Source organism: Hemiscyllium ocellatum, chromosome 23, assembly GCF_020745735.1.
Source record: "Hemiscyllium ocellatum isolate sHemOce1 chromosome 23, sHemOce1.pat.X.cur, whole genome shotgun sequence".
Classification (NCBI taxonomy): domain Eukaryota; kingdom Metazoa; phylum Chordata; class Chondrichthyes; order Orectolobiformes; family Hemiscylliidae; genus Hemiscyllium; species Hemiscyllium ocellatum.
In genome coordinates, this window is record NC_083423.1 from 29,159,017 (window position 1) to 29,231,105 (window position 72,089).

Here is a 72,089-nt window from a genome sequence, read left to right on the forward strand (position 1 = left end):
CAGTGATACAGTTCCAAAGTCAAGATTATGAGTGGCTTGGAGAGGAACTTGCAGATGGTGGTGTTTCCATGTATCTGCTTGTATTGTACATTTAAATGGTAAATGTTGAGAATTTGGAAGGTACTATCTAAGGAGCCTTGGTGATGACCTCTGAGAGACAGGACACACCACCACGACTGAACAACACTTTCAGAAGAAGTGAATGTTTGTGGATGTGGTGCAAATCAAGTGGGTTGCTTTGGCCCGGCTGGTATCAAGTTTCTTGAATGTTTTTGGAGCAGCACCCATTCAGGCAAGTGAGGAGTATTTCATTACACTCCTGACTTGTGCCTTGTCGATGGTGAACAGGCTTTGGGGAGTCAGAAGGTGAGTTACCCATTGGAAGAATCCTAACCTCTGACTTGCTCCTGCAGCCACAGTATTTGCATGGCTAGTGCAGTTCAGTCTATGATCAGTGATAACCCCATGATATTGAAATTGGGGAATTCAGCAATGGTAATGCCATTGAACGTCAAGGACAAATGGTGAGATTCTGTCTTGTTAGACATAGTCATTATCTGACCCTTGTTTGGTGCGAATGTTACTTGTCACTTTCCAGATCTTGACACACTTGGACATGGCCCTCCTCAGTATCTGAGGAGTTGGCACAATTTGAACTTTGTGAAATCATCAGCAAACATCAGGGAAGGTTACTAATGAGACAGGTAAAGATCACTGGGTCCAGGACACTACCCTGAGGAACTCCTGCACAGATGGCTGAAGCTGATATGACTGTCCGCCAACAACTACAACTATACTCCACACCCTCTCACCCAATATCATATTGCCTGTGAATTTACCACAATTCTTTGATACCACACTCAGTTCAACACTACCTTGAAATCAATGACAGTAACTCTCACCTCATCTCTGGAGGTTAGCCTTTTGGACCATGGTTGAATGAAGGCTGTAATGAGGTCAGGAACTAAGTGGCCTTTCTGAAGCCCAAATCAATGAGCATCAATGTGTCAGATATTGCTAAGCAACTGATGCTTGATAGCGCTATAGATGACTCCTGTCTTTATAGATGATTGAGAATAGACTGATGGGCCAGTAATTTGATTTGCTGGGTTGGATTTATCCTGCTTTTCCTCTACAGGACATTCCTGGGCAATATTCCATGTTGTTAAGCTGATGTCAGTACCATACCCCATTGGGAGAGCATGACTGGGGTACAGCAAATTTAGGAGTACCAGCCTTTAGTACCCTTTGTCGAAAGAGTCAGTGCTCAGAGCCTTTGCAGTATCCTATGCCTTCAGCCATTTCTTGATATTATGTGGAATGAACCAAACTGGGTGATGACTGATGTCTGAGATGATGAGGGCCTCAGGATGGGACCCACATGGATCATCCACTTGGCATTTCTTTTCACTGCAAATGCTTCAACCTTATCTTGTGCACTATATGCTTTGTTCCCCATTATCAAGGATGAGGATATTTGTGCACTTTCTCATCCAGTGATTTGATGAACTATTTAACCATTAACAGGATATGGCAGGGCTGTAGAGCTTAGATATGAACTGTTGGTTCTGGAATCACTTAGCTCTCTCTGACACAGTTTACTTAAGATGTTCAACACACAATTAGTCCTGTGTTGTAGTTTTACAAAATTGACACCTCATTTATAGATGTGCCTGGTGCTGTTCTTGTTATATCCTCCTTTCCCTCTCCATTGAACTAGGATTGTCTCTTGGTCCCTATTGTACGGCATGGTGGTATAGCGCTAGAGACCTGGATTCAATTCCACCTCAGACAACTGTCTGTGTGGAGTTTGCACATTCTCCAATTGTCTGCGTGGGTTTCTTCCGGGTGCTCCGGTTTCTTCCCACAGTCCAAAAATGTGCAGGTTAGGTGAATTGACCATGCTAAATTGCCTGCAGTGTTAGGTGCAGGGGTAAATGTTGGGGAGTGAGTCTGGATGTGTTGCTCTTTGGAGGGTCGGTGTGGACTTGTTGGGCCGAAGTGCCTGTTTCCACACTGTGAGTAATTTAATCTCATCTAATGGAAATGCAGGGAATATGCTGGGCCATGAGATTGCAGATTGTGTTTGAGGACAATTCTGCCAGACCACAGCACCTCAATGATTTCCAGTCTTGAAGTGGTGCATGTACTGAATGAGTTGCCAGAGGAAAGGGTAGAGGCAGATACAATCGCAATGTTTAAAAGACATTTGAATAGGACCATGAATAGGGCCTCTTTATTGGGATATAGACCAAATGCAGAGAAATGGAACGAGTTAAGATTGGAATACCTGGTCAGCATGGACGAGTTAGACTGAAGGTCAGCTTCCATGCTGTACAACCCTCTGACACTATGACGAGTGCGGATTAAAAGACAAAGGTTCTAGAAAGACTTTGCAACTGGAATTCTGTAAATTAATTGTGTGCTATGTCCTGCTGTTTTTCTTCACCACTGATTTTTTCCTCAGCTTCATTCAGAGTCATTGCAGCCTTAAAAATAGCATTTCAGTTTCAATGAGACTGAAGTGATAACAAACCTGAAGGGTCACTGCACCCCAAACACTAACTTGATTTTTTTTCTCTGTCCTGTTGCCGGACCTGTTGAGTTTTTCCAGACTTACTGTTTCTATATTATGGCGATCCATTTTCTTAGTGTGTGCTAAACTTCAACAATTTCATAATTGATTTTATTTGAGAATTATTTGAGTATTAAACCTGCGTCCTTTCCCACAGGAAGTGCAGCTCTTCCAGAATGAAGCAGTGTTGGCACACTAGATATGGTCACAGCAGGACGTATTAACATCCCCAACATTCTAACCAAATGCAATGTGAAAATGCAAGAAACTAATTTCACAAAGTAGTTAGAGCTACTGGATCAAGATAACTTTAATACATAGTTAATGTCAAAATATAATCCCTATTTTACTCAAATCATAAATATCATAAAGATATTTTGTGATGATCAATATGATCCAATCTATTCTTCACTTTCAGGTCGAGATCATGCATGGATTGTTACCAACACCTCGCTGGATTATGAGACAGTTAGTTCCACGGACTATCAACTAAATATTGTTGTCACTGACATGGCGTCTCATACCACTACCTGTAGCCTGACTGTGTCTTTAAATCCTGTAAATGAAGTTCCTGTTTGTGATCCTCTGCTTGTAGCAGGTGAGTGTCATTCAATTGTGACAAGTGAAGTACAAATCAGTACACTGACCATCAATCTGGTATGTATGAGAGTAAATCTGTCTCTTTTGGACATTTTTGGCTCAAATCTGTGGTGTCTGTGTTATGCAGTAGAAGGACAAGTCTCAATTACTTTGAAATGCTGTTGGATAAAGAGGTCACTCCTAACACAAATACATGCTTTTTTATATTCTTTTATGAGACATAGGCGTTACCAGCTGGGCCAGCCTTTTGAGAGGGTGGTGATGAGCTGCTTTCTTGAACCGCTGCAGTATTTTTGATGTAGTTAAAGCTGTCATAGAAGGGGGATTTCAAGGATTTTGATTCAGTGACGTTGAAGGAACAGTGATATGTTTCCACGTCAGGATGGTAAGTGGCTTGCATGGAGGTGTTCCCATATATTTGCTGGAAGTGGCCATGGATTTGGAAGGCACTGTCTCAGGCGCCTTGGGGAAATTCTACATTGCGTTTTATGGATGGTACACATTGCTGCTGCTGAGCATTGATGGGGGAGGATGTGAATGTTTGTGGATGTGGTGCCAATCAAGCAGGTGGCTTTGTCCTGGATTGTATCAAGCTTTTTGAGTGTTGATGAAGCTGGACCCATCCAGGCAGCTGGGGAATATTCCATTAAACTCCTGATTTATGCCTTGTAGATGATGGACAGGCTTTGGGAAGTCAGGAGGGCGGGGGGTGGGGGGTGGGGGGTTACACACTGTAGGATTCCTAGCATCATATCTACTGTTGTAGCCACTGTATTTACAATGATAGTCCAGTCCAGCTTGCTCTGCACATCATGCATATAAAACCAGGTGATGCTGGTGGTTTTGTTCATTCTGAGACAAATATTTGACAAATACATATTGCAGCTTCATCTTTGGTCAAAGTGATTGGATCTTTATAAAAGCACAATTATCTCATTGGACTTCGCCAGGTATTGGAGTTAAATTTGCAATATTTTAATTTGCTTTTAAATATTTGAGGTGGCCACATCTACGATTATATCAAGATATTTTTGGGAATCCTATCGTCATGTGGCAGAATTTTACCCTATTATTTGCGATAAAAATATGAAACCCAGCAGCCCCCCATGTACTTGTGGCTCTATTTAGTTCATGATGCTTAATTCAGCGGTATTTAAGTAAAATGTTTTTGAGAGGTGTGCCAGTGATTATAATACTTGAATGAATCTGCAGATTCTGGAACCATTTCAGTGTAAAGGTTGTGGGGCTAATTTCAGATGCTTTGGGAAACCTGGAAATGAAAGGGAAGTAGGATTGAACAGATTCAGCAGGAAATATGCATGTGTACACGAGTCCTTCTCCCAAGAATTCTCAGAAATGTTTTGCCAATCTCTTGTGCCCTGAATACCTTTGAGCATCCATATTAAATCTCCCAGCTTTGATCTTTCCTGTCTTCTCTTACTTCCAACATTCAAACCCCCACTTCCGACCAAACTTGAACTTGTCCAGTTTCCAGTGACTGTTCCTGGCCATCCATGGTTACAGCCTGCTGCCCACTTTAGCAACCAGCTGTTGACCAGCATTTGGAAATAAACACAGCTTCACTGCCTCAAAACTAAAATTAGCTTCCCAAACCAATTCTTACTGAAGTCATGACCTTTTGATCTTGATTGATAATGTCTTGTTTGGTGCTCAGTTATTAAAGCAAGTATCACATATTGACTTATTATATAATGATTTTGTAAAATTTTCCATGGGATGTGAGTTTTACTGACAAGTGCTTTGTTGTGCAAATATAGTTCACAGCAAGTTTTGAAAAGATTTGTAGCTCAGGTTGAGATTCTGGATGGATGTTTGCTCGCTGAGCTGGAAGGATTGTTTTCAGACATTTTGTCACCATACTAGGTAACATCATCAGTGAGCCTCCAGTGAAGTACTGGTGATATGGCCTGTATTTTATTTCTATGTTTACAGTTTCTTGGGTCAGTTACATCATTTCCTGTGGTGATGTCATCTCCTGTGATGTCATTTCCTGTTATTTTTCTCAGGGGGTGGGAAATGGGATCCAAGTCAATGTGTTTGTTGATAGAGTTCTGGTTGGAATTCCATGCTTCTAGGAATTCTCGTGGGTGTATCTGTTTGGCTTGTCCTAGGATGGATGTGTTCTCCCAGTCAAAGTGGTGTCCATCCTCATTAGTATGTCAAGATACTGATGAGAGTTGGTCATTTATTTTGCGGCTAGTTGATGTTCATGTATCCTGCTGGCTAGTTTTCTGCCTGTTTGTCCGGTGTAGTGTTTATGACAGTTCCTGCAAGGTATTTTGTAAATGATATTCATTTTGCTTGTTGTCTGTATAGGGTCTTTAAAGTTGATTTGCTGCTGTTTTAGTGTGTTGGTGGGTTTGTGGGCTATTATGATGCCAAGAGGTCTGAACAGTCTGGCAGTCATTTCCAAGATGTCTTTGATATATGGGAGAGTGCTTAGGATTTCTGGATGTGTTTTGTCTGCTTATTTGGGTTTGTTGCTGAGAAATCTGCTTTCTTTGTTGATTGGGTACCCATTCTATTTAAGTACAGAACGGGTACCCAATGAACACAGTCTGCAGATTTCTCAGCAACAAGCCCAAACAAGCAGACAAAAAGCATCCAGAAACCCTAGCCACCCTTGTCTACATCAAAGACATCTCAGAAATGACTGCCAAACTACTCAGGCTGATGAAGGGCTTTTGCCAAAACGTCAATTTTCCTGCTCCTCGGATGCTGCCTGATCTGCTGTGCATTTCCAGTACCACTCTGATCTAAAAACTGCCAGACTACCCAGATACATCGGTATCATGGTAGCCCACAAACCCACCAACACACTAAAACAGCAGCGAATAATCTTGAAAGACACTGCCCAGACAACAAGCAAAACTAATATCATTAACAAAACACCTTGCAGGAACTGTCATAAACACTTCACTGGACAAACAGGCAGAAAACTATCCAGCAGGATACATGAACATCAACTAGCCACAAAATGATATGACCCACTTTCATGAATATCGTGACATACAGATGAGGACTGGGACAACACATCCATCCTAGGACAAGCCAAACAGAGACATGTACAAGAATTCCTAGAAGCATGGAATTCCAACTGGAACTTGATCAACAAACACATTGACTTGGATCCCATTTACCACATTCTGAGAAAAATAACAGGAAATGACATCATCACAGGAAAGGACATCATCACAGAGATGACATCACCAACCCAAGGAAACCTAAACACATAAATAAAAAGCGGGCCATAGCACCAGTGCTTCACCGGAGGCTCACTGATGAAGTTACCTAGTACAGTGACGAAACATCTGAAAACAAACCTTTCAGCTCAGTGAGCAAACCTGTATCCGAGCATAGTTCATCTCAATGTCAATGGTAACGTGGTAAATTCCACACATTACTGACATACTTCATCACTAGTCCACCTTAAACATGAACTAATTTATGCATTTGTACATTAACACAGTATAATGATCATGTTTCCTTTGGTACAGGACCATCTGTCACTGTTCTAGAGACTGTTACGAGTGGTACCTTTGTCTATAAATTAACTTCAACGGATCCTGATGGAGATACTTTACAAGTAAGTCTTTACTAATGAATCAGCACTTTTGTACTTGGGTAAGCTTAAGGCATGCGATCAAAGATTTCACCTTCACTGTAAACACTTCAGTCCTTGTGGAAATTGTATGTAAGTGTAGGGAATTGCAGGAAAGTGAGAGATGTTCCAATAATTACATGGTATCCAGTCTCTGAGCTGCTTGTCACCATGGTGATAAATGATTGATCCAAATTACAGCCTGACTATGGAGATCCTCAGAAAGTTGAGGACACAGTAATTAGGATAGCTGATTGTTCCTCCTCTTTTTGGAGATATCTATTACCTGCATCCGTATCCCTCTCATTCCTTTCCCCTCATTTCTGCTTCTCTTCCTATCTCCATCCAAATATCTCTAATCCTCTGGCTCCATGTCTTCATTATGCTCTCTGCCTGTCCTCCTCCCTGTTTATTATCCTAATCTTCTCCCTCTTTATCCTTCTCCCATTCCCATTTGTTAGGTTCTGAAATCTAATTTCATTTGAATCATAGACTCAGGATTTGACTAAGTACCTGACCACTGCAGGTAAAAAAGTGTCAAAATAATGTTCACCAATGTATTAAGTTATCAACACTAGGACAACAGAAGTTACATTTAGACTGGAATAATGATCTTCAGTTTTGCTGGAGTACTTCATAATTTTTTTTCTTTCTGCATGCATAAATGGATGAGTGATGCATGCAAAGTGAATGAACAGTTCATGGTCAGCCTTGGATTGGCTGGGGCATGAATGCCCATTTTTGGTTTGGTTTCTTTAAAAGTAAAGCAAGCCATTAAACATAACCTTCTATTACCTACTGCCTGATCCTTTAAGGTATCATTCCCTAGCAGTGCCGTACCAGTTCATTCAATTTCATAAAATGTTAAAGCTTACCACTGGGATATGCAAACAGTTTATGATACCGTCTTTGTCCATTTGTACAGGAAATAGGATGTATATCACCTTGTCTTTGTGAATGATACTCTGACCACAATGTTTTAGTTTGGAATTAACATTTTGTCAAATGTGAAATCTTCTTTTCTAAATTACTAGAAATTAAAACAAAGCTAACGTACAGCACAATTCTTATAATTTCTTTTCTCCTCCCTTCCCACTGTAACACTCTCCTGATCTTCCTTTATTGATGATACCAGAGAATTCTGACAAGGAATCAATGAGCCACAACAATGTGAGCTTAGTCAGCCTTGAAAGTTGAAAGTAATAGAAATGTATCTCTGTGAAATCCCATGGTGCAATGCTTTGTCAAATGAGACTAAGTAGAGTCACATGATATTAAAGTAGTAAAGACTACAAAGGCTACAGTTAGGCAGAATAATGTCAGGTTAATCAGTGAATATATTTTAATTGTGTGATTATATGTAAACTAATCTTGAAGCACCAATCTCCAACTAAACCTAAACCATCACCAATTCTACTTCTCCATGTTTCCCTACCCTCCATACTATTTTCACCTCATCTGCTTCTTTCTTTCTCTTCTCTCCCCTTTCACCTCAAATTTATCTTTATCCTTCAGTTTTTCCTCCCTAATGTCCCCTTTTCTCTGATCTCCTCTTACTCTCTCACATCCCATCCCCTTTAAGTTAATCCTGAATTTGTTCTGCTATTCTAATGTTGTCCCTGTCTAATTACTTCCTGTCCACTGCACAAGGCTATGCTTTCTCCATAGAACAGTTGCTACAATGGATTATCACTTCTGAGCTTCTTTGATAAGAAGTAGGCAAGTCACAGATAAATAGGCCCAAGTCTAAATCTGGAATGAACTTGAATTCCTGTTCCTTGTGTTTGACTGCAACAAGTCAATCTGTAACTGATAAGTTTACCTCACCAAAAAAATTGAATATTAGCTGACAGAAATATAACTTTCTCTTTTTCTTTCAAGTATTCTTTACTGCCAAGCTCCTCCACCAACACCACTGCACGATTTAACGTGGACAACTTGGGTCAAATTACCACAGCAGCAGCTTTGGATTTTGAAAATGGTGACATGGTATGAAATACATTTTTATTACAGAATAATGAGAAAAACTTCAGCACAGATACCTTATTCCAATCAATTTACAGACCTGTGACAGAGATCCCATTAATTGATGTAATCCTGAGTTTTGTTCTTTGCCTTCAGCTTTTCTATGCTGTGGTATCTATTAGTGACACGGGGTCTCCAAACCTCACTTGCACAGGCACAGTAACGATCACAATTACTGATGTAAATGATGAAGTTCCCATCATCAGGTACGTTAAACATTAAATCAGTTCTTGATTGCTCTGATGGTTCTTTGATTCACTAAACAGGAATCTCTCTCGTTATTTCAGTCCCTGTCCATCAAGTACCTTAACCCTTTATGAGGAAGTGGCTGCTGGGACAACACTGATCACTTTATCTGCCTCAGATGGTGATAGCAATGACAACCTGACTTTCAGCTTTGTAGTCAATGAGCCTGCCTTTCAAATGACCCAAGGTAGGTGATACAATCGTTATACTGAGTACAAAGAGTGATAATCCAATTAGCCAGAATTTAATTGCACGTACAAGTGTTCCACTGTGGAATATTCATGGTTGCACTGGAGAGTCATCAATTGTATATTCACACAGCAGCCCAGAAAGACTTCCACCAAACAACGTAATGAACTAGAATGAAAGAAAACTTTAATTAAGGTGTTACAGGCTTAAAATGAATATGCTTTCAGGCTGCATCAAATATTTTTCAAATATCTGGGAAGCAAAAGACAAGCTGAAAACAAAATGAGGTGGTAGCTGTGAGTAAACTTAAAACATTTGAAATTAATTTAACATTGTTTTGCAAAATCAACCTTTATTAGTGGCAGGAGAAAAATTGAATCAATAATGAAAAAATGAAAAACAAAATGTCAACTGATGCAGCCTGAAAGCATATTCCATAACTAATGACACATTGGAATGTGGATGATATGAAGGAGGGATTTGAGAAGATTGAAGCAAATTACAGCCTGGCAATTAGTAGTTTTGTTATGGGCTCTGACAATGAAGAGTGGACTATTTAAATCATTCTGAAAGTTGGAGATGAAGATTTAAATGTATTTAATATGAGGGAATTTTCATCTTCAGATGTTTTGTCACCATAATAGGTAACATCTTCAGTGAGCCTCTGAATGAAGCATTGGTAGTGTAGCCTGCTTTCTATTTATATGTTTGAGTTTCCTTTGTTTGGTGATGTCATACAGTCATAGAGTCATAGAGATGTATAGCATGGAAACGGACCCTTCGGTCTAACCTGTCCATGCCAACCAGATATCCCAACCCAATCTAATCCCACCTGCCAGCACCCGGCCCATATCCCTCCAAAGCCTTCCTATTCATTTACCCATCCAAATGCCTTTTAAATGTTGCAATTATTAGCTCCACCACTTCCTCTGACAGCTCATTCCATATATGTACCACTCTCTGTGTGAGAAACCCTTTGGATACTCATTAATTCTTTTTGCAAAGCTATTTCATGCCCCCTTTCTGCCCTCCTATTTCCCTCTTAAGTATACTCCTACTGCCTTTATACTCTTCTAAGGATTCACTCAATCTATCCTGTCTATACCTTGCATATGCTTCCTTTTTTTTCTTAACCAAACTCTCAATTTCTTTAGTCATCCAGCATTCCCTACACCTACCAGCCTTTCCTTTCACCCTAACAGGAAAATACTTTCTCTGGATTCTCGTTACCTCATTTCTGACGGCTTCCCATTTTCCAGCCGTCTCTTTACCTGTGAACATCTGCCCCCATTCAGCTTTTGAAAGCTCTTGCCTAATACCATCAAAATTGGCCTTTCTCCAATTTGGAACTTTAACTTTTAGATCTTGTCTATCCTGTCATTTCCTGTGGCGACATCATTTCCTGTAGTGATGTCATTTCTTGTTCTTTTTCTCAGGGGGTGGTAAATGAGATCCAAGTCAATGTATTTGTTGATAGAGTTCCAGTTGGATCTTAACCTGGGCTACAAATCTTCTCAAAACTCGACAAGTGAATTTACTGAAGAAAATAGCCAAATGTTTTCTATGACTCAGTTCTCATTTCTAGCTAAAATAGAATCTTTAGATTCAGGAACTGGGCAAGCCTACTGGTAATTTCATATCCCACCTGAAAACTACATGCAGAAAATGTAAGTTGAAGGACACAGGTAAAAGGCTAAGTATCCCATGTTAGGTGGTCTGTATGAGGTACTGACAGTGAAAATCCAAAGGGACAAATTAATGGTTTCACAAGCTATATACAAGATCAGAAGACATGATACCACAGCAGCCAGAGACAAATGTTGATGACCCAATGGTTGGCATTTAGTGAAGCCAAGAGAAAGATGAAGGGATTGGTGCAGTGAAACAGCATCAATAGAATATATACCATACAGAGAGATAGACAAGAGAGTGTGAAGACTGCAGATGCTGGAGATCAGAGTCACAAAGTGTGGTGCTGGAAAAGCACAGCCAGTCAGGCAGCATCCGAGGAGCAGGAGAATCAACATTTTGAGTGCTAGTTCATCATCAGGAATATCGGGGATCATTCAGTCATGGTGAGAGACAATCCAAATAGACAGCCAAGAATCTGCCTGAATCATAAAGATCTTAACCAAGTCAAAAAGCAGGATCATTTCACTACTCCCAACACTGAAAGAGATTTCACCAGTACGAGCATAGAGCAAGGTTTTCAGGAAGCCTGTTACTTGGAATGGCTTGTGGAAAGTAACATGAGATGACAAATTTTCACTGATGATATTTGTGTTCTGGAGCAGCTGGTCAAACTAAGTTTTACACAAAGCGGAATTTATTGACAAGGTTACCAAATGAAACACAAACTAAAGAGAACAGAAAAAGAAAGACTTAACCTATCTGAAAACCCAACAGATTATACCCACTTAATGACAATGTTCCAAATACTTGCAATAGTCCCCATAAAACCATTTGGGACAAAAGGTGAAATCAAACCCAGGGTCTTACAGAAGGAATGTCAGTGAGAGAGGAGGATCAGCCTGGACCTGTTTCTCTGGGTCCAGCAGCTTCACCACTGACTGACTGCCTTCAGTGAATAGGCAGACGGATCCAGAGTAAAGCTGAGCTGGGAGAACTGGCCACTCCCCTTTCATTGTACAAGCTTTTCTTAAAAAAACAATTGAAAAACTTTTGCCTGAGGCAGTATCTGTTAGCTATAACCAAATTGACCCTAAAGCCCATCCAAGCCCAGAATCTGTGTCTTAATGACCTCCCAAAAAGAAACCAAGGACAACATACCTTTGTTAAAAGAGCAGTGGAATCGTGCTTTTAATGGATCAACTTCCTTTATCTACCTTTGGGCCTTAAAGTGATCCAGGATGAAGTGCAGCAGAAAAAGGACACTTCATGAAGAGGGTGTAAAGCAGCAGTCTGCACAGCAGGCAAGTTACAGGTGTAAGGTATAGATGGAAGAGATTATGAAAACCAATTACGTCAAATCTTGGAGAAAACATCTACAGTGGGAATCTGAGATCAAGTCAAACAGAGACAAATTCATTATGATAGTGACAAAATGCAAGTTGCTCAGAATAGTATTTACACTTGACAGAGTCAAGCTGAGTCCTGAAAGAATCAGGCTATTTCGAGGGTGGAAACTTGAAAAAAATGCAAAAAACAGAGACATTTCCTTGACTTCCTATACAAGATGTATCAGAGGCCAAACTGAACATGCAGGAGCTTTGAGGAAAGATGTACAGCACCAGTCTTCACAGTCATATGACAGGAATTTCAACAAACTCAAAATGGCAATCGACAATGGGACTGATCTGTCACACTACTGTTATGACAGCGACCTAAATAGTGATTTTTATGACTTACGTTTGAAGGATTGTGGAGATATATGGGTTTTTTTTAAAAAGGTCAATTAAAGGTCAGTGGAACTTTGTTCTTAAACACGTAATTTCTTCAACAATCATACGGTTTCAGATAATTGCTCATTTTAATCATTTGACCTTACTTCAGGAAGAACACCTGACTTAGTAATGACTGGATTTTGTGGCTGTTCTGTTTGAATAGTGTTTTGTAGTGCAGAGATTGTTTTCGACTTCAGTTAGGGAAACTTGTTGAAACAAAGAAAAGAGCTGATTTGTTTACATTTCCTGTTTCAGAATCACCTTGGTGGTGAAAGCAGCCCAAAACCTAATTTTCCTCTTAAAGACTTCTTGATATCTTTCATGAGCAAACTGCATCTACCAAGATTCCAGCATCAAATGATTTTGTTGGTAAGGTCCATCTACAAGAGACAGGATGCCAGGACTCCAGATGCATTTAGCATTGGAGTGCAAAAACATCCTGTAAGTGGATTGGAGAAGTGCCAGGAGGGTCCATCTAGGCTTGAACATGTCAGATACCAATGTCCTTCAACATGGGGTATGTGCAGTTAATGTCCATGGTGTGTGCCCTGAGATATCGGTGCCTGCTGTCCAACATGGAGGCCTTTCAGAGCAGTGAGCTAAATTTGTTGGGTTCCTATTCTGATTTCCATGTCGAGTTTTCACAACATCAAACGTGTTTAGTGAGTTTGGTGAGATAGAAAGCTGAATATTAATGAGGTAATTTTGGGCATCAAAAAGGTATTTATCAAGTAATGATCGCTTTTAATTGGCAAGTCATGGCTGCCTAGCAAGAACCTTGCCATGCCATTTTGTAAATAAAGATAGAGATGTTTCCAATGTTGATACACACATTGTCAGACTACTTGTCCAATTCTGCCACAAATCCCTCCATAGAATGTTATTCAGATGCTTATAAGATCCTGCTATGGTGTCCATAACTAATATATGCCAGAAACACAGGGTAGAAAGAGGATATAACAGCTACTAAACTAGATCATGGAATATTGTGGGTGTTGCGTTTTTTACTTAATTAATAATGCTGTCTCATAATCACAAACTACTATTCAAAATACACTCTTACCCAGAAGACGAAAGACTTGTGAGCAACAACGATCATCTCAACTGTATGAATCCTTTTGCCAAGCAAACGTTTCCTGGAAGATTAAAAAATAACAATGGAACCCAGTTTACATTCAGCAAATTTAAGGAATTCACTAACAAAAGGGTTCAACTTCATCATCTCATCATCACATCACCCTTGGAGACAAGGGTTTGTAGAATGACACATCCAGATTGCCAAAGGGGCCCTTGTGAAATGCTGAGGCCAAGGAAGACCCAATCCTTGTCTGACTGTCACTCCAATTCATACCTCTCAAGGCTGACATGAAAACCCCTTCAGAGCTGTTGAATGAAAAACAAAGTCAAACTAACAGGCCAATCAAAATGCATCTTCCAAGTGACTAGGAGAAACTGAGGCAGAAATTCGCTGAAAAAGGGATGAAGAAGTTAGCACTTCATACTTGCTAAATCACTACTTGAGCTGCTATAACAGCAATGTACACAGTTACAGATTTCAATCATGAATATATGGAGTTCAGCAAATTTTGTTGCTGAAGCTAAGGACCCAAGGTCAGACATTATTGAGACCAAAACTAAGAAGGAATTGAGAAGAAACAATAGAATTCACATTTGACCCACACATGAGCTGCAAAACAAGGAAGACGATCAACAAAGCAGAGAAAACATTACTGTCCAAGGTAATAACATTAACAACAGAAAGCATGTCTCCTACAGCACTACGTGCAAAACACACACATCACCTGCACAGCACCAATTCCTCACTGAGAACAATTAATACAAAATCTCCAAGATGGAAGGCAATAAAAATTCCATGCAGAGGAGAATATGTGCTAAAAAAACACTCTCATAAGGTTCTACTTATTTTAAAACGTAAGCTAATTGTTAATCTTCTTTGTTTTAGAAAAATTAATGACTGGAACAGTCATAGTGAGAGGAAGTATTATGTTTTAAAGAAAGAGGGATATTATACTTTGCTAAACAGTCATTTAAGAGTGAGGAGTTAGTCAGGAATCAATTGTCTGTGTATTTGTTTCCAATGGGCAACACTCATGGCTGCACTGGAGAGTCAGATTGTGTCACCCAGTACCAAACGTTGTCATCTTCTGCTAAGCAGAATGGAAATTTACAATTTAACAAAGTGATCTAAGCTTTCCAATTCAACCTAGGATGTGATTAATTTAAGCACCTGAAATACAACATAACAGTAGGAATACAATATTCTAGTCTGCATTCTAATGTTTACTTCAATAATTGAATCTGTGTTTCTAATGTTTTCTTACACTAATTTTTGGTATTTGTTTGTGGACTATTTATCTTTCTATCTATTAAGATGTCGTTCCTGTAATTCTAACTCATTATGTGCCCTGGTTTAATTCCTGTGTTTTCATATGTTAATTCAATGCTGTATACCAATGGATGTGTGCTATACCGCACTAAGCTTTTCTTAGATTTTATTTTTTCAGTTTTTCTGCTTTGTTTCACTTTCTGGTACTTTTCTGCATTGCAATGTATGTTATTAATGTCTTGTGATTATTTGTTTGCCTCTACTTTTCCATTTGATATGTTGGTTTCTGTTCATTTTTCATTACTTTGTGATGGAGTGTAATCAATATGTTACATGCTGCCCAACACCGACATTAATGGAGACTGCATAGAAAAAACCATATCTAGGCAATAGTGATGTAAAATGTGAAAGCTCAAGCTACAGAGCTCTGATGTGTTTGTCTTCATGAGAGAGTTTAATATATCCTAATAACAGAGAAATGCATTTCACTTTCATGTTTGAGATGTAAATAGTAAATGGTTAAATGGTTAATTGCGAAGTGTTGGTCGTGCTGATAATATATTACAGTTAATGTTTAAAACAGATGAGAAAACATTGTTGGATAATATTGACTTTACTAATGTCACTCCAAAAATAATGTTTGAGGGTATTATGTAAGACATTACTTGAGCTGTTTCTATAGATTTATCCATTGCTCTTTTTCAACTTGGGTCAGTATATGCAGAACTGAAAGAAATTTATTGATATTTTATTTTAATTAAACTCATCTGTTCATATGGAAAGAATTAAGCAATATAACTTTAATAGTTAAAATGGGTACTTTTTTTGAATGATATTTACATTCGAATTTCATGGCAGACTTTATTCCTTCCACACTATCTGTCTATTGCTCTTTACTGCTCATTGATTAGACCTATTAGCTGTTTCAAGCTATTAAATGATAATGTCCAGTGTGAAAATATTATTTGCCTCAGCCACATTTCATTTAAATCGATGACTCTTTTGTCTTTCAGCTGAAAACACTGCAATAATCAGCAATTCGTTCACACTGGACTATGACAATGGGTCTGCTGCTACATTCTATACATTATATGTGGTAGTCACAGACCTGGGAGGTAACCAAGCAATATGCAACCTGAATGTTTCACTGATTCCGGTCGACGAAAGTCCGATATGTGATGCTGTATTTACAGCAGGCACAGGTGAAATATTTCAATTATTAGCCTTGTCCTAAATTGGATAGCGATTGCAAAGAAATAGCTTTTTCTCTCATAGCAAATTTTTTTCATTTAATGTACTCCTCATTCACCAATTATCAAACTAGAGTGCAGGTAGATCTTTCCATTGGTGGTGTGCTAACGTCAAAAATTACACTTCTGGTGTAATTTATTTGATGCAAATTGTTGAAATATTCTTTTAATGTTATTATTGACACTTCAACTAAAATAGCAGTACACCCGGGTACGATAGCTGTACACAGTGTCAGGTAATCAGAAATCAAACATTGAGTGACTGCAATGAGAACATGGTGCCGATTTCTCAGTCCCTCCTACTGAATTAAGACAAGAGAGAAATGAATAAAATGCAATCAGTTATAAAATTGATATAATTAGTACTGACCAATGCTTTCTACTGTTTTATACAGGACCTAGCGTGACTATCTCCGAGACCATTAAATCTGGAGATTTTGTTTATACATTCTCTGCTTCAGACCCTGAAAGTGCTGTGTTAAATGTGAGTTTTCTTTTTGAACATACAAAGAAGGACTAACCCCCTTAGTTCCTCGAGCCTGCTCCATTATTTAATATGTTGATAGCTATTTGGATTGAAACTTGAAATCTGTATCACACCAACCCTGATACATTGTCACCCCTTGTTTAACAAGGGGCAATCCATCACTGCTTTAAACAGCTCTGCTTCTTTCATCTTTTCGGAAAGAGAGTTTTGTTCTTTATGATAGAACAAAGAAAATTTACAGCCCGGAACAGGCCCTTCGGCCCTCCAAGCCTGAGCCGATCCAAATGTACTGGTTAAACCTGTCGGTCAATTCCTAAGCATCTGTATCCCTCTGCCCCCCACCTACTCATGCATTTATCCAGATGAATCTTAAATGAATCTACCATGCTTGCCTTTACCACCTCTGCTGGAAAAGTGTTCCAGCCGCCCACCACCCTCTGTGTGAAGTACTTGCTGTGTGTATCCCCCTTAAACTTTCCACCTCTCACCTTGAAAGCGTGACCTCTTGTTATTGAATCCTTCACCCTGGGAAAAAGCTTGTCTCTATCCACCCTGTCTATACCCTTCATGATTTTGTAAACCTCAATCAGGTACCCCCTCAATCTCCTCTTTTCTAATGAAAATAAACCTAACCTACTCAACCTTTCTTCATATCTAGCACCCTCTATACGAGGCAATATTCTCGTAAACTTTCTCTGCACTCTCTCCAAAACGTCCACATCCTTTTCGTAATCTGGCGACCAGAACTGTACACAGTATTCTAAATGCGGCCAAACCAATGTCTTGTACAATGTTAACATGACTTGCCAGCTCTTATACTCAATACCCCTTCCAATGAAGGCAAGCATACTATATGCCGTCTTGACCACTCTATCCACCTGTGCAGCAACCTTCAGGGTACAATCGACCTGCACTCCCAGATCTCTCTGCCCATCAACCTTTTCCAAGGCTCTTCCATTCATTGTGTAATTTGCTCTAGAATTAGTCCTGTCTACATGCATCACCTCACATTTGTCTGGATTGAAAACCATCTGCCACTTTTCCGCCCAACTCTCCAGTCTATCTATATCCTCCTGTATTCTCTGACAGTCCCCAATGCTTTCTGCTACTCCACCAATCTTCGTGTCATCTGCAAACTTGCTGATCATACCAACAGTGCCTTCTTTCAGATCATTTATGTATATTACAAACAACAGTGGCATCAGCACTGACTCCTGTGGAACACCTTTCTCCATTTTGAGAAACTCCCTTCAACTACGACTCTCTGTCTCCTGTTGCTCAACCAGTTCTTTATCTACCTAGCTAGAACACTCTGTACACCATGTGATTTCACTTTCTCCATTAGTCTACAATGGGGAACCTTGTCAAAAGACTTACTAAAGTCAATGTATATGACATCAACTGCCCTTCCTTCATCTATCAACTTGGTCACTTCCTCGAAGAACTTTATTAAGTTGGTAAGATACGATCTCCCCCACACAAAACAATGTTGTCTATCACTGATAAGCCCATTCTTCTCTAAATATAAATAGATCTGATCCCTCAGTACCTTCTCCAGCAACTTTCCCACCACTGACATTAGGCTCACTGGTCTGTAGTTACCCGGAATGTGCCTACTTCCCTTCTTGTACAGGGGGACAATATGAGCAACCCTCCAGTCATCTGGCACCTCACCTGTATTTAAGGATGCCACAAAGATATCTGTCAGGGCCCCAGCTATTTCCTCTCTTACCTCCCTCAGCAACCTAGGATAGATCCTATCCAGTCCTGGGGTTTTGTCCACCTTAATAGCCTCTGGCCTACCCAACAGGTCTTCCCTACTTATGTCAACGTGATCCAGACTAATCAAACTTCTATCTCTAATCTCAACATTCATCATGTTCCTCTCCTCAGTGGACACTGATGCAAAGTAATTATTCAGAATCTCACCTATTCGCTCAGGTTCAATGCACAGCCTGCCTTCATTATCCTTTAGTGGACCAATCCTTTCGCTAGTTACCCGCTTGTTTCTTATATAAGAATAAAATGCTTTGGGATTCTCCTTAATTCTGCTTGCTAAAGCTATTTCATGATCCCTTTTAGCCCTCTTGATTCCTCATTTAAGACTTGTCCTACTCTTCAGATATTCTTCCAGGGTCCGTTCTGTTCTTAGCTGCCTAGACCTTATGTATGCTTCCCTTTTCCTCTTGGCTAGTTGTACAATTTCTCCTGTCATCCTCAGTTCATGAATCTATATCCTGCGCTACAGTTAACCTTTCTTTGAAAGCCTCCCACATCTCAAATGCGGACTTCCCTTCAAATAGCCTTGTCCAATCCACATTTCCGAGCTCCTGCCTAATTGTGATATAATTGGCCTTGGCCCAGTTTAGTACTCTTTCCTTAGGACCACTCTCTTCTTTATCCACAAGTATTCTAAAACTTACAGAATTGTGGTCACAACTTCTATCACCTGTCCTGCTCATTCCCCAGTACCAAGTCCAATATGGCCCCTTCCCCTATTGGACTATTGACATACTGCTCTAGAAAACTCTCCTGGACGCTTCTTACAAATTCTACCCCATTCAGACCTCTGACGTTAAGTGTATCCCTGAGTAAAAAATGAGGTCTGCAGATGCTGGAGATCACAGCTGAAAATGTGTTGCTGGTTAAAGCACAGCAGGTTAGGCAGCATCTCAGGAATAGGGAATTCGACGTTTCGAGCATAGGCCCTTCATCAGGAATTCCTGATGAAGGGCTTATGCTCGAAACGTCGAATTCCCTATTCCTGAGATGCTGCCTAACCTGCTGTGCTTTAACCAGCAACACATTTTCAGCCGTTAAGTGTATCCCTGTCAATGTTGGGAAAATTAAAATCACCCATCACCACTACCCTATTGCCTCTACATCTTTCCATAATCTGTTTACCTATTTATTCTTCTCCCTCACGCTCACTGTTGGGAGGTCTGTAATACAGCCCCAACAGTGTGACTACCCCCTTCTTATTTCTCAGCTCCACCCATAATGCCTCACTAGCCAAGACCTCCATATTCTGCTCCTTTAGCACAGCCGTGATATCATTCTTGACCTGCAATGCAACTCCACTCTCCTCCCCCCCCCCACCCCCTTTTACTTTCCTACCTGTCCTGTCTGAACCGTTTATATTCTGGAACATTTAATTGCCAATCATCATGCCCTTCCTTCAACCAAGTCTCTGTGATTACAATAACATCAAACTCCCAGGCACCAATTCAAGCCCTAAGTTCATCTGCCTTACACACTATACTCCTTACATTAAAGTAGATGCATTTCAGGCCACCAGACTTTTTTGCGCTCATCTGCTCTCCGCGTACTCTTTCCTTTATTAATGTTATCTTCATAATTCTTACAGTGTCCAGTCTCCACCTCACTGCTTACTTGTTTTCTCTTCTGGTTCCCAGTCCCCTGCCACATTAGTTTAAAACCTCCCCTACAGCAGTAGCAAAAACTCCCCCAAGGTCATTGATTCCAGTCTGGTTCAGATGTAGACCATTTTATAATAGTCCCACCTTCCCCAGAACCAGTCCCAATGTTCAACAAATCTGAACCACTCCCTCCTACACCATCTCTCAAACCAATGTGTTCATCCTGCCTATTTTTTCATTTCTTCGCTGGCTAGCATGTGGCACTGGCAGTAATCCCGAGATCACTGCCTTTGAGGTCCTCCTCTTTAACTTCTCTCCTAGCTCCCTGAATTCTTCTTTCAGGACCTGATCTCGTTTTCTACTTATTTTGTTGGCGCCTATATGCACCAAGATAACTGGCTGTTTATCCTCCCCTTTTAGAATGCTGTGCAGCCGATCAGTGACATCCCTGACCCAAGCACCTGGGAGGCAACACACCATCCGGGAGTCCCGTTTTTGGCCACAGAACTGCCTATCTACCCCCCTCACAATCGAATCCCCTATGACTATGGCCCTACAAGTCTTTTTCCCACCCTTCTGAACAGCAGTGCCCGCCACAGTGCCATGATCCTGGCAACTGCAGCTCTCCCCAACAGTATCCAAAACGGTATATCTGCTTTGGAGGGAGATGACCGCAGGAGACAGCTGAACGGCCTTCCTACTCTTTTTCTATCTTTTGGTCACCCATTCACTGTCTCCCTCAGCAATTCTAACCTGATTTTGGAATATGGAAAAAAAAACAAAGAATGAAAACCCGTTATAAATATTAGAACACAGGCTTTGCTTGCATCAAGTATTCCGCTGTGAAAGAAAAGTTTCATGAATATGTTCTACTTTCACATTGCTTGGAGATGGTGGGAGCTCCCCCACCCACAGGGACTTTCCACCATTGCTCTCAGTGCTGTGCGTTTGCTTCCACTAGGGTAATTTTCCTGATGTGGAATGGTTGTGCAATCTCCTATAATGAAGAAACTAGGCACACATATTGTGGTGTTGAAGAATCTGACAGATATTTATTACATCAAACTACTGTTTACATATAAACATTACATTCTGCTGGTATATATGTATCTGAGCTAATATTAAACTCTTAGGTTATAATCGAGAAGCATGCTTCCAGTAAGGTGTCATGCTTCAAGTGGTGTTAGGTAAGATGGAATATGAGCCGTTTATGCCTTCAGGCACATGCAGTGGTGATGTTATCCGCATGTCTCTTACTGACCATGGGCTATAACATAACAGAGATCATCTAGCCTATATTGCCCTCTTTACCCCAGGATTACCTATCAACATCAATTCTCCCTAACCCTGCTGAGAGTGTGGACCACCTTCAAAATTCTCTCCTGAACTGTCCGTTGCTTCTAGCATGACCTGTTGAGACACCTCATCATCTGGTGAAACTGCGAAGGCAGTCTGCGCAGGGGTACACAGTCTGTGTGGAAGGTCCTGAAGTCACACTGCCCAACAGCTGGTACAATTTAATTTGATATATTGAGGTAAATCATTTAATCAACCATCCACAAACAACAAGCTTTAAGCTGTAAGTTGTCCTTCAACCCAAATCTTTAAAAGGCCAGGCACGCAAGTGGAAGGGTAGATTAGTTTTAGGAGCTTTTACATTATAAACCATCTGCTAATATTCTGACATGCCTTTGAAGGCATGTGGTAATAAGTTAGTATAGCTGAAGCCTGCTAAGGAGAGCAGATGCTTTGGCGACCTGTGTACACGCTGATTACAATGGACCTGGGGACCGAAAGGCAGTTCCCTGCTGCCTACAACACATCAGGGAGATGGAGCAGAAGTGGTGATTCGGGCAAATGCTGGATTATTCCTTCTGTAAGTTGGAACCAGACTCCTCCAAGCTCCTTGGCAATGACAGGGGGCGTTCTGCCAGGTCAGTCAATGCACCCAGGATCTTATTGTACATGCTTTACCAGTGCTGTCTGGTATCCTGTCCCTGGTATCAAGAACTCCTGAACAACTTCATCCTCCTGTGAGCTGGCAACTGAATCCATCTTTACCTGTCGCCTGGCTGCAGTTCACCAGTTTGACTCGACACGCATTGATCTCAACTCCAGAATGTTGTCTAAGGGAGAAACACAGACTCAGTCTCTGAGCTTGTGACAGAGAATATCAGATCATGTGATGGGGTTGACTCACAGATGCTGAATCTTCTCCTTTGGGCTTTCTGCACTGAACTTGGGTCGTTCTTGGCGAACTGAAAGCAGAAACGCAGAAGTGGGAGGCTGGTGTGAGGGGAGAAGAGTGTGGCAAAAAGCAAGGATCCCATTATTAGACCAGTTGAACTTTACTCATCATGCCATTTATCAAGATGAGAGCATTTTGGGAGTTGTGAAGGGGCATATGACTGGAGCATGTTACCATCTCCAATGTCCTCAGCAATGTCAGACATCAGGCTCTGTTCCTGATGGTCCCATGCTACTGTCAACTAAATCCTGTAGTCGACTGAGGAGACACAGGGCTCTTACTCTCCTCATCCCATACATTTCCCTCAGCACTGGATTTGATCTGGTCTTTTTCATTGTTTGCCAGAGTACCATGAAAGAGAAGGCAGGGTGTCAGTAACTGTTCAATGCTATGTTTGAGTGACGTGCTGCCAGATGGAGGCTGTGAGAGGTTGGTATAAAGCTGACAGCATTGCTAAATGCTTAAAGTGAGGTGAAATGTCTGGTTGCTTGTCACTAAGTCCTAAATGCATGTCAGTGGTTGAGATGTAGAGTAAAGAGCAGTAAGAGATGTTGTGGTACAGTCAAGAGGATGCAGCATAAGAAGGCATACTCACTGAGCTTGACCAGGTCTTTGGGCTTGTTATGCTGCTGCTATCCCCTTGGGTCAAGCTTCCTGGATTTGTCACCCTGCCCACCAGCTTCTGCACATCTGAAAGTGGTCTTTCAGAGCTTTGTTAGGAATTGTTACAGCTTGTGTCTTGTTCATCACATTAGTAATGGCTCCAGTGCTGTATGTGACCTTGGAACCCTGTCCCTGTACTGGTGTTCCATTTATTATGGATTAATTCCAGCAGCAAAATTAAGAAAGGAAAACAGGATGCATTGCTCATTGGTAGCACAAAGCGTTTGATCCACTGCTGTACACAGAAGCAACCAGCAGTGTGAAGGGGCAGGTGGCAGTGTGTAGGGGCAGGTGGCAGTGTGTAGGGGCAGGTGGCAGTGTGAAGTGGGCAGGTAGCAGTGTGAAGTGGGCAGGTGGCAGTGTGTAGGGGCAGGTGGCAGTGTGAAGTGGGCAGGTGGCAGTGTGAAGGGGCAGGTTGCAGTGTGAAGGGGCAGGTTGCAGTGTGTAGGGGCAGGTGGCAGTGTGAAGTGGGCAGGTGGCAGTGTGTAGGGGCAGGTGGCAGTGTGAAGTGGGCAGGTAGCAGTGTGAGGGGGCAGGTGGCAGTGTGAAGGGGCAGGTGGCAGTGTGAAGGGGCAGACGGCAGTGTGAAGGGGGCAGACAGCAGTGTGAAGGGGCAGGTGGCAGTGTGAAGGGGGCAGGTGGCAGAGTGTTGGGGCAGGTGACAGTGTGAGGGGCAGGTGGCTGTTTGAAGGGGCAGTCGGCAGTGTGTAGGGGCAGACGACAGTGTGTAGCGGCAGGTGGCAATGTGAAGGGACAGCGGCAGTGTGAGGGGGCAGGTGGTAGTTTGAAGGGGGCAGGTGGCAGTTTGAAGGGGGCAGGTAGCAGTGCGAAGGGGCAGGCGGCAGTGTGAAGGGGCAGGTGGCCGTTTGATGGGCAGGTGACAGTGTGAAGGGGAAAGGTGGCAGTGTGTAGAGGCAGGTGGCAGTGTGAGGGGCAGACGGCAATGTGAAGGGGCCAGGTGGCAGGGTGAAAGGGCAGGCGGCAGTGTGAAGGGGGCAGGCGACAATGTGAAGGGGCAGGTGGCAGAATGAAGGGCAGGTAGCAGTGTGAAGGGGGCAGGTAGCAGTGTGGAGAGGAGCTGTGACTGGGCATTTAAACAATGAGCAAGCAGCCCAGCTTGAGAGTGCTACTGTTTCCTAGTGCACACCTCCAACAGAACTGATGTGGGCAGATACTGAATTGTGACCTCACCCTGCAAAAACAGCATTAATTTACAACCCACCTTTTCAAACTTCATTAACATTTGTTCGGAAATCAGTCCAACCTAACTAATGTATACAACATGTGCATTTTAATATTTGTTAATGCAAAAGTGCAAGCCATTATATCTTTTGCATCGACTGTATGACTATCTATTTATTCAAAATAATCCTGCTTGCATCTTTCACAGCAGCTTATGTGTTCTTTTTAAATTTATTTTTACAGTATACAATTCTACCAATATCCACGTCTGGTACACTTGCACTTTTTGATATTAATGCAATCGGTGATATTTCTACAATAAGTTCATTGGATTATGAAGCTGTTGATCAGGTATGACTAATGATAACCTATTCAGTACATTAAATGGAAAAGTTTCCCAGTTCACTTGGATAGCCATAACTTACACGGTTACCAGGGCTAATTCTGAAAACAGCATGAACACAGAAAGGGAATTACTTTCATCAGTATTATATTGTTTTAAATCCATTACAGATCATATGCAAGTAGGTAGGGTTAATTTAGAATAACATTTCATAACACTAATTTAGAAGGTCCCATTCCTGAGCTGTACTGTTCTGTATTCTATGTTCTAATTGTTCAAGTTTCGATCCATCCAGTCTTCTGCCCAAGATAAGTGGCACAGTGGTTAGCGCCAGAGACCTGGGTTCAATTCCTGACTCAGGCGACTGACTGTGTGGAGTTTGCACATTCACCCCGTGTCTGTGTGGGTGCTCCAGTTTCCTCCCACAGTTCAAAGATGTGCAGGCTAGGTGAATTGGCCATGTTAAATTGCCTGTAGTGTTAGGTGAAAGGGTAAATGTAGGGGAATGGGTCTGGGTAAGTTGCGCTTCGGTGGGTCGGTGTGGACTTGTTGGGCTGAAGGGCCTGTTTCCACACTGTAAGTAAATAAAGTAATAATTTCTCCATATGTCAGCAGAGGTTTAATGACACAATATGACTACTTACTGAATTGAAACAATTAGAATCATTCCATCCATTAATGAAAATGCAATTGCATTTTGTCCCTGTGTAGCTGACACAGTATCATGCAGTGGTTTCTGTAGCTGACCCAGGAGGAAATACCTGCACTGGCACTGTCACTATCTACATCACTGATGTCAATGATGAAGCTCCTGTCATAAGGTTTGTTATTAAACTATTTTATACACAATTTCAATTATTAACATGTTTAAGCAAAAGAATTAGCTTTGTTACTGTCATTATATATATTCTGAGAATCAGCCATTCTGAATTTGAACATATACCCTTGGTAATTACAGAACCTTTTTTTTCCCACTTTTTGGTATGTCTTTTGAAAAATAAAAAGAAAAACAGATCAGACACATCATATGACTAGTTTATAGCTTTGTCTCTCTGGTTTTAAAATTTAGCCTTTGTTAAAATACAAAACGCCTGAGGGAAAAGCCTATGAATGGAGGATATGACCAGTCTTAAAGAATAGGCGAGAGAAAGGAAGTGAATGAAGAGAGAAATGATTAGGATCTGCCAAAGCTCATTGTGAAACTGTATAGATTTGAAGACTCATGGAGCTATGGAGTTCTCAGGTCCTAAGAAATAATGAGTGAAAAAGTGTTTGGTACAGTAAGTTTTATGTTTGTAAGGATGGTTAGGGGAAGAAACACAAGCAAGAGAATGTGTTCCAAATTTCAGACAATGAGAGATGAAAGCGCACTACATCCTCAGATAACAGCTCACGATTATTGTGACTGTGGACGTAATTAGAAACATTCCTGTTCTGGATAATCGGCTTCAGATTCTGATTAGCGTTGCAAATTACGTTCTCATTGTGGATCACATATTCTTTTCCTGAATCATAGAACAACCGTTTCTGATAATAAATCATCTTTAACATAATGAAATTTTCCAAACTGCTCAGCAGATATTACAAAACAAAGTACAATGTTACATTCAGATGATCACCGTTTAAGTGACATAAAGTTTGGTCCTTCATCATCGAGCAATTGCAATTGGGAATGATAGAGGTCAGAATGAGAGAAGTGCTGATACTTCAGAGGGTTGTAGCCTGATGGGGATGGCAGCGATAGGAAGCAGAAAAGGGATTTGAAAAGAAAGATGAGAATTTTTAAGTCAACATATTGATTGAGAGCCAATTTGGGTGATCAACTGCAAGGGGAATGGGGGAATCAGACCGACTGTTCAACTAAGGCGTGGCCGCAGAGCTTTGGATCACCTCAAGTTTAAAAAGAATAGAATGTAAATATGCAAATGCCAGAGTGCATGAGAATTGGCGAATTGGTCATGAGCAACAGATAGACTGTAAATCAGACCCTTTCACATCAGAATACCTTGGTACTTGGATTGAATGGTACTTTCATTCTGCACTCCTGGAGTTTATTACATTTAGAATGTTTTCTCAAACATATATTATTTAAAACAACTGAAAATTAAGACCAATATCTAAAGATCCTAGATTGTAACTTAACAATGAATTATCACTTTCTAGTTTATGCCCTTCGAGTCCAGTCTTAGTGGATGAAGAAGTAAATATTGGTACAAATGTCGCATTTTTATCAGCCTTTGACAATGACAGCACTGACAATTTGACTTTCTCCTTTGCAATCCCTGTATCTGAGTTCGATATTATTCCAGGTAAGGAGATTAACATCTCTGCTTGTAATCATTTCAAGGAGAGTAATTGGAGTGTTATTTTCTTTTTTACTCTGTTTTACTTTATCTTTTCGACCAATGATCTGCCGATATTGGCATATGCACTTTAAAATGAAAGTTCAGAGTATGAATATGTTGAGAATGTGTTAAAAAAATGACTGACATAAATTGATAAGCACAAACTACTTTATTCATTCATAGCAACTCAGTTGTATCTTATGCCAAGGACATTGTAGCAACAGTTATATCCTGTCTGAAGTTTAAAATAAAAGCTACTATTAAAGGATAAAAGATGCACAAGGCATTCTTTTGCATTAATATGTTAAGGAGAGTAAATGACGAATATTAACACTTGTGGAAGAATGGTAAAAATATATTTAAGATAATCATATTGTCATGATTCCATTGTAGGTTGCTTTCAACTTAAATAAAAATACTTCTGTGGAGTAATATCTTATTAGAAGCATAGTTTACAAGAGGAGGGAAGGTTTCTGAGGTTGTAAACTATTCTGAAAACAAATTAAAACAGGTAGAGAATAAAAAGTTATAAAGTGAAAGATCCCATTTATTTGCTGATAAGATTTTATTAATTCATGAGGTATGGGATTTGCTGGATAAGCTGACGTTCATTGTCCATCCCTAATGTCCTTGAGAAGGCAATGGTATGTTCATAATGCCATTAGGGAATGAGTTCCAGGATTTTGACCCAGTGACAGGGAAGGAACAGTGATAGAGTTCCTAAGTCAAGATTATGAGTGGTTTGGAGAGGAACTTGCAAATGGTCATGTTTCCATGTATCTGCTTACATTGTACATTTAAATGGTAATTGTTGAGAATTTGGAAGGTGCTGTCTAAGGAGCCTTGGTGATGACATCTTACAGACAGGACACACCACCACGACTAAACAACACTTTCAGAAGAAGTGAATGTTTGTGGATGTGGTGCAAATCAAGCGGGTTGCTTTGGCCCGGCTGGTGTCAAGTTTCTTGAACGTTTTTGGAGCAGCACCCATTCAGGCAAGTGAGGAGTATTTCATTACACTCCTGACTTGTGCCTTGTCGATGGTGAACAGGCTTTAGGGATTAGATTAGATTAGATACCCTGCAGTGTGGAAACATGCCCTTTGGCCCAACAATTCCACACCAGCCCTCCAAAGAGTTACCCACCCAGACCCATTTCCCTCCATTTACCCCTAACTAATGCACTTAACACTATGGGCAATTTTGGAATGTGGAAGGAAACCGGAGCAAGCCCACCGGAGGAAACACAGGGAGAATGTGCAAACTCCACACAGTCAATCACCAAGGCCAGAATCGAACCTGGGTCCCTGGCGCTGTGAAGCAGCAGTGCTAACCACTGAGCCACCATGCTACCCCTTCACTCAGGAGGTGAGGAGGTGAGTTACACATTGTAAGATTCCTAACCTCTGACTTGCTCCTGCAGCCACAGCATTTGCATGGATAGTCCAGTTCAGTCTATGATCAGTGATAACCCCATGATATTGAAATTGGGGAATTCAGCAATGGTAGTGCCATTGAACATCAAGGACAAATGGTGAGGTTCTGTCTTGTTAGACATAGTTGTTATCTGACCCTTGTTTGGTGTGAATGTTGCTTGACACTTTCTAGATCTTCACACACTCAGCCATAGCCCTCCTCAGTATCTGAGGAGTTGGCACGATTTGAATTTTGTGAAATTATCAGCAAAGATCCTTATAATAGAGGGAAGGTTACTAGTGAAACAGGTGAAGATCGTTGGGTCCAGGATACTACCTTGAGGAACACCTGCAGAGATACCTGAAGCTAATATGACTGACTGCCAACAGCTAAATCTATACTCCCCACCCCTCTCCCCAAATCCAATTGCCTGTGAATTTACCACAATTCCTTGATGCCAGTTCAACACTACCTTGAAATCAATGGCAGTAACTCTCACCTCATCTCTGGAGGTCAGCCTTTTGGACCATGGTTGAACGAAGGCTGTAATGAGGTCAGGAACTAAGTGAACTTTCTGAAGCCCAAATCAATGAGCATCAAGGTGTCAGATATTGCTAAGCAACTGATGCTTGATAGCACTATAGATGACTCCTGTCTTTATTGATGATTGAGAATAGACTGATGAGCCAGAAATTCGCTGGGTTGGATTTATCCTGCTTTTCCTCTACAGGACATACAATATTCTATGTTGTTAAGCAGATGTCAGGACCATACCCCATTGGGAAAGCATGACTGGGGTACAGCAAATTTAGGAGCACCAGCCTTCAGTACCCTTTGTTGAATGTAATAAATGCTCAGAGCCTTTGCAGTATCCAGTGCCTTCAGCCATTTCTTGATATTACGTGGAGTGAACCAAACTGGGTGATGACTAATGTCTGAGATGCTGTGGGCCTCAGGATGGGACCCACATGGTTCATCCACTTGGCATTTCTTTTCACTGTGAATGCTTCAACCTTATCTTGTGCACAATATGCTTTGTTCCCCATTATCAAGGATGAGGATATTTTCCCTCACTTGCCCTCCAGTGAGTTAGCGAACTATTTATCCCATTCATGATTGGATATGGCAGGGCTGCAGAGCTTAGATATGAACTGTTTGTTCTAGAATCACTTAGCTCTCTCTGTCACATTTTATTTAAGCTGTTCAACACACAATTAGTCCTGTGTTGTAGTTTTACCAAACTGAAACCTCATTTTTTTGATGTGCCTGGTGCTGTTCTTGTTATATCCTCCTTTCCCTCTCCATTGAACTAGGATTGTCTCTGGATCTGTATGGTAATGGAATAGCAGGGGATATGCTGGGCCATGAGATTGCAGATTGTTTGAGGACAATTCTGTCAGACCACAGCACCTCAATGATTTCCAGTCTTGAAGTGATTTGCCATCAAACACAATACAGGGAATCCTCAATATGAAGCTGGGATTTTGCCTCCTTGAAGGTGGTCTCTCCCACCCATACTGTTATGGACATGTGTATCTGGGGCCAAGCAGTTTGATGAGAATGAGATCAAATATGTTTTCCCCTCTTGATGATTCCTTCACCCCCACTGCGGTGCCAAGTCTGTCCTTTAGGACTGACGCAACTTGGTCAGTAGATGGTGCTACCGAGGCACACTTGATGAAGTCAAGCTAATGCATGGGAGCTGAGGGGTAACAGAGAGGGTGGTGCATGTACTGAATGAGCTGCCAGAGGAAAGGGTAGAGGCAGGTACAATTACAATGTTTAAAAGACATTTGAATAGGTCCATGAATAGGGCCTGTTTATTGGGATATAGACCAAATGCAGAGAAATGGAACGAGTTAAGATTGGGATACCTGGTCAGCATGGACGAGTTAGACTGAAGGTCAGCTTCCATGCTGTACAACCCTCTGACACTATGACTAGTGCGGATTAAAAGACAAAGGTTCTAGAAAGACTTTGCAACTGGAATTCTGTAAATTAATTGTGTGCTATGTCCTGCTGTTTTTCTTCACCACTGATTTTTCTTCAGCTTCATTCAGAGTCATTGCAGCCTTAAAAATAGCATTTCAGTTTCAATGAGACTGAAGTGATAACAAACGCGAAGGGTCACTGCACCCCAAACACTAACTTGATTTTTTTTCTCTGTCCTGTTGCCGGACCTGTTGAGTTTTTCCAGACTTACTGTTTCTATGTTATGGCGATCCATTTTCTTGTTGCGTGCTAAACTTCAACAATTTCATAATTGATTTTATTTGAGAATTATTTGAGTATTAAACCTGCATCCTTTCCCACAGGAAGTGCAGCTCTTCCAGAATGAAGCAGTGTTGGCACAGTAGATATGGTCACAGCAGGACGTATTAACATCCCCAACATTCTAACCAAACGCAACATGGAAATGCAAGAAACTAATTTCACAAAGTAGTTAGAGCTACTGGATCAAGATAACTTTAATAAACAGTTAATGTCAAAATAAAATCCCTATTTTACTCAAATCATAAATATCATAAAGATATTTTGTGATGATCAATATGGTCCAATCTATTCTTCACTTTCAGGTCGAGATGATGCATGGATTGTTACCAACTCCTTGCTGGATTATGAGACAGTTAGTTCCACGGACTATCAACTAAATATTGTTGTCACTGACATGGCGTCTCATACCACTACCTGTAGCCTGACTGTGTCTTTAAATCCTGTAAATGAAGTTCCTGTTTGTGATCCTCTGCTTGTAGCAGGTGAGTGTCATTCAATTGTGACAAGTGAAGTACAAATCAGTACACTGACCATCAATCTGGTATGTATGAGAGTAAATCTGTCTCTTTTGGACATTTTTGGCTCAAATCTGTGGTTTCCGTATTATGCAGTAGAAGGACAAGTTTCAATTGCTTTGAAATGCTGTTGGATAAAGAGGCCACTCCTGACACAAATACACGCTTTTTTATATTCTTTTATGAGACATGGGCATTACCAGCTGGGCCAGCCTTTTGAGAGGGTGGTGATGAGCTGCTTTCTTCAACCACTGCAGTCTTTTTGATGTAGTTAAAGCTGTTATAGAAGGGAGGGGTGGGGGGGGTCAAGGATTTTGCTTCAGTGATGTTGAAGAAACAGTGATATGTTTCCACGTCAGGATGGTAAGTGGCTTGCATGGAGGTGTTCCCATATATTTGCTGGAAGTGGCCATGGATTTGGAAGGCACTGTCTCAGGCGCCTTGGGGAAATTCTACATTGCGTTTTATAGATGGTACACATTGCTGCTCCTGAGCATTGATGGGGGAGGGTGTGAATGTTTGTGGATGTGCTGCCAATCAAGCAGGCGGCTTTGTCCTGATTTGTGCCTTGTAGATGATGGACAGGCTTTAGGAAGACTGGAGGAGAGTTACACACAGCAGGATTCCTAGCATTTTATCTGCTTGTGTAGCCACTATATTGACAACGCTAGTCCAGTCCAGCTTGCTCTACATATCATGTATTTATAACCAGGTGAAGCTGATGGTTGTGTTCGTTCTGAGACAAATACTTGACAAATATATATTACAGCTTCATCTTTGTTCAAAGTGATCCGGTCTTTATAAAAGCGCAGTGATTTCTTGAAGATTGGGCTTTGCAAGGTATTGCAGTTAAATTTGCAACATTTTATTTTGTTTTTAATTGTTTGAGGAGGCCGCATCCATTAGAATATCAAGGTAATTTTGGGAATTTTATCATCATGTGGCAGAATTTCAGCCTATTGTCTCCGATAAAAATATGAAACCCAGCACCATCCCATGAGCTTGTGACTCTTTTTAGTTTATGATGCTTAATTTAGCGGTATTTAAGTAAGGGGGTTCTGAAAGGTGTGCCAGTGATTATAATATTTGAATGAATAGGTTTTCTGCAGATTCTGGAACCATTTCAATGTAATGGTTGTGGGGCTAATTTCAGATGCTTTGGGAAACCTGAAAATGAAAGGGAAGTAGGAGTACCTGCATGTGTACTGTGGTTTCTGGGTCAAGATGAACACGAATCCTTCTCCCTAAATTCTCAGAAATGTTTTGCCAATCTCTCATGCCCTGAATACCTTTAAGCATCCATATTACCTCTCCCAGCTTTGATCTTTGCTGTCTTCTCTTCTCACTTCCAACATCCAAAGCCCCCACTTCCCACCGACCCTAAACCTTTCTAGTTTTCAACGACTCTTCCTGATCATCCATGGTTACAGCCTGCTGCCCCCTTTAGCTGATGACCAGCATTTAGAAATAAACACAGCTTCACTGCCTCAAAGTTAAAATTAGCTTCCCAAACCAATTCTCATAGAATTTGATTTTGAGAAGAAATGTATTAAGACCATAGAATGTGTAGTGCTCAGTTATTGAAGCAAGTACAACACATTGACTTGTTGCATAATGATTTTTAAAAATTCTTTCATGAGACTTGGGTTTTGCTGACAAGGCCTTATTATCCAAATATAGTTCATCTCTGTCAATGGCAAAGTAATAAATTCTACATGTTACTGACATACTTCATCACAGGTCCATCTCAAACATGAACTAGTTTACTGCTATTAGCACCTTCATTTGTACATTAATACAGTATAATGATCATTTTTCCTTTGGTACAGGACCATCTGTCACTGTTCTAGAGACTGTTACGAGTGGTACCTTTGTGTATAAATTAACTGCAACAGATCCTGATGGAGATACTTTACAAGTAAGTCTTTACCAATGAATCAGCATTTCTGGCCTTGGGTTAGCTTAAGGTATGCAATCAAATTTTTCACCTTCAGTTTAAACACTTTAGTCCTTGTGACAACTGTATGTAAGTGTAGAGAATTGCAGGATAGTGAGGGGTGCTCCAATAATTACACCTCTGTGCTGCTTGTAGCCATGGTGATAATTGAATGATCCAAACTGGGGCTCAGTAATTAGGATAGCTGATTGCACCTCCTCTTTTTGGAAATATTTGTTGCCTGTATCATCATTCTACTCATACCTTTCCCCTCTTTTATGCTTCTCTTCCTATCTCCATCAAATATCTCTAATCCTCTGGCTCCATGTCTTTATTATGCTCTCTGCCTGTCCTCCTCCCCATTTACTATTCTAATCTTCTCCCTCTCTTTCATTCTCCCATTCCCACTTGTTAGGTTCTGAAATCTAATTTCACTTGAATCATAGAATCAGGGTTTGACCATTGTAGGAATAAGAGTGTTTAGACGCTGTTCACCAATGTATTAAGTTATCAACACAAGGACAACAGAAGTTAACCCTGGACTGAGATCGGCTAGCGTATTTTGTTCTTCTTCTTGCATGCACAACTGTTGAAAAGTAGGCCTTTTTACCCCTTTCCAAACTGCAAATTATAACGATCAGAGATATTTCTGAACTGTGATTGGTTTAGGCATCGAATGAACAGATTTTTAATTGGATAAGTGATGCATGCAAAGTGAACGAACAGTTCATGGTCAGCCTTGGATCGGCTGGGGCATGAATGCCCATTTTCGGTTTGGTTTCTTTAAAAGTAAAGCAAGCCATTAAACATAACCTTCTATTACCTACTGCCTGATCCTTTAAGGGATCATTCCCTGGCAGTGCCGTACTAGTTCATTCAATTTCTACCTGTCATTTCATAAAATGTTAAAGCTTACCACTGGGATATGCAAACATTTTGTGATACTTTCTTTGTTCATTTGTACAGGAAATAGGATGTATACCACTTTGTCTTTGTGAATGATGCTCTGACCATAATGTCTTAGTTTGGAATTAACATTTTGACAAATATAAGCATTTCTTTTCTAAATTACTAGAAATTAAAGCAAAGCTAATGTAAAGCACAATTCTTATAATTTCTTTTCTCCTCCCTTCTGGTCTTCCATTATTGATAGTACCAGAGAATTCTGACAAGGAATCAATAAGCCACAATAATGTGAGCTCATTCAGCCTTGAAGGTTGAAAGCAATAGAAATGTATCTCTGTGAAATTCCATGGTGCAATTCTTTGTCAAATGAGGCTAAACAGAGTCATACAATATTAAAATAGTAAAGACTACAAAGGCTACAGTTAGGCAGAATAATGTCAGGTTAATCAGTGAATATATTTTAATTGTGTGATTATGTGTAAACTAATCTTGAAGCACCAATCTCCAACTAAACCTAAACCATCACCAATCCTATTTCTCCATGTTTCCCTACCCTCCATACTATTTTCACCTCATCTGCTTCTTTCTTCCTCTTCTCTCCCCTTTCACCTCAAATTTATCTTTATCCTTCAGGTTTTCTTCCCAAATGCCCCCTTTTCTCTGATCTCCTTTTACTCTCTCACACCCCAACCCCTCTCAGCAACTCCCAAACTTGTTCTGCTATTCTAATGTTGTTCATCTCTAATTATTTCCTGTGCATTAATCTTGCTTGACCTATACACTGCACAAGGCTATGCTTTCTCTACACAACAGTCACTACAGTGGATCATCACTTCTGAGTTTCAATGATAAGCTTAGGGCGGCAAGTCACAGATAAATAGGCCCAACTCTAAATCTGGAATAAAGTTGAATTCCTGTTCCATCTGTTTGACTGCAACAAGTCAAAACTGTAACTGATACATTTATCTCACAAAAAAAATTGAATATTAGCTGACAGAAATATAACTTTCTCCTTTTCTTTCAAGTATTCTTTTCTGCCGAGCTCCTCCACCAACACCACTGCACGATTTAACCTGGACACAGTGGGTCAAATGACCACTGCAGCGGCTTTGGATTTTGAAAATGGTGACATGGTATGAAATATATTTTGATTATAGAATAATGAGAATAACTTCAGCACAGATACTTTATTCCAATCAACGTACAGATCTGTGACAGAGATATCAATAATTGATGTAATCCTGAGTTTTGTTCTTTGCCTTCAGCTTTTCTACGCTGTGGTATCTATTAGTGACACGGGGTCTCCAAACCTCACTTGCACAGGCACAGTAACGATCACAATTACTGATGTAAATGATGAAGTTCCCATCATCAGGTACATTAAATATTCAATCAGTTCTTGATTGCTCTGATAGTTCTTTGATTCTAAACAGGAATCTCTCTTATTATTTCAGTTCCTGTCCATCAAGTACCTTAACCCCTTATGAGGAAGTGGCTGCTGGGACAACACTGATCACTTTATCTGCCTCAGATGGTGATAGCAATGATAACCTGACTTTCAGCTTTGCAGTCAATGAGCCTGCCTTTCAAATGACCCAAGGTAGTTAATACAATTGTTGTACTGAGTACAAAGAGTGATAAACCAATTAGCCAGGAAATAATTGCAAGTGTTCCACTGTGGAACATTCATGCTTGCACTGGAGAGTCGTCGATTGTGTATTCAGACAGCAGCCCATAAAGTCTTCCACCAATCAGCATAATGAATGAGAATTAAAGAAAACTTAATTTAAGGTGTTACGAGCTTAAAATAAGTTTGTTTTCAAGTATCTGAAAATCAAAAGACAAGCTGAAAAGAAAATGCATTGGTAGCTGTGAGCAATCTTAAAACATTTAAAATTAATTTTAACATTGTTTTGCAAAATCAACCTATATCAGTGACAGGAGAAAAATTGAATCAATAATGATAAAAGCAAATTGCCAACTATGTGGCATGAAAGCATATTCCATAACTAATAACACATTGGAACGTGGGTGATATGATGGAGAGATTTGAGAAGATTGAAGCAAATTACCGCCTGGCAATTAGTAGTTTTGTTATGGGTTCTGACAATGAAGAGTGGACTATTTGAATCATTCTGTAAGTTGGAGATGAAGATTTAAATATATTTAACATAGGCAATTTACTGAATAAAACAGCAGAAATCTCACCAAAAGCTTTCTATGATTCAGTTCTCATTCCCAGCTCGAGACAGTTGAAGGGTGATTGTGTTAGGTCAGTGGGGATGGTGGAGCAGATAGTTGGGAAGGAAGATGAGGGCAGTGCTGAGTTGGAGGGTTGGATCTGAGATTAAGTTGGGGGGAGGGAAGATGAGGAAAGTAGTGAAATCCACATTGATCCCGTGTGGTTGTAGGGTCCCAAGGCAGAAGATGAGGTGTTCTTACTCCGATGTCAGGTGGCTAGAATTTGGCGGTGGAAGAGGCCCAGCTCTTGCATGTCCTTGGTGGAGTTGGATGAGGAATTGAAGTGTTCTGCTACTGGGCAGTGAGGTTGTTTAGTGCTTGTGTCCCAGCGATGTTCCCTAAAATGTCAAGTTGGTGTCCTATCTCCCCAGTGTAGAGGAGACCACACTGAGAGCAGTGGACACAATGGATTAAGTGTGCAGGAAGGGGTGCAGGAAGACCTCTGCCAGATGTGGAAGGATCCTTTGGGTCCTTGGATCGAGGTGAGGGGGGAGGTGTAGGTTCAGGTTTTACACTTCTTGCAGTGACAAGGGAAGGTGCTAGGAGTGAAGGGAGAGAAATAGACATGTAGGAGATATGAATGATGATATGAATTTAAAAATTGAAGAAAATGTCTCAGATATGGATCAAACCCCAAGACTTGTGGACAGACCAATCACTGGAAAAACATGCGGAAGAATGTTGTAGATGAGTTTCCAGAGATAAGGCAACAGAGTGAATAGGAGCAAAATAAATCATACCCTCGAAGATACTCATGAGTTTGAAGATATAACAGGCAGAGGAACCACACAAATGCATAAAATGTCTCGATACAACAGTTTCGAAAAAAGAAATGTATACAACTTTTTGGATCAGAAGAAGGTAAGAAATCAACCACAATGTTAATTCTGAAGGTGATATTGATACCAGAGCACAGAGTAATAACATCCCACTCAGACTGTACTAGAGGGTATTTCCTGAAACTTTAAAAGAAAATAGTTCTCCAGGGAAAGGTCTTCTAAAACTGAAGGAAATCATACTGATAGTATACTGGAACTGAGAATAAATGACAAGGAACAACCTAAATCGGGGAACACAAAGAAAATAATATTAACTGTATGTTCGACAGCACTGAAATTGATGGTGCTGCTATACTGGGCTTGAACAGTTGTGAAGAGCTGAAGACTGTTTCAGTAAACCATGAGGTAAAGAAGGCAACACTGAAGATTAAAGAGAATACACTCATTGAGAAACACTTTCCAAGCAGATGCAAAGAAGATTGATGCAAATCCACTGTTTTAATGAAGCATTTAGATGCTTTAAAGATTGTGTATCATATCACCATAAATCCAGCGATGAAATCAATCCTGCATCCACCAAGTTAAAGTCTGAGTAGATGAAAGAGGGAAAATTGAAAAACATCCCTGAGAGATGGAAGAAACTAGGGTTTTGCAGAATCACAAAGCTGACACATTTGACAAATTCAATCACAGTGAGAGAGAATCCAAATAGACAGCCATGAATTTGCCTGAATCAGAAAGATCTTAACCCAAGACAGAAAGCAGGATCATGTCCTTACTCCCAACACCATGGACTAAAGTTTTTAGCAAACCTGTTACTTGGAATGGCTAGTGGAAAGTAATGTGAGATGACAAATTTTCACTGTTGATACTTGTGTTCTGGACCAGGCCGTACCCCCTCAACACATTTGAAGAAGGTAGCCCAGACCCTAACTTTGCTGGTTGTTTTAAGCAGGTGCAACATTGATATTCCAGGAGTGAAACAGCTGGTCAAACTACTGAGTTTTACACAACACAGAATTTATTGACAAGATTACCGAATGAAACACAAACGAAAGAGAACAGAATAGCGTAACCTATCTGAAAACCCAACAGATTATACCCATCTAATCACACTTCCAAATATTTACAATAATCCCAATAAAGACCCCTTGGCACAAAAGGTAAAATCAAGCCCAGATTCTTACAGGAGGAACATCAGTAAGAGAAGAGGATCGGCCTAGGTTTATCTTCTCTGGGTCCAGCAGCTTCACCACTGACTGACTGCTCTCAGTGAATAGTCAGATGGATCCAGAGAAAAGCTGAGCTGGGAGAACTGGCCATTCCCCTTTCACTGTACAAGCTTTTTATGAAAATTGAAAGCCTTTTGTCTGAGGCAGTATCTGTTAGCAATAATCAAATTGAACCTAGAACTCACCCAAGCCCTTTTGGCCTTAAAGTGATCCAGGATACAGTGCACCAAAAAAAGGACACATCATGAAGGAAATGCAAAGCAGCAGTCTGCACAACAGGTGTAAGGTGTAGATAGAAAAGACTATGAAACCAATTACATGAGATCTTGGAGAAAACATCTACAGTAGGAATCTGAGATCAAGTCAAACACGAATTTATTATGAAACTGACAAAATGCAAGTTGTTCAAAATAATATTCAGACTTGACCGAGTCAAGCTGAGTCCTGAAAAAATCATGACTACTTTGAGGTGGAAGTTTAAAAAGATACAAAAGCATAGATATGTTACCTTGATTTTTTTATATAACATATATCATGACCCAAGCAAACATGCAGGAGCTTTGAGAAAAGATGTACAGTACCAATCAATACAGTCATATGACAGGATGTTCAACAAACTCAAAATGGCAATTAACAAGAAGACAGGTCTGTCACACTACTGTTATGACAGTGACCTATTTAGTGATTTTTGTAGACTTAAGTTTGAATGAATGTGTAGATATATGGTTTTTTTTTAAAAGGTCAATTAAAGGTCAGTGGAACATTGTTCTTAAATAAGGCATTTCTTCAAAATCCATATGGTTTCAGATAATTGCTCATTTTCATTATTTGACCTGACTTATTAATGATTGGATTTAGTGGCTAGTCTGTTTGAATAATGTTTTGCAGTGTGGTGATGGTTTTCAATTTCAGTTAGGGAAACTTGCTGAAAGAAAAGAGCTGCTGCATTTGCACTTCCTGTTTCAGATCACCTTTGTGGTGAAAGCAGCCCAAAACCTGATTTTCCTCTTAAAGACTTCTTGATATGTTTCATGAGCAAATGCATCTACCAAGATTCCAGCAACAACTGATTTTGTTGGTAATGTCCATCTACACAAGCCAGGTTGCCAGACTGATTGTTAACTGAACATTGCACACCTTATCTTTTCTGAGCCTTTGAGTATTGGAATGCAGAAACATCCTGTAAGTGGATTGGAGAAGTGCCAGGAGGGCTCATCGAGGCTTGCACATGTCAGATACCAATGTCCTTCAACATGGGGTGTATGCAGTTAGTGTCTATGGTGGGTGCCCTGAGATATTGGTGCCTGCTATCCAACATGGAGGCCTTTCAGAGCAAACAGTGAGCTGAATTTGTCAGGTCCCTATTCTGATTTCCATGTTGAGTTTTCTCAACATCAAATGTGTTTAGTGAGTTTGGTAAGATAGAAAGCTGAATATTATTGAGGCAATTTCAGGCATCAAAAAGGCATTTAACAACTAATGATCGCTCTTAATTGGCAGGAATCTCGCCATTCCATTTTGTGAATAAAGATAGAGATGCTCCCAAAATTGAGACACACATTGTCAGACTACTTGTCCAAGTCTGCCACAAATCCCTCCATAGCATGTTTTTCAGACCCCTACAAGATCCTGCCTATGGTGTCTATAACAAATATATGCCAGGAATGAAACACAGGGCAGAAAGAGGATGTAACAGCTACTAAACCAGATCATGGAATATTGTGGGTGTTAAGTTTTTCACATAATTAAAAATGATGTCTCATAATCACAAACTACACTTCAAAGTGCCCTTTTATCCTGAAGATGAATGAAAGATCATCTCAGTGGTATCAGTCCTTTGTTAAACAAGGGTTTCCTGGAAGATTAAAAAATGACAATGGAACCTAGTTTACATCCATCAAGTTCAAAGAATTCACTGAACAAAAGGTTTCAATTTCATCATCTCATCACCACATCACCCTTGGAGACAAGGGTTTGTAGAATGACACATTCAGATTGCCAAAGGGGCCCTTGTGAAATGCTGAGGCCAAGGAAGACCTAATCCTGTCGGACTGTCACTCCAATTCATACCTCTCAAGGCTAACATGAAAACACCTTCAGAGCTGTTGAATGAAAAACAAAGTCAGACTAACAGGCCAATCAAAATGCATCTTCCAAGTGACTAGGAGAAACTGAGGCAGCAATTTGTTGAAGACAGGGATGAAGAAGTTAGCACTTCATACTTGCTAAATCACTACTTGAGCTGCTATAACAGCAATGTACACAGTTACAGATTTCAATCATGAATATATGGAGTTCAGCAAATTTTGTTGCTGAAGCTAAGGACCCAGTGTCAGACATTATTGAGACCGAAACCAAGAAGGAAATGAGAAGAAACAATAGAATCAACATTTGTCCTACACATGAGCTGGAAAACAAGGAAGACGATCAACAAAGCAGAGAAAACATTACTGTCCAAGGTAATAACATTAACAACAGAAAGCATGTCTCCTGCAGCACTACGTGCAAAACACACACATCACCTGCACAGCACCAATTCCTCACTGAGAGCAATGGATACTAAATCTCCAAGATGGAAGACCAATATCTTAGTATACAAACAGTTCCATGAATAATACCTGCAGAGGACAATATGTGCTAAAAAAAACACTCTAAACAGGGTTCTATTTATTTTAAAACAAAAGTTAATTGTTGATCTTTTTTATTTTAGACAAGTTAATGACTGGAACAGCCATAGTGAGAGGGAGTATTATGATTTAAAGGAAGAGGGATATTATACATTGCTAAATAGTGTGAGGAGTTAATTAGTCAGGAATCAGTTGTCTGTGTATTTGTTTCCAATGGACAACATTCATGGCTGCACTGGAGAGTCAGCTATTGTGTCACCCAACACCAACCTTTGAAATATTCTACCAAACAGAATAGAAATTTACAATTTAACGAAGTGATCTAAGCTTTCCAATTCAATCTAAGCTGTGATTAGTTGAAACACCTGGAATACAAAAGACAACCAGGACCCACATAACTGTGGGAACACAATATCCTAGTCTGCCCTCTAATGTTTGCTTCAGTAATTGAATCTGTGTTTCTAATGTTTTCCTGCACGGATTTTTGGTAGTTGTATGTGTACTGTTTATCTTAATTCAATGCTGCATATGTGTGTCATACCATGCTCAGCTTTTGTTAGTTTTTAAACTTTTCTTTGTAGTTTTTTTTGTTTTCTGGTACTTTTCTGTATTGCAATATATGTTATTAATATCTTGCGATAATTTGTTTGCATCTACTTTGCCATTTGATATATTGCTTTCTGTTCATTCTTCACCATCATGCAATGGAGTGTAATCCAGATTAATATGTTACATGCTGCACAACACAGACCTTAACAGGCAGCTGCATAAAAAAGTCATATCCAGACAACAGTAATGTAAAATGTGGAAGTTCAAGTTACAGGGCTCTGATGTGTTTGTCTTCATGAGAGAGTTTAATAAACCCTAATAATAGATCAATGCATTTCACTTTCATGTTTGAGATGTAAATAGTAATTTCTTAAATGGTTACTCGCTAAGTGTTGGCCTTGCTAATAATACATTGCAGTTAATGTATCAAACAGATGTGAAATAAATGTTGCATAATACTGACTTTACTAATACCTTTCAAAAGATAAGGTTTGAGGGTATTATGTAAGACATTACTTTCGCTGTTTCTATAGATTAATCCATTGTTCTTTTTCAACTTGGGTCAGTATATGCAGAGCTGAAAGAAATGCATCAACATTTTATCTTTAATAAAGATTCTGTACATCTGTTCACATGTAAGGAATTAACCAATGTAATTTTAGTAGTTAAAATAGGTACTTTTCTTGAATGATATTTCCATAGACTTTATTCCTCCCACACTATCTGTCTATTGCTCTTTACGGCTCGTTGATTAGATCTATTAGATGTTTCAAGCTATTAAATGATAATGTCCAGTGTGAAAATATTATTTGCCTCAGCCACGTTTCATTTAAACAGATGACTCTTTTGTCTTTCAGCTGAAAACACTGTAATAATCAGCAATTCGTTCACACTGGACTATGACAATACTGCTACATTTTATACATTATATGTGGTAGTCACAGACCTGGGAGGGAACCAAGCAATGTGCAACCTGAATGTTTCATTGATTCCGGTCAACGAAAGTCCGATATGTGATGCTGTATTTACAGCAGGCACAGGTGAAATATTTCAATTTTAGCCTTTCCTAAATTGGATAGCAATTGCAAAGAAATAGCTTTTTCTCTCAGAGCAAATTCTTTTCATTTAATGTACTCCTCATTCACCAATTATCAATTTAGACTGCAGGTAGATCTTTCCATTTGTGGTGTGGTAATGAGGCAGCCATTTTGACAGATAACAGGTCGAAGAGAGTAGAAAATCTGCTCCTTTGGAGCATATACAATTTCTCCCATGGTACGTTGCTGTAATAGCTAGAATTCTATCCAATTAAGACAATAGCGCTTTTCAAGAGGAACTATGGGATGACAACATGCTGGCCTAGCATGGAATACCTACACCCTAAAATGACCTGTTGGTTCTCAGAGGAAGAGTCCTTAAATAAAATAGCATCAGCATGTTAAGATAAAAAAATTGAAGTTAAATATTTCAGCAATGGTTGGTACTCCACAGGAACTTGTGTGACAGACATATTAGAAAGACTTTCATATTAATTATCTAATCCAGTGCCATTGTTTGAGAGTATGCAAATACAAATTAAACATTACTGACTGTGCATTCCCAGGGATCAGTATATCTGGCAACAAAAAGGCAACATGGGCGCCTGGCAGACCAGATCATTGTTTTTTAAACATTGCTCGTGGGCCCGAAAGAGCAGAAGTTCTTCCACTTTTTTCTCCGGCACACCTTGTTACAAACTCTCCATCTCCCTCCACAACTGCTCCAGCCTCCCACAATCTATACCAGCCTCCTCACTTCCATGTTAACAGTCATGCACTGTCAGAACCAACTCTATATCTTCACAAATTGCCAACTGTTATTATCCCTACAGTTCTCTGTAGTGTCTGGTACAGGTAATCACCAGTCTTCAAAAACATAGCAGCGAAATAATGCAAGTGCTAAAACTCTGAAGTGAAAACAAACTCTGAAACTGCCATGTATTTCCAGCACTTTTTGTTTTTCCATAAAAATGATGTACCATTCTTCAATATCCTGAGTATTGGATTTCATGATGCCATAAATTATTTAACTAGATTAGATTAGATTAGAATCCCTACAGAGTGGAAACAGGCCCTTCAGCACAACAGGTCCACACCGACACTCCGAAGAATAGTCCACCCAGACCCAGTCCCCTACATTTACCCCTGACTAATGTACCTAACACTATGGGTAATTTAGCATTCCCAACTCACCTGACCTGCACATCTTTGGACTGTGTGGGGAAACCGGAGCACCCAGAGGAAACCCACGCAGACTCAGGGAGAATATGTAAACTCCACTCAGAGAGTCATCCAAGGTTGGAATCGAACTCGGGTCCCTGGCGCTGTGAGGCAGCACAGCTAAGAAGAAATTATTGAAAAGAAATACAATTATGTATCCAATCTTCAACTCTTCATATTCATAGCAATTACAATACAATTACTTTTTTGTGCATTGGGAATAATGCCAACATCAAAATGAAATACATCGCTCAAACTTTTGAAACTTTATTAATGTATCTGAAATATGAACTAATTTACTTCCATTGGTATGATATTTCATACATCAACAAAACGCTGTTTACATTAACCAAATTTCCTTTGGTACAGGACCATCTGTCACTATTCCAGAGACAATTTCTATTGGTGCTTCTGTCTATAAGTTAACTGCATCAGATCCTGATGGAAATACATTAGATGTAAGTCGTTCTTCCAATGAAACAGCATTTCTGACCTTGGTTATATTCAAGACATGCAAGCAATGCTTTTACCTTCAGTGAGCATAACTTTAGTCCTTGTAACAATTGCATATGTATGATGGGTTTTGTAGGGAATTACGGAATATTGTCAAATCACAGTGGAAACCCTGAAGAGCTATCTAGGTCCCTACCTTGATCAATGGCACAGTGATCTCATAGTTGAGCCAAATTACCTTCTGGATAATAGATTCCTAAGTAGTTAGTGGTGGAGTATTGTCAATCAGAGGAGCGAGTCCACCTTTTCTTTTGGAGCTAATGGTTCTCTATGCATTCTTCCTCCCAATCTGCCTCCTTCTCTCTCCCTTCTTGATCCATCTCCAGTCCTCTGTTTTCATGCCCTTCATTCACCATCAGCCTATTTTCGATTCCTCAGCTTAAACATTTCATCTCATTCTTCATTCTCCTTCTCATTATCAGCAGTCTAACTCATTGCATACCTCCTTCACAGTATTGCCTTCCTCTTTCATATTGATTCACTTTCCTACTCACCATCTCATTCATACCATTCCTTTACTCATCTCCCTACTCATCCCCTCTTCTGTTCTCTTCCTCTCTCCCACATGGCTTCACCACTCTAACTGCTTTTATTTCACACTCTTGGTTCTCACTTTTCCCAGTTACTTCCCCATGTATAACCTTGCTAGATCAAAACAGAGCACAAGCTCTTCCTATTTCCTGTACATCAAAACATTAGGATTAGCATCACTTTGGAGATTATTATACAATATCCAGATGAAGGACACTGATAAATGGATCAAATCTGAATCTTGAACCGATGACATTCAAATTTCCTTTATTCCATTGCAACAAATTAAAATTGAAACATGAGAAAAGTGAGTTTATCTAAGGAATTGAATATTGGAATGACAGAAATACAATGTTCTTTTTTTAAGTATTCTTTACTGCCGAGCTCCTCCACCAACACCACCGCACGATTTAACCTGGACAACTTGGGTCTAATTACCACAGCAGCTACTTTGGATTTTGAAAATGGTGACATGGTATGAAATACATCTTTATTACTGAATAATAGGAGTATCTTCAGCACAGTTATCTTATTCCGCTGAGCTTTCAGGCCTCATTTACACAGATCTCATTAGTTGATGTAATCCTGAGTTTTGTTCTTTGACTTCAGCTTTTCTACGCTGTGGTATCTATTAATGACACAGGATCTCCAAGCCTCACTTGCACAGGCACAGTTACGATCACAATTACTGATGTAAATGATGAAGTTCCCATCATCAGGTACGTTAAACATCATGTTAAGACAAGATCAATTGTCGTTTGCACGAATAGTTCTTTGATTTATTAAATAGGAATCTATCTCATATTTTCAGTCCCTGTCCATCAAGTACCTTAACCCCTTATGAAGAAGTGGCTGCTGGGACAACACTGATCACTTTATCTGCCTCAGATGGTGATAGCAATGACAACCTGACTTTCAATTTTGCAGTCAATGAGCCTGCCTTTCAAATTACCAAAGGTAGGAACAGAGTTAACGATTGCAGGTTACACATTGCATTTTCATGATGAGATTTTGTATACCTTTCTTTTATCTGTATTACAGTGGTGTCAATATTTTTCTCCATTTTCTTCCTGGCTTCTGGGTATTTCCTTTTATTACAATTTACTCCCTGTTTTCTCATATCTGATTCTTTACCTGGATCTGAGAATGTGATGTCTATATAGAGATTTATGTATCTATGAATGTGCTTTTCTGTCCACTGGATTGTGAAAATCTGGCTCAGGCCTTGCATGGAGTATAAAAATGTAACATTCACTGTGGGACACCTTAAGTTATTGGTTAAAAAGGTCAGCATAGAATGAGGAAAGCTATAAAACATCAGGTGAGCTCACTTAGCTAGAGAATGATGTCTGAAATCCTTGCTAAAATGGCAGCTTAGAGAGATGTTGTGTGTGTTTTTAAGCAACCTGCTCAGAGACCTTATTACACATCCTTCAAGCAGGTAGAAGTTGGACCCAGTACTTCTGGCTCAGAGAGAGGGTCACCACCACTGTACCACAAAAACTATAATGTTTTGTTTCGAAAACTGGAATTAAACCTTGAACATCTGCTAAAAAAAATCACAATTCCATCTTTGATCAGATAAAGTAAATGAGGGATAATTAATAACATCTAGTTCTAGGGATAAATCAGAGGATGGACGGATCTTAGTAAGACTCCCTATATTCAATTTACCTGGGAGCTGATATGCGTTGTAACTTGGTTTATTGGTCAGAGTACTGAGTATAGGTGTTGGGAGGTCATGTTGCAGCTGTACAGAATATTGGTTAGGCCACTTTTGGAATATTGCTTGCAATTTTGCGCTCCTTCCTAGCGGAAGGATGTTGTGAAACTTAAGAGGGTTCCAAGAAGATTTACAAGGATGTTGCCAGGGTGGAGGATTTGAGCTCTAGGGAGAGGTTGAATAGGCTGGGGCTGTTTTCCATGGAGTGTAGGAGGCATTAGGATAACCTAATAGAGATTTATAAAGTCATGAGGGACATGGATAGGATATACAGTCTTTTCCCTGGGATAGGCAAGTCCAGAACTAGAGGGTGAGAAGGGGAAAGACATAAAAGAGACCTGAGGAGCAACTTTTTCATGCAGAGGGAGGTGTGTGTATGGAATGTGTTGCCAGAGGAAGTGGTGAAGGTTGGTACAATTGCAACATTTGAAAGGCATTTGGATGGGTCTATGAATAGGAAGGGTTTGGAGGGATATGGGACAGGTACTGGCAGGTGGAACTAGATTGGGTTGGGCTATCTGGTCGACATGGACGAGTTGGATTGAAGGGTCTGTTTCAATGCTGTACATCTCTATGAATCTATGACTCTATGGTTCTCATATGGTTTGTAGCTCACTGAGAGAAATTAGCTAAATTTAATGACAATTAGAGAGATGCATCCTGTTAAGATGAGCATCACATTAACTTCACTCTGTGGAAGACATGCAAAAATTAATCTCAATTTGAATTTTGAAGAACAGATGTTTGTTTTGAAGTGAATGGGAGAGTCTAAAGAATGTCTCTGTTGGCATTCATTTGAGTGGGAGATATTTTGTGTAGTTACTGGGATCAAAAATTGGCATATCGAACTGTGCATATATTTATTGTATAAAAAACCTTAAACTGCACGAGGCTTTAACAGGGTAACTGAAGTTATGGAAAAAGTGAGGTCTGCAGATGCTGGAGATCAGAGCTGAAAATGTGTTGCTGGAAAAGCGCAGCAGGTCAGGCAGCATTCAAGGAACAGGAAATTCGATGTTTTGGGCATAAGCCCTTCTTCAGGAAGTTATGGTCCAGAAGGAACAAGAGCACTAGGTGTTCAAGGACAATCTTTCTTAGTTACCGTAGGAGCAGTTAGAAAGTTCACAAATTGATTGGCACAAGGGAAATGGTCTAAGCACCAAGTTGTTGTGAAAGGCTAGTAACGCCTTTCTGATTGATGGAGAATTGTAATTATTAATTGGGTGTTAAAAGGAGCTCATATTCAGGAGTAACAAGAAGCAAGAGACAGACTGACACAAGGATGCAGCAGCAAATAGTACAACTGGAGGGAGACAATGAGGTAGACAGGGTGCAGCAAGTGTAGAGGGTGCATCTCCAGCAGTGAAAATGGCTGGAAGTTCTGGCAGTTAGGGTAGACTGTAAAATTGATGAAGGAGCAGCACTCTGAAAGCTAGTCCTTCCAAATAAACCTGTTGAAATATAATCTGGTGCAGTGTGATTTTTAACTTTGTACATCCCAGTCCAACACTGGCTCTTCCAAATCATTACTGTAAAATTAAACATGTATTTTTAAAGTTGTAGGGAAGATTGTTAAGTCACGATACCAAAGGAGCAGCCTGAGGATCCAAGAAAATCTAGAAATTCTGAAACCCAAGGAGAGACTGACCAACATGCATTGATCTTCTGCATTACCTCATGCCTCAACTGACAGAATATTAAATACATTTTTTGTTATCCTATATAACAATAGGATCATGTGCCCTTTAAGTTAGTGAATTATCCCTTTTGCAAGAACTGCAATTCCCTAAAATAATTGTCAATAATGAGGTTTGACATTAAACCCAAAAATAAATCCCAACAGCATGGCCATGTCAGATTGGAAAAAGGAAGAAACCAGAAGAGTACCTTGGAAATATATAATAAAATAACAAGAACAAGTACTGAGCCTTTCACGTTCAGGAGAAGGTAAATGAAAGCTTTACCTGAGAGTAACTGGAGCTAAAGAAAATTCTCCATGGACTGTGACATGCAAATGGACCATTAGATAGCCCTGACAGAAGGAAATAGTTTTAATGTTGTTGTATTTTCTAAGAACAGTTTTGAGCCAAGTAAGAAGTAAACCTGGTGCATTGTATACACAGGATTAAAACATATTGTTAATCATGTATGACTGATTAATTTTTTGTATATAACAAGATTTTACTCTTTTTGTTTAAAAAGAATGAAATTTTGATGTTGGGTAAAAAAGGGGCTTCGATTTCATTTTTAAATATTTATGGTCCTTAACTAGATTGTAACAAAAATGACATGATTACCTCACAGATCTTTTTCGATGTGAACTCTACTTATTGGTCTGACGTCATGTGTTCACACACTACTATATAACTGCCTTCGATTTGAGTTTCTTCAGTTTTTTTAATTTTTTTTTATGCAGTGCTTTATTTTATTATATTGTATTTGTTAATGCATTTTTGCCCTGAGAATAGCTGTTTGTCGTTATTTTACCATTTGATGTTAGGTTGTTCTTATTTTGCTCATTAATGAATAAGAGATGAAACCAGGTCAACTAGTAAATGCTGCACACTTCAAAGCACAGTCCTTTATCAGGAGGGATCACCTGTGAACATTTGCAAACCATTAGTAACCTAAGAGGAACTTCAGCTGCTTTCCCTGGGTGGCAAATTTGTTCACCTTACCAAGACAAGCAGTACCCAGTTATCAAATAACATTGCATTTCTCTATCATGCTACATCTTATTCTCCCCTCACTCTATGTGCATTTTTCCTCATTATGCATCACTTCAGGCCAGAGCTATCCGCAATTTCAAACCCTCATGTGATAGTGTCCAGCAAGAATATATTGTTTGTCTGTGGTACATTAGGTAAAAATAAATGTTTATTTTGCCTTTCAGTTGGAAACACTGGAATAATCAGCAATGCATTAATACTGGACTATGACAGTACGTCTACTGCTACCTTCTATACCTTAGATGTGGTTGTTACAGACCTCGGAGGGAACCAAGCAATGTGCAACCTGAATATTTCATTAATTTCAGTCAATGAATCTCCAATATGTGATGCTGTATTTACAGCAGGGACAGGTGAAGATATTTAAATTATTAATCTGTATTGAAGTGGTAGCAGTGAAACAGATTCCTCTTGATTAGCAAATTCTATAACTCCTGTTTTAATTCATGATTCACTAATCAATGCATTGTAATCTATCACTGGGGATGTGGTGATGTGGCAGCTATTTTTGTACACAACACCAACTGGTAGAGCGCAGTGAAAAATTTGCCATGTTGGAATATGTAGTCTATTCGCTGTGACTCGCATGCTATGTTGATGTTTTTGCTTGAGTTCTATCCAAACCAAGGCATTATTCAGTCATCTCGAAAAGGCTGGGACATTGGAAAACTCTTGTCAGTATCTGAGGGTACATTTAGGAGTCAATTATCTGCTGCAATTATCTGAACTCATGAGGACCTCAGGTCTAAGGCTGGACTGCAAGATTCTCATGCCAGTTACCCAGCTTTATTTTTTGGGAATGTGAAATAATAAACTTAATGATTGCCCATCTGATATCCCAGGGCTCAGAAAGACTGGTAGATATTCGTAACGTGGAACAAGCAGCTAAGTGTTTTTCAGCATTGACTGTGGCCAAACTATACGCGATGCCCACCAACCCACAATTTGTTTGTCAGGGGTAATCCCCTAGTGGTGCCAGCTGAAGCCATCCGCTGAAGCTCTATCAAGCTGATGTAGACCAACTTTCAAAAACCATGCATGCTCCTCTGCTTCCTCATCCAACACTTGATTTTTCAAATAGATTTTCATGAAGACAGTGATTTACTGGATGTCAGGAATGTAAAAAAAACTCAAAAACTTCAGCTCTCAGTAAGTCACTGGTCAATATATGCACGGGGATTCCTACAGACATAGTCCATAAAATTAGCCAGATTGACAACTCGTAAAGAGGGTCCTAGCAATTTGCTACAAGCTGAAATAGGGCACATCAAAGCCATCCTACATGATAATAGCTACCTGATTGGATCATTTCTCACGACATATTGTACAAACTCATGAACAGGAGTAACTAAGATATCTCAGAAATCTAAACACCGACTGAAGGTAACCATTCCCCACACTAGTATGCAGTAACAAGTCGAGTGGTGTTTACCACTAACATGATGTTGCCATCAAGCCAAAAAGACATTCTGCTTATCACACAGAGAAGGAATGTGGTATATGAAATAGTACACTGGTATATATTGTAGGTCATATGTTCAAAACATTGGTGGATGATATTAAACAGAATATTCCTTGAGTTCTTTCAAATACCCAACCAGTCTGTGTTTGCAAGATTTGAAACATCGCTAACACTAGATGTGGGTCCATAGTTGGACCACTATTTCTGCGCATAATCCTGAGTGAACTAGGAATTATGCTGATGACCAATTTAAGATTGTCAGTTAGGCTTGTCATGTGGCACATTGAAGGTGAGTCTATTAACACACAGGGTCCTGTTCATTGCAGAGGAAAAAGCACGTACATAACTTTTGCCTGTTTTAATTTAACAAAACAGGTAACAGTCATTGCCTGGTTCATTTATTACGGCAATGTAAAAGTTAAACAGCATCAAACTGTCTGGTTTAACATTTAAACAAAATTTGGCAGCTTACTGTAAGGCATCATCAATTTTGTGCATACTCCACAGCAATATTTCTGTCAGATTCTGCTTGCCAACCAATCAGTACTCTCTTCTCATACAGTGGAAACTGGTTATTTTCTGTTTATATTGGTAATTCATGCAAATTGTTTTGAATCAAAAATGAAAACTTTCAATAAGGTGTAATTTTGCAGCAATACTCAAGCTCTACATTTCCAAAAGACTACATTGATGTGATGAGGGCAATTGCCACACATTTACCAGTTGCATTGAGAATAATATCAACAATTACCAACAAATCTCTGAATAAACCATCAAAAGAATTAAACATTGGTATTTTTGAAACATGATCTAATTTACTACCATTGGCACATACATTTTTGTATCAAATTAATATCTTAACCCAAAACATGTTTCATTTGATACAGGACCATTTGTCACAATCGCGGAGACTGTTGTTGTTGGTACTCCTGTCTATAAGTTAACTGCATCTGATCCTGATGGAGATACATTACAAGTAAGTTCTCTTTATCTAATGACAAGTTGTTTTTGATTGTAGTTGAGCTGAAAACATGCAATCAAAGTTTTCGCTCGCATGCAGTTTTCCCTGGAGCTTTGGAGGCTAAAGGGTGACCTGATAAAGGTTTATAAAATCATGATTGACATGGATAGGGTAAATAAACAAAGTCTTTTTTCTGTGTTGGAGGAGCCCGAAGCTAAAGGACATAGGTTTAGGGTGAAAGGTAAAAGATTTAAAAGGGACCTAAGGGGCAACTTTTTCATGCAAAGGATGGTGCGTGTATGGAATAAGCTGCCAGAGGAAGTGGTGGAGGATGGTAAAATTCATAAATTTGAAAGGCATCTGGATGGTTAGGAAGTGTTTGGAGGGTTATGGGCCAAGTGCTGGCACATGGACTAAATTAGTTTAGGATATCTTGTTGGCAGGGACGGGTTGGATTGAAGGGTCTGTTTCCTAGCTGTATATCTCTATGACTATTTTTATATTTTAATCCTCGTGATAATGGTATGCGTATGATGGTCGTTTGTAGGGATATCCAGAGAGAGAGGTCAAATGTGAAACAGTGATCATATAGAATCAAACCTCTCTCCATATTTATATCTACAGTATTAATGTGGTTCATTTATCAATGTATTGTTTAGAGGCAACTTGATGGTGGGGTCTTGATTGTTGGTGCAGTTGATTGTAACTTCTACTTTTGGAGATGGCCATTCTGTGCACTGTTCTGACCTTGCCTTCACCTTCCATCTCTCATTTCCCTTTCTAAAGGACTCCCCCGCTATTTTTTAGATCAGAATGGTGCTGGAAAAGCACAGCAGGTCAAGTAGCGTCCGAAAAGCAGAATGCCTCTGTTCCTGATGAAGGGCGTTTGCCCAAAACGGTGATTTCCTGTTCCTCGGATGCTGCCTGACCTGCTGTGCTTTTCCAGTACCATTCTGATCTAAACTCTGGTTTCCAGCATCTGTAGTCCTCACTTTTGCCTCCCCCACTATCCCTAGTCATCTGCCTTCATTCGTCTCATTATCGCCTCTCTGCCTCCTCCGATACCAGCATAATCACTTAACCTCTTTTCGCCATTCTCTTTCCCCCATTTCCAATTTCCCCTTGATTTCCCCACAGTTCCTTTGCCTTGATGGCTCAGTTTACTCACTTCCTTTCTTAGCTAACTTTCCATGTTTTTTTTGACATTAACTTCTGTCAATCAGGTTATCTTCTCAGTCACCCCTTGTCCACTCTCCAGATTTCCTCTCTTCTTCAACATGTCTGTCTCTTTCCCTGATTTACCCTAACCCAAAGTTTGTGCGAAGATTTGTAGCTCGGGTGCTTGTTGTAGTGGTTCTGTTCGCCGAGCTGGAACATTTTTGTTACAAACGTTTCGTCCCCTGGCTAGGAGACATCATCAGTGCTCTGGAGCCTCCTGCGAAGCGCTTCTTTGATGTTTCTTCCAGCATTTATAGTGGTCTAACCCATTTGACTTCAACGAATTTTTCATACAGTAATCCAAGGACTTAAATACTACATTACAGTATTCACTTCCTATGTGAATTAGCACAAAGGATTACCTTGTAGATGGTCAATGTTTACCTTCCAGTTCATTAAAAAAGATCTAAGTAGGGCACTCATCAGATAACAGGAACCAAACCTGAAATTGGGAAGTAACTAGAATTCCAACTCCTTGTGTTTGAACTCAAAAAAATCAGATTCAAATAGGATAGAAAGTAAAATTTATCTCAGCACCAACAAAAGAATCAAATATGACCTGACAGAAATATAATGTTCTCTTCTGTTTCAAGTATTCTTTTCTGCCAAGCTCCCCCACCAATACCACTGCACTATTTAACCTGGACAACGTGGGTCAAATTACCACAGCAGCGGCTTTGGATTTTGAAAGTGGCGACATGGTATGAAATATATTTTTGCTACAAATAATATGAACATCTCTAGCACAGATACATTATTCCAATCAATGTACAGACCTGCGACAGAGATCTCATTAGTTGATGTAATCCTGAATTTTGTTCTTTGCCTTCAGCTTTTCTACGCTGTGGTATCTATTAGTGACACGGCATCTCCAAGCCTCTCTTGCACAGGCACAGTAACGATCACAATTACTGATGTAAATGATGAAGTTCCCGTCTTCAGGTACGTTAATCATTCTTACCATGTTGTCAAGACTAGTTCATATTTACACAGATTGTCCTTTGCTTACAAAATAGAAATACTTTGAACCTTTTCAGCTCCTGTCCATCAAGTACCTTAACCCCTAATGAAGAAATGGCTGCTGGGACAACATTGATCACTTTGTCTGCTTCAGATGGTGATAGCAATGACAACCTGACTTTTAGCTTTGCAGTAAATGAACCTTCCTTTCAAATTTCCCAAGGTAGGAACACAATTAACTCTTGAAAATAATGCAGGACACTTGTCATGTTAAAACTATGGATATATTTTTTGTGACTTTTGTGTTAGTCTTCTTGGTTGCTACCTGTCCATGTGCTGTGGTTTAGTTTTAAGTCGGATGATTGTTTCTGTATTTGGATATATGGATTTTCTTACACTAGATCACAATGTTTGTATATCTATGCAATCTCTCATTTTGGTTTTTATGGTATAGATCTTACATTTTGTGATTCAGTGTGACCTATTCTTATCAATATGCAAAATGTATGAGGATGATGAGTGAATTCACCCAAAAAACAAATTCCCATTCAATCTTAGGGGATGTCAGAGAAAATTTCTACATTGGGCATGAATAGAACTTGGGAGAGGTGGCTTCTGCAATCACAGTGTTGCTTCTGTGTCTGTAATAAACATGGGACAGACATAGGCTGTGACTGGAGGAACAGCAAGTGGGCATGCACGAAAGAAAGAGAAGGAAATGGTTTGCTGACCAGAGCCTTCACTGTGGCGCCAAGATTGGGATGTCCAGACTGGATAGCCATCTGTTAGGGGTTCCATCTCCTGTGTCTGTTTGAGAGTGTGCATCGACCAAGGTGCAAGAGAGAAAGAGGACTAAGAAAGTAAACATGAGGATTGGTAGAGGTAGTGGTCAAAGAAACGGAAAGAGGGGTAAGGGGAAGATAAAGGCTAAAAGGTAATAAATAAGCTAGAAGGAGGTTGGAAGATGAGAAACATCATGTGGAATGAGGGGAGCAGAAAGATGCTGTAAAGTTGAGGTGCAGAGATTGCACGTACAGGGAAAGCGAAACACTGAAAGAGAAAGACAGTGAATCAGGATACAGGAGGTTGCACATGTGGTGGTGAGAGAGGGGATGCTGACACATCGGAGAAGATTACAAAGGAGAGAGAACCATTTTAAATGTGACAATGCAAGAGCAATGAGGAAATTCAGTGTCAGGAAATATGAGATCACCAAAGTAATTAATTAATATTAAAATCATTATGGAATCTCTAGTTCAAGGCTGCATATGTTCAAAAGGTACTATATGGGAATGGTGATGTGGATTCTACACTAATGACGATTCTGTCAATTGTTAAATTTAAATCTGAGGCAGTAAAAAGGGTAATAAGCACCTGGTTAAAATACTTAAACTTTATGCATATGAAATGGTAGCTTTGACTTCACTAGTCTGTGGAAGGAGTCATAGGGTCATATAGCATGAATATAGACCCTGTGATCCAACTAGTCCATGCCAAACATAATCCCAAACTAAACTAGTCCCACCTACAAGCTCCTGGCCCATATTCCTCCATCCCTTTCCTATTCATGTATCTGTCTAATTGTCTTTTAAATGTTGTAAGTTAACCACATCAATCACTTTTTCAGGAAGTTCATTCCATACACAAACCACCCTTGGTGTAAAAAAATTGCCTCTCATGTATTTTTAAAATCTGTCTCCTCTCACCTTAAAAACATATTCCCTAGGCTTAAAATCTTCCATCCTAGGGATAAGACAACTACCAATAACTCTATCCAAGACTCTCATTATTTTATAAACTTCTATCAGGGCACTTCTCAACCTCCTACGCTTCAGTGAAAATGTCCCAGCATATAATCTTTATAATCAAACATTCCATACCAGGCAACATCCTGGTATATCTCTTCTGAACCCTCTCTAGTTTAATAATATACTTCCTGTAACTGGGCGACCAGAACTGGATAGAATATTATTCCAGAAGGAAGCGCATGGTGAGGACAATGCAGGAGAGAGAGAGAGAGAGAGAAAACCTGCACAGCTTCCACCTTTGCTGTTTGATTCCATGTATCGCTGGACATCGGAGTGCATCTGGGAAATTAACAAACAGTGAAATTCACAACTAATCTGGGGGAACTGTTGGCGAAGTTCACAGCACAGAATCAGATACGTTATTTGTTGTTTTAAGTCTGTCGAAGAGAAAGGCTGCAGTAGTGAGTATAGTGGGTTCTTTCTTGATTATATGTTTTTGGAGATAAGTGTCTTGATTAAACTTAAAATATAAGCCATAGCTATTAATTTAACCTGGGGCAGTGTTTGTAGAGGAATAAGACAGTGTTATTTTGTGGGTCTGTAGATTGTGAAGGAGCAAAAATGGCCTTTGCAGTGATACGTACTTCTTGTCAGATGTGGGAGTTTAAAGACAGTTTAAGGGTTACTGCCAATTATATCTGCCATAAATACTGTTGGATGCGAATCTTATCAGATTGAGTGCATTGGTTGGAGAGACAGATAGAAGCGATGAGGAATTTGCAATAGCAACAGTATGTGATGGATGGCAGTTATAGGAAGGTGGGGGGATGTCTCAGATACAGTCACATAGATGGGTTAACTCCAGGAAGGGTAAGAGAGGTAGGCACCGAGTGCAGTAGTCTTTTGTGGATATACCCATTTCAAACAGGTATGCTGTTTTGGAAAATGTAGGGGGTGATGGATTCTCAGGGAACATAGCATGAAAAGCCAAGTTTTTGGCTCTAATGCAACGAAGGATATGTCGGCTTCCAAGAGATCAATTGTATTATGGGATTCTGTAGTCCGAGGTACAGACAGATGTTTCTGTGGCCAGCAGAGAAAAAGCAGAATGGTGTGTTGTTTCCCTGGTGCCAGGATCAAGGATGTCTCAGAGAGGGTGCAGAATGTTCTCACGGGGGAGATGGACCAGCAGGAGGTCATAGTCCACATTGGAACCAATGATATAGGAAGGGAAAAGGTTGAAATTCTGAAGGGAGATTACAGAGAGTTAGGCAGAAATTTTAAAAGGAGGTCCTCAAGAGTAGTAATATCTGGATTACTCCCAGTGCTACAAGCTAGTGAGGGCAGGAATGGGAGGATAGAGCAGCTGAGGAGCTGGTATATGGGAGAAGAATTCACATTTTTGGACCATTGGAATCTCTTTTGGGGTAAAAGTGACCTGTACAAGAAGGACGGATTGCACCTAAATTGGAAGGGGACTAATATACTGGCAGGGAAATTTGTTAGAACTGCTTGGGAGGATTTAAACTAGTAAGGTGGGGGGGGGACCCATGGAGATAGTGAGGAAAGAGAACGATCTGAGACGGGCACAGCTGAGAACAGAAGTGAGTCAAACAGTCAGGACAGGCAGGGACAAGGTAGGTCTAACAAATTAAACTGCATTTATTTCAATGCAATGGGCCTAACAGGGAAGGCAGATGAACTCAGGGCATGGTTTGGAACATAGGACTGGGATATCATAGCAATTAGGGAAACATGGCTCAGGGATGGGCAGGACTGGCAACTTAATGTTCCAGGATACAAATGCTACAGGAAGGATAGAAAGGGAGGCAAGAGAGGAGGGGGAATGGTATTTTTGATAAGGGATAGCATTACAGCTGTGCTGAGGGAGGATATTCCCCGAAATGCATCCAGGGAAGTTATATGGGTATAACTGAGAAATAAGAAAGGGATGATAATCTTATTGGGATTGTATTATAGACCCCCCCCAATAGTCAGAGGGAAATTGAGAAACAAACTTGTAAGGAGATCTTAGCTATCTGTAAGAATAATAGGGTAGTTATGGTAGGGGATTTTAACTTTCCAAACATCGACTGGGACTGCCATTGTGTTAAAGGTTTAGATGGAGAGGAATTTCTTAAGTGTGTACAAGACAATTTTCTGATTCAGTATGTAGATGTATCTACTAGAGAAGACCTACTCTTGGGAAATAAGACAGGGCAGGTGACTAAGGTGTCAGTAGGGGAGCAGATTGAGGCCAGCGACCATAATTCTTTTCATTTTAAAATAGTGATGGAAAAGGATAGTCCAGATCTAAAAGTTGAAGTTCTAAATTGGAGAAAGGCCAATTTTGACAGTATTATGCAAGAACTTTCGAAAGCTGATTGGAGGCAGATGTTCACAGGTAAAGGGACGGCTGAAAAATGGGAAGCCTTCAGAAATGAGATAACAAGAATCCAGAGAAAGTATATTCCTGTCAGGGTGAAAGGGAAGGCTGGTAGGTATAGGGAATGCTGGATGACTAAAGAAATCAAGGGTTTGTTTAAAAAGAAAGGAAGCATATGTCAGGTATAGACAGGATAGATTGAGTGAATCCATAGAAGAGTATAAAGGCAGTAGGAGTGTACTTAAGAGGGAAATCAGGAGGGCAAAACGGGGACATGAGATAGCTTTGGCAAATAGAATTAAGGAGAATACAAAGGGTTTTTACAAATATGTTAAGGACAAAAGGGTAACTAGGGAGAGAATAGGGCCCCACAAAGATCAGCAAGATGGCCTTTGTGTGGAGCCACAGAAAATGGGGAAGATACGAAATGAATATTTTGCATCAGTATTTACTGTGGAAAAGGATATGGAAGATATAGACTGTAGGGAAATAGATGGTGACATCTTGCAAAATGTCCAGATTACAGAGGAGGAAGTGCTGGATGTCTTAAAACGGTTAAAAGTGGATAAATCCCCAGGACCTGATCAGGTGTACCCGAGACCTAGAGAAGTGATTGCTGGGCCTCTTGCTGAGATATTTGTATCATCAATAGTCACAGATGAGGTGCCAGAAGACTGGAGGTTGGCAAACGTAGTGCCACTGTTTAAGAAGGGCGGTAAAGACAAGCCAGGGAACTATAGACCGGTGAGCCTGACCTCGGTGGTGGGCAAGTTGTTGGTGGGAAACCTGAGGGACAGGATGTATATGTATTTGGAAAGGCAAGGACTAATTTGGGATAGTCAACATGGCTTTGTGCGTGGAAAATCATGTCTCACAATCTTGATTGAGTTTTTTGAAGAAGTAACAAAGAAGATTGATGAGGGCAGAGCAGTAGATGTGATCTATATGGACTTCTGTAAGGCATTTGACAAAGTTCCCCATGGGAGACTGATTAGCAAGGTTAGATCTCATGGAATACAGGGAGAACTAGCCATTTGGATATAGAACTGGCTCAAAGGAAGAAGACAGAGGGTGGTGGTGGAGAGTTGTTTTTCAGACTGGAGGCCTGTGACCAGTGGAGTGCCACAAGGATTGGTGCTGGGCCCTCTACTTTTTGTCATTTACATAACTGATTTGAATGCGAGCATAAGAAGTACAGTTAGTAAGTTTGCAGATGACACCAAAATTGGACAACGAAGATGGTTACGTCAGATTACAACAGGATCTGGACCAGATGGGCCAATGGGCTGAGAAGTGGCAGATGGAGTTTAATTCAGATGAGGTGCTGCATTTTGGGCAAGCAAATCTTTGCAGGACTTACACACTTAATGGTAAGGTCCTAGGGAGTGTTGCTGAACAAAGAAACCTTGGAGTGCAGGGTCGTAGCTCCTTGAAAGTGGACTCGCAGGTAGATAGGATAGTGAAGAAGGCATTGGTATGCTTTCCTTTATTCAGTATATTCAGAGTACTGAGTGCAGGAATTGAGAGGTCATGTTGCGGCTGTACAGGACATTGGTTAGGCCACTGTTGGAATATTGCGTGCAATTCTGGTCTCCTTCCTATCGGAAAGATGTTGTGAAATTTGAAAGGATTCAGAAAAGATTTACAAGGATGTTGCCAGGGTTGGAGGATCTCAGCTGCAGGGAGAGGCTGAACAGGCTGGGGCTGTTTTCCCTGGAGCGTCGGAGGCTGAGGGGTGACCCTATAGAGGTTTACAAAATTATGAGGGGCATGGATAGGATAAATAGACAAAGTCTTTTCCCTGGGATCGGGGAGTCCAGAACTAGAGGTCACAGGTTTAGGGCGAGAAGGGAAAGATATAAAAGAGACCAAAGGGGCAACTTTTTCACGCAGAGGGTGGTACATGTATGGAATGAGCTGCCAGGGGATGTGGTGGAGGCTGGTTCCCTTGCAACATTTAAGAGGCATTTGGATGGGTAAATGAATAGGAAGGGTTTGGAGGGATTTAGGCCAGGTGCTGGCAAGTGGGAATAGATTGGGTTGGGGTATCTCGTCGGCATGGATGGATTGGACCGATGGGTCTGTTTCCATGCTGTACATCTCTATGACTTTAAGAGGCCTGACCAACGTCTTGTACAACTTCAATATAACTTCCTAACTCCTATACTTAATGGACTGAGCAATGAAGACAAGCAAACCAAATGTCTTTTTAACCACCTTGTCTTTCTGTGATGCAAACCTCAAAGAATAATGTACCTGCACCCCTAGGTCCCTCTGTTCTAAAATACTACTCAAGGCCCTATCATTAATTGTATATGCCTTACCCTTATTTGTTGTACCAATATGGAATACCTTGCATTTATCCAGATTGAACTCTGTCTGTCATTTTTTAGCCCATTGACCCAATTGATCAAGGAATGTTTAAATTGATTGCTCTTCTGTGCACATGTGTGTCATTTACTTCACAAACATAGAAGCTCTAATTTATGCCCTTTAAATCTTTCCACGTGTGTGAACATTGATATCTTGTGATTGTTGTCATTTGAAATGCTATGTTTTCTTTTCATTCAGTGAGTGAGAAAGCTATAGAAAGCATTAATCATGGTGGTCTGCATAGTGTGCGACACAGACTTGAATAGGAGGGTCCACATGAATACATCCAGACAATGGTGAATTAAAAAGATAAACTTCAATCTCCTGAGTTGGGGCTCGGATGGATCTTCATTTACCTTGATAGAGATTGGTGCATCCTTAGCACTTTCTTTCACAATAAATGGGATTCTTCCTACACCATCTGCTCCTCGCTGCTCCTAACGTACACCTCTGTGTATCAGAAATTCAACCATACACATGATAATGTTTAACAAGAAAATAATATTTGCCTGAACAACATTTGGTTAAAACAGATGTTTATTTTGTCTTTCAGTTGGTGATACTGCAATAATCAGCAATAGATTAATACTGGACTATGACATTGTGTCTGCTGTTACATTCTATACATTAAATGTAGTCGTTACAGACCTGGGAGGTAACCAAGCAATGTGCAACCTGAATGTTTCATTGATTCCTGTCAATGAAGCCCCGATATGTGATGCTGTATTTACAGGAGGGACAGGTGAACATATTTCAATTATTAATCCTGATTTATATTACAATCAATCAGTTAGACTTGTTTCAATTTAATAAATTCTGTCTATCACTAGCTTTATTCTCATGTGCCACTTAACAGTGCCCATAAGTCCATCATTTTGAGGATGTGGTGCTATAACGTCCATTATTTTGTATATGACACCAGCAAATAGAAACCAACAGAAAATCTGCCATGTTGGAATACATTCTACTTGTTGCAATTTTTATATTATGTTAATGTATCATTAAGGTTTTGTACAAATGGAATACGAAATCAATTATGTCCAACAGGCAGCATTGTTTGCATTGAAAGGTGCCAGTATGTTACAATGATTTTTCAAACAAGTTTACAGGAAGAGCAGGATCTTTTCCCTCAGGTTCTCAAGCACAACCTGTGCTGGAATCACTCCCTGTCCCCATCATCGTTCCCCTTTCACCTGAACTCATTCAATCCTGTCATCTCTTCCTCCCTCCTCACTCCTATGTCAAAATACACATTGTCCCCATTAATTTTGGTTTTTAGACTGACAGACAGCATTCCCAGAATTCATGGCTTTGATCTGAACAACCTTAAATCTTTAACTATCATTTTCTCCTTTGCAATCCAAAACATGAATCATCAAACAGCTTGCCAATTAAAATTTGTTGTCAAGAAGGAGTAGAATAGGGCACAAAACCCTTTGAATTATTTATGGTTTACATTAGTATTAAACTTTATGTGAATGTCAAATTCTGTATTTAAGCTGTTGAATTACGTGATTCTTTCTATGCCTGAAAAATCAACTAATTTATTGCCCTTAATACCACATTTATACATGACTTAATACAGTTTTGATTAATTACGTTTCTTTTGGTGTAGGACCTTCTGTCACAATTCCCGAGACTACTGCTGTTGGTGTCTCTGTCTATAAGTTAACTGCATCAGATCCTGAAAGTAGTAATTTACAAGTAAGTCTTTTCCAATTAAAAGGTGTTTTAATCTTGATTAAGCTTAAGGCGTACAATCAAAGCTTTCACCCACGTTTGGAATTACTTTGGTCCTTGTAACTATAGTATGTGTATGATGGATTATGTGGGGAATTGTAAAATATTGAGAATTTAGAACTGAAGCACTAATAGTCATTGAGCCAGGCACTTGTCCTGCTTGTATCAATAATATTAACAGGGGCAATCTGGTTTACACTCTGCTTAATGGAGATTCCGAAGATAACCATGAGGAGAACTTGTTAATCAGTACAGCTGATTTTTAACCCTCTTTTCCCACATCTCCATTTTCAGTGCAGTCCTCTTCCTGGCCTTTCTCCTTACATTTCTCCTGTTTCCCTTCCTCACCCACATTGAGCTCTCTCCACTTTCCTGGCAGATGTCAAAATATTTCTTTTCAAATGCTCTTCTTGAGAGTTTCATGAGTGTTACCTTTTGGTTTTGGAGTCTTTTTTTTTCTTTCTCATTCTCACTACCTCACTTATTAGGTAACACAATATTTAAGTAACAAATGTATTGTTTATATGTGGCTTACTTGGACTCAAAACAGAATTAAAATTAGAATAATTTGTCAAAATCCTCAATTATCATCTCTTCTATGACAGGCCATGACAGGCAAAGGACGCACTAATTACCTAAACATCAGGATAATTAAATTGGCACAAGACAACAGGCATAATTTGTAATGGAGGTTTATTGAAACACTTGATATGTGCTTCCACACAAAAGGAGACATCACCCGAAACAGATTTTTCTGCAGTTTGGTGAGGTCACAGCTAGTATGTTCCCATCGCAAATGCACAAAGTGAAAACATTTTAACTCGGTAGTTTCTATTATTTTTATTGGATCTCAAACCTCAACCTCCGATTTAAATTTAACAATTGACACTGTTTGTTCCAATAACATCCATTGCATTCTTTCCCACATCAAAGCTCTTGAACCAATGCAGTGTTAAACCAGGGATTCCACATTCATTTCAAAGGAATTCATCACCTTAGTGATTTCCAGGTTTCCTTGCTCCCAGTTAGTTGACCAGCCCTTTACTGATGGGTTTAAAGCTGTTCCCTCTCTCTCAAGTGCTTCTTGCACTTTCAGTTTCCTTCTCCAGCCCCCTTTGCAGCTGTAGCTTCCTTCTTCTTGTAACTCATGGTGTTAATAGCACATGATGTTGGCTAGACAATGTTAGTGTTGATAGATTACAGAGAATTATGGCCAAGGTGGAGAATGTTCAGTGAATACCTGCTGAACTTTGTGCTTAGTTTTAGGAATTAATAGAAGTAAATTTTAATAGTTTGCACAAATGTGTATCCTGTAGTTATTTGTTTAATTCTCTCAGAATTGCCCTGTTTTATTACACATATCATATATACTGCATGCCTGATGCTTGCATTTGCTGTTCCCGACTACCCCAGCCTTGCTCTTACAGTCATCACTATCTTACTTTGCAGCTTTCTTCCACCCCATCTCCTGCTCCGCAGCCTCCTTCCTCTCCCCACCAGTCTCCAACTATGCTCCTACCCAGCAGCCTCCTTCTTGTTTCTCCCTATCCTCACCCCAAGATACAGCACCTCCACACTAATTGCAAGGCAATCCCATCAGCATGTCCCAAGCAGCAGTTAGCTTGTAGCTGCTCAGTCAGTAGCAGAGTAGTTCTCTTCTGTGAGTGCTGCTGCTGCTAATCCTACTGGATAACCTATCAGCTGCAAATGTGAGTAAGATACAATCTGAATTTGAAGGAGCATGATAGACACAGACTCTGTCATTCGAGGAGCAGCTCCTCGCTGATTTTTTTCTCTCTCTCATATGGGGTTATCCTTTCTCTGGTTGCTCTTGTGATTTGATTTTCCCCAGCATTTTCAAGGTTTTTGATGGTGAATTTGTTTACCGTCCCCTATATTTTGAGTTCTGTTTTCCAGTCAATTTTCTCACTGTCCTTCCTTCATTCAGGGCGGCACGGTGGCACAGTGGTTAGCACTGCTGCCTCACAGCGCCTGTAGACCCGGGTTCAATTCCCGACTCAGGCGACTGACTGTGTGGAGTTTGCACGTTCTCCCCGTGTCTGCGTGGGTTTCCTCCGGGTGCTCCGGTTTCCTCCCACAGTCCAAAGATGTGCGGGTCAGGTGAATTGGCCAAGCTAAATTGCCCGTAGTGTTAGGTAAGGGGTAAATGTACGGGTATGGGTGGGTTGCGCTTCGGCGGGTCGGTGTGGACTTGTTGGGCCGAAGGGCCTGTTTCCATACTGTAAGTCTAGTCTAATCTAAAAATTATCTTAATTTCATCTCCCATTACCCATTCCATTTCCCAAAGATACCCCTTTTCTCCACCTCCCCCTTCTCATTCCCCTTTATTATTCTGTTTTTCTCCTCCATTACCTTCTTCATTTTTTTCTAATCCTTCTCTGACCTCTCCTCATCTTTCCATATTCTCTGCCTTTCTCTCCATCCTCACGTCCCCTATCGTCATTTCACGTAAGTTATTCTTTCATGGAGTGCAGTTAGCCCATTTGACTAGATGATCAACAGATTAAGATGAACAGCATGGGGTTCAATCATGGATCTGACTCTAAGATTCAGTGGGAGCCTAATTTTTCTTGGCTTAAAACAAAATTATGGATCTTACTGCATGGTTCTCTGAATGATTGATTTGCCTTTAGGTAGAGAATTGAATAGGAAGCAACGCAATTCTCCTGATAGAGTTACCTCGCTGAGTCTTGTCTTTCCAAATATACCAGCACAAGGAATAGTCTAGAGCAGACTGTTGATCTTTACTTTGAAGTTTATTAAAGATGTTTAAGGTGGAAGACACACTGGTTACAAAAATCAGAATCCGAATCAGGAAAAAACCTGAATTCCAATTCCTTGTGTTTGAGCTAATAAAAAAGATCGACATAGAACAAAGAGTGAAGTGTATTCAAACACTCACCTCAGGAATTGAATATTGGATTGACAGAAATATAACTTCCACTTTTTTATTTCCTCAAGTATTCTTTTCTGTCAAGCTCCTCCACCAATACCACTGCACTATTTAACCTGGACAACGTGGGTCAAATTACCACAGCAGCGGCTTTGGATTTTGAAAGTGGTGACATGGTATGAAATATATTTTTATTATTGATTAAGAGAATCTTCAGCCCAGATACCTTGTTCAACCCAATTTACTGTCTTCATTCACATAGATCTCATTAGTTGATGTAATCCTGAGTTTTGTTCTTTGCCTTCAGCTTTTCTACGCTGTGGTATCTATTAGTGACACGGGATCTCCAAGCCTCTCTTGCACAGGCACGGTAACGATCACAATTACTGATGTAAATGATGAAGTCCCCATCATCAGGTACATTAAACATCATGACCATGTTATCAGACAAGACCAGTTCTCACTTGCATTAATGGTCCATTGTTTACTAAATAGGAAAATTGTGTACCTTTTCAGCGACTGTCCAACAAGTACCTTAACCCTTAATGATGATGTGGCTCCTGGGACACTATTGACAACTTTATCTGCTTCAGATGGTGACAGCTTTGATAACCTGACTTTTGGATTTGCAGCAAATGAATCTTCCTTTCAAATTTCCCAAGGTAGGAACACAAGTAATCATTGCAAATTTCATAGGACATTTGTCATGATGAAATGGGTGCATAATATATTTGTCTGTGGGTCTGTTGGTGTCAATTTTCTCCCCTTTTTTGTTCATGTTTGTTTCTTTGTTTGATGCCATGTTTCTCATTCCTCTGATGTTTGTTGCTTGAATTTATGAATATGATGTTTTCTTATTTCAAGTTTCATTTTTCCTGTGCATGTATAAAATTATTCTTACTTTTTGTTAGCATATGGCTCCTGTGGGCATATCTGTCTTCCTCTCCCTATAGTCAGTGCTAATCGGTTTGAGCTTTAGTGTTGTTTTGTTCTCTGCAATGACTATGTGTCCTACAGCTCAGAGTTCTCAGATTTTTGTGTTACTTTTACTGTTTCTTGCAGTGCTTTTTCTTTGTACAACACTTCTGTTTAGTTAATCTAAAATAAGTTGTGGCAATTTGTGCATCATTATTTTTAAAGATGTTTAAGGTGGAAGACTCACTGTTTAACAAAAATCAGAATTTGAATCAGGAAAAAACCTGAATTCCAATTCCTTGTGTTTGAGCTCATAAAACAGGTTGACATAGAACGAAGAGTGAAGTTATTAGTTTTATTTTCCTGTAATAAGTCAGAGAACTATCAAAATCAATCATAATGTGCATGTGTTGTATAAAGGAGACCTTTTCAGAAGGGTCCACAGAGAAACGTATCTGAGTCAGAGTGACATAAAAGAGCCAATTCAGTCGTTTGTTCTGAAGGGCAAATGTGGTTACCTTGACAACAGAGATCATTGCAAACTTTTTAACGAACACTTCATTTCTCTCACATGGAAAACCTCATTCCCCTGACACTACCTGATTATTGCTTTCCATTGCTCATGACTTATTGATAGATTCTATCAGTACTTTCAAATCCTCATGCCATAATGTCGAATAATACTTGAAACTGAAGCTTCTTTGTTTTACAGTTGGAGACACTGCAACAATCACCAATGCATTCACACTGGACTATGACAGTGGGTCTGTGGCCACGTTCTATACGTTAAATGTGGTAGTTACAGACCTGGGAGGGAACCAAGCAACGTGCAACCTGAATGTTTCATTGATTCCCATCAACGAAGATCCAATATGCGAATCTATATTTACAGCGGGGACAGGTGAAGATATTTCAGTTAATAGCCTTGACACATGTTAAATAGTGATAATAATTAATTAGGTTTACATCGACTAACAAATTATGTCTAATCATGTTTTGTCTTTCGAAAATCAATTATTAATTTAGAATGCATATAAATTCATTCATTTGTTCTGTACCATTCTTCTGTACAGCAGCAGAAAGAAGATAGAAGTCTGCCACATTGAAGTGGACTCATATTGTTGCAATTCTTGCACTATCATACTGTATAGCAGGAGTTCTGACATAATGGGAACAAGAGTCTGATTGTGCATAAGAGGGAATGACCTGGAAAACATATTGCTGCCAGTGTATTAGGCGAAATTTATAACTTAAACATTTTCAGCAATTATCTGCACTCAAAAGAAACTCCAATCAACGATTTGGCTGAAAGACTCACATTTCAATTATCCAGACCAATGCAAATATATATGTTAAATTTAATGGCTGTCTGCCTGGTGTTCCAGTGTGGAGGAAGCATGGCAAATAAAGAGTAGCGAGAGCAGCCATTTTGAGCTAGGAAGAGTTTTACCAGCATTGAAGGTGTGAGCCAAATGAAAGCAGCATTTCCTCCCTCAGCCTGCCAAAACAGCCAGCTATTGTAATATTTCCACCTCACACTCTCCCCACAAGCACTCCTCCTCCAAGGATCCTGACTTCTGAGCTATACAGTAACTTCACCACCTTAAATTTCTCTGATTGTAAGTGCCACTCCGAACAATCTCTGAATCCAGCCTCCTGATGATGATCAGCAATTGACCCAAGTTCAAAAGTAAGATGCAGCTCTGTTCCCTGCCATCCAGATGATGGCTATTCAGGAAGGTAGTCATCAAGAAAAATTAAATCACGTCACAAAATCTCGAATCCTCAATGATCATGGCAAGTATTCTTTTCCACTGGGATAAATGCCACCAAGAAAGTGAAGATGTTATTCAAATATTTTATCATTGGAAATCAGAAAAATAATCAAATTTACTACCATTAATGTATCACTTATACATCAATACAATGCTGTTTGCATAAAGCATATTTCCTTTGGTACAGGACCATCTGTTACTATTCCAGAGACTATTACTATTGGTGCCCCTGTCTATAAGTTAACCGCAACTGATCCTGATAAAGATCCTTTACAAGTAAGTCTTTTCCTAAAACATAAATAGCATTTTTGATCTTGATTATGTTTAAGATAGGCAAGTCAACTTTGGAACCTCATTTAAACTGTTTTGCGGCTTTTTCCAGTAAAATGTCTACGATGGTTTATAGAGAATAGTCAGAGATGAGGGGAGAATCAAGGAGTATACATTCTCACAGTGATAGTGTTCATGTAGTTTATAACTAAATTAAAATTCTGTTAAATGGAGATCTCAAAGGTGTTGATCGTAGGGGCACTGACTGAGAGGAACTGACATTCTTGGAAATGATCATTCTCCATCAAATCTTTTTCCTTGTTTCCTTCTTCCTCAATCTCTCCTGTTTGCCTTCCTGCCCTCATTGTCCATTCAATTCTAAACCCCAAACTCCACCTTCTTCACTCTCTTTCTCTTCTACCTATCTTCCCAACTTCATATTTGAACATTCTTCCCTCATTCCCTTATTGCCCATTTTCCCACAGACCCCTCTCCACTGTGCCATCTTCTTCTTTATTCTTCTTGCTCTCTTCACATTTACCTTAAATTTTTCCTGTTTACTTACTTTTATCCATCCCCATTTGTCACATCACTTCATCTCTTGTTCTCTTTCCCACATTTCATACTTTCTCCAATTCCTGTCCCACAGTCTCTGTCCTCATTTTTCCATTTCATTTCTGGTATCTCCTCAAACATTGCAAAAATCTTTACATTCCCTAAACACTAGCACAAGAGATCACTTCGTAGGTCATCGATTTTTACTTTGGAATTGATTATCAGAGATTCAGGTGGAGACTTGCAGATAACAGGATCCAAATCTAAATGTGGAAGAAACCATAACTTCAATTTGGTTTGATCTGACCAAATTCAGGTTCAAATAAGGCAGAAAGTAAAGTTCATCCAAATGCTCACCAAAAGAATTGAATATTAACTGACAGATATATAACTTTCTCATTTTTTTCCCCAAGTATTCTTTTCTGTCGAGTTCCTCCATGCAAACCACTGCACTATTTAACCTGAACAACTTGGGTCAAATTACCACAGCAGCTGCTCTGGATTTTGAAAATGGTGACATGGTATGAAATATATTTTTATTATTGATTAAGATGAGAATATTCAGCACAGATACCTTATTCAACTCAATTTACAAACTTCATTCACATAGATCTCATTAGTTGATGTAATTCTGAGTTTTGTTCTTTGCCTTCAGCTTTTCTACGCTGTGGTATCTATTAGTGACACAGGATCTCCAAGCCTATCTTGCACAGGCACGGTAACGATCACAATTACTGATGTAAATGATGAAGCTCCTGTCATCAGGTACATTAAACATTCTTACCATGTTGACAGGATAGGAACAGTTCTCATTTGCATGAATGGTCCTTTGTTTATTAAATAGGAAAATTTTGTACCTTTTCAGCCACTGTCCATCAAGTACCTTAACCTTTACTGAAGAAGTGGCTGCTGGGACAACACTGACAACTTTATCTGCTTCAGATAGGGACAACAGTGATAGCCTGACTTATAGCTTTGCAGTAAATGAACCTTCCTTTCAAATTTCCCCAGGTAGGAATGCAATTAACTATACACAGGATACTGATGAGGGTTGCATGAGACTTTTCTATTTCTTGTTTCATTATGCATAATTTTTTCCTGTTTTTGTGGCTCATTCATACATTTCTTTGTCCTGAGTTATGTAGGTCTTTAATCTGCTATTTGGATATTATTTGTGGATGTGATGTTTTCTTATTTGATTTTTTAAATTTGTATACGAGCACATCAGTGCACATGATCACTCTTTATCATGACGTGTCTGATATTTGCATATTGTACCATTTCATTTGATATTTCAGTTTAGTTTGAGTCTGGATTGTTTGGGCAAATTTATGATATTGTTCTTTATATATTTTTTTTAACTCTAATTTTCCTTTATGCAACTTTTCTCTCTCCGTGATGAATATTTGTATAGATCAAGTAGTATTTTATGCCATTATTTTGCCATTTAATATATTGGTTATGTACCTTTGCTCTGATATGGGTCAGAGAAAGAACCGGGTGAATTGTAATATAAGAAATGCTGCATAAACCTGCAGAAGGGTTCAGACGAATAAATCCCGGCCATTAATGAGAGTTATAGAACATAGAACATAGAACATTACAGCACAGTACAGGCCCTTCGGCCTTTGATGTTGTGCCGCCCTGTCATACTAACCTGAAGCCCATCTCACCTACACTATTCCATATACATGCATATGCCTGTCCAATGACGACTTAAATGCACTTAAACTTGGCGAATCTACGATCATTGCAGCCAATGCATTCTGTACCCTTCTACTCTCTGAGTATATAGAATCTTCAAGGGTATCCCTCTTTTATGACATTTCATTTCCCATTCAAGTAATCTTTTGGTTTGCTCACACTCTCTGTCAATTGTTCCTCTTGACTTATAATTTATAAACCAGTACAATCAGCACTTCCAGCTGTCATTTTGTTATGTTAATAAGAAAATACTATTTTCCTGAGTTTTATCTGGCTGAAATGCATGTTTCTTTTTTGTCCTTCAGCTGGAAACACTGCAACAATCACCAATACATTCACACTGGACTATGACAATGTGTCTGTGGCCATATCCTATACATTAAATGTGGTCGTTAAAGACCTGGGAGGGAACCAAGCAATTTGCACCCTGCGTATTTCATTGATTGCAGTCAATGAAGATCCAATATGTGATGCTGTATTTACAGCAGGGACAGGTGAAGATACTTGAATTATTAATCGTAATATTTAGATGAATAATGATTGCAATAAATTTGACTTTGCTCTGATAACATTGAGTCAAGATTTTTTCCAGCAACAGTCTGTCCTCATTATGGCTTCCAGGTAAAATGCAGTATAAGATTGTGAAGTTCAGTGTCTGACCTATTGGAGATATTTGGTAAAAATATGACACTTGTAAGTTTCAGTTTTGGGAAATCAAAATGACTGTTCTTTTTGTTCAATCCTGATGGTGAAACAGTTAATTATGTATTCCTCTGAGAGGAATATAAATATGTTTGGTTCAACACACACTCAAGGAACAGATCCTTCTCTTCCATTCTGAACTCTCTCCAGCCTTCTGGGCTTAGATTCAGCAACTTTCATAACCTCCATCTTTATTTGTTTGTGTCATTTTGATGGTTCATTTCTTTCTTCACATTGCAATCATATGGCTGCTCTTTACATTCACGTGCTTATCACAGACAGAACCTTTGCATATTTGGAGATTCATCGACGTTCTCTTTTCTTTCATATCACAAAGTCTTTGTTGATTAATGACCCTCGACTTCCTCCTGAACATAGATGTTCCCTTTTGTTCTTTCTGCTCCTCTCCCTCCAACACCTATCCTAGAAACTGGCTTAAAAACTGTTGTATTTCTATCTAACGACTGTACTTATGAAAGGTCATGAACCAGAAGTCTTAATTCTGTCTCTCTCCACAGATGCCTGATCTGCTGAGTGCCAGCATTTTTTTTGTATTTTGGAAAAAATGCATCTGACTTAACCATTACACTGTTAGGTGCACATTGATTAAAATATTCCAACCCCGCAACTAAAATCCATGCCAGAGGGTCTGTGAAATATGAGGTCTGGGATTTAAAGGTGATGTCTTGACTTATTAACATGACAAAAAATATTGCATCTGAAATAATTCTTCAAGGAGCACAAGCTTTATCTACAATTAAAATGTAGACAATAAATATTATTTGGTGTAAACGCAAGCAGAACCATTTGGTACAGGATTACTGTTTCTAATATTAATGTTGAGACAAATTACTTTTGTACACTATTTACAAGAGACTAACATAAACAGTTATAATTACAGCCCTATATTGATAGCCCACATTTCAGAAACTGCATTATTGATTCATTACTGCAAATAATTAAAATGCAAAATGGTTGTTCTACAGCCTCTACATGACCTAATGTCATTCTCAGGGCACAAGGTGAAATGACAGTGAATGTAGTTGCATGATGATGTCCATATTGTCCAAAGTTGTGCAGGTTGGGTGGATTGACCATGCTAAATTGTCCCATAGTATCCAGGAATGTACAAGTTAGGTGGTTTAGCCATAGTAAATATGGGATTAGAGATATAGGGTAGTGGTCTGAGTCTAGGTGGGGTGCTCTTCAGAGCATTAATGCAGACTCAATGGGCTAAATGGCCTCTTTATGCTTTGTTGGGATTCTACA